This window comes from Amblyraja radiata, chromosome 31 (assembly GCF_010909765.2).
Source record: "Amblyraja radiata isolate CabotCenter1 chromosome 31, sAmbRad1.1.pri, whole genome shotgun sequence".
Classification (NCBI taxonomy): domain Eukaryota; kingdom Metazoa; phylum Chordata; class Chondrichthyes; order Rajiformes; family Rajidae; genus Amblyraja; species Amblyraja radiata.
Window position 1 is genome coordinate 16,663,827 of NC_045986.1, and position 71,732 is coordinate 16,735,558.

General features: G+C 47.5%; 2 protein-coding genes across 2 annotated transcripts; both read right to left on the reverse strand.

Annotated features, from left to right (window-relative positions):
* Positions 1 to 1,113: 1,113 nt before the first annotated feature.
* On the reverse strand, positions 1,114 to 30,531 carry LOC116990284 (protein polyglycylase TTLL10-like). The gene is made up of 10 exons (XM_033047792.1): positions 30,248 to 30,531; positions 16,053 to 16,171; positions 13,610 to 13,730; positions 11,953 to 12,041; positions 9,295 to 9,463; positions 7,551 to 7,722; positions 6,664 to 6,804; positions 3,909 to 4,025; positions 1,765 to 1,858; positions 1,114 to 1,646 (listed from the first exon to the last, which is right to left on the reverse strand). Exons 1-10 carry the CDS (start codon positions 30,529 to 30,531, stop codon positions 1,138 to 1,140), a joined length of 1,815 nt encoding a protein of 604 aa, XP_032903683.1. The 3' UTR covers positions 1,114 to 1,137.
* A 1,639-nt stretch (positions 30,532 to 32,170) lies between these two features.
* On the reverse strand, positions 32,171 to 57,877 carry LOC116990285 (protein polyglycylase TTLL10-like). The gene is made up of 11 exons (XM_033047793.1): positions 57,704 to 57,877; positions 55,304 to 55,398; positions 53,447 to 53,565; positions 51,089 to 51,209; positions 49,775 to 49,860; positions 48,552 to 48,723; positions 44,924 to 45,095; positions 38,822 to 38,962; positions 35,516 to 35,632; positions 32,895 to 32,988; positions 32,171 to 32,781 (listed from the first exon to the last, which is right to left on the reverse strand). The coding sequence occupies exons 1-11, from the start codon at positions 57,875 to 57,877 to the stop codon at positions 32,171 to 32,173; spliced, it is 1,902 nt and encodes a 633-aa protein (XP_032903684.1).
* Positions 57,878 to 71,732: the final 13,855 nt, after the last annotated feature.

Below are 71,732 nucleotides of genomic sequence, written 5' to 3' on the forward strand. Positions count from 1 at the left end.
GTGAGATGTTCCAGGAGAGGACCATTTTCTGATGAGAGAATCATGTTGGAAATTAATTAGTTATTCATAAAATATTATGCTTTCAGATATTAGGGCTGCACAGTGGCGCAGCAGTAGAGTGGCTGCTTTACAGCGCCAGAGACCTGGGTTCGATCCTGACTCCGGGTGCTGTCTGTACAGAGTTTGTATGTTCTCCTGTTTAAGAAGGAACTGCAGATGCTGGAAAATCGAAGGTAGACAAAAATGCTGGAGAAACTCAGCGGGTGAGGCAGCATCTATGGAGCGAAGGAAATAGGCGACGTTTCAGGTCGAGACCCTTCTTCAGCCTATTTCTTTCGCTCCATAGATGCTGCATCACCCGCTGAGTTTCTCCAACATTTTTGTCTACCTTGTATGTTCTTCCCGTGGGTTTTCCCCGGGTGCTCCGGTTTCTTCCCACATTCCAAAGACGTACAGGTTTGTAGGTTAATTTGGCTTCGGTAAAATTTGTAAATTGTTCCAATTTGTAGGATAGTGTTAGTTTGGTTTAGTTTAGTTTTGAGATACAGCGCGGAAACAGGCCCTTCGGCCCATCGAGTCTGCACCGACCAGCACTAGGTACAATTTACATTTACACCAAGCCATTTAATCTACATACCTGTACGTTTTTGGAGTGTGGGAGGAAACCGAAGATCTCTGGATCGAACCCGGGTCTCTGGCGCTTGCAGCGCTGTAAGGCAGCAACTCTACCGTTGCGCCACCATGCCGCTCCGTTAGTGTACGGGGATCTCTGGTGGGCCGAAGGGCCTGTTTCTGCTCTGTATCTCTAAACTAAGTGAAGGAAAGTGTCATTTGTTGGATTATTGTGGTTGGACTGAGTCATTGTGTACAGAAACTAATAATGACAGAGAATGGACAGGTGACACTGTGAATGGGACAGATTTTACTTTGACAAGATGAATTAACCATACAGATGTTATCATGCTTTCTCTCTTCGGCAATCGGCAACTTGATTGTAAATCTGCAGCTTTCCCTATAATAAGTCATTCTGCTCCTTGTTCTCCAGATGAGAATAAACTGCACACATTACTTCACTCTGATCTTCCACGCCTTCATTCTGCATGGTTTGGGGGGTTTGAGGGAGTGCCAAGCTGATCTCTACTTGAGGATCAGGTTGCTCTCCAGACTTTTACTCTTTTGAGGGACTTGCGCACACTTTCTGCCGAACGGAGGAACAAATGGCACGGTGCTCATCAGCGCTTTGGCAACGCTGGAGCGCAGCTGTCTCCATTCCTTTGAGTACGGGGAGTGGCTGTCGGCGAAGGGGCTGGGGTGAACCGTGGGTCTGATGCAGACAAGGTTTCGGATTTGGGCCAAGACGGGCAGTTGGCTGCAGGACAGCAGGGTGGAGGCTTTCTGAAACGTGTCCTTTTCTACAGCAGCGTCATCCGATAGTGACATGACCGCTTCCTGTTTCCTTACGGGCTTCTTGGTGACTACACGTTTTGGCTGTTTCAGAAGCATTAGGGAAATCTTGTCATCTCTCACGGGTTTCAAAGCTTGACCCCGATTGCAGCCGTTGTAGATTAGAACAAAATCTCTTTGTGACTCAAGTGGTAAATTCAATATTCCTTTACTGCTCTTTTTGAATATCTCAATGACTAAATCTAAAAATTAAGAGAGGAAAAAGTTTGACTTACAACTTGTTTTTTGATTATGCCTTGTATCATTTGCAACTGTTGCATGAATCCACCACTGTAACAATGTAAGTGAGGACCAACTTACCAAGCGTTTCGTACACTAACGGAGGTATGAGTGTTCTCAGAACAGAACAGTGCCTCTGTAGGGATGGGTTGGCATTCATCTCCAATAACCAGACCTGCAAACAGATCAGACATGTAGAGGGTTTAGTTTAGTTTATAGATACAGCATTGGAACAGGCCCTTCAGCTTACCGAGTCCACGCCGATCTTTAATCACCCGATCATGCTAGTTTTATGTTGCCCACTATCTTATTCACTCCCTCCACCATGGGGGCAATTTTACAGATGCTAATTTACTTGCCATCCTGCATGTCCTTGGAATGTGGGAGGGGAGCTAAGCACTTGGTGGAAATCCATGCGGTCACAGGGAGAACGTGCAAACTCCACACTGACAGCAGGATCAAACCGAAGTTCTCTGTAACAATGTGAATGAGGAATCTGATGCGTCACCGTGCTGCCAATAGTGAACCACCTGCGGGCTCATCTTTCAATCACCGCAGGACAGGTGAACTATGTGCTGTGAATAGGAACAAGGTCAGACCACAGGTGGAAATGGCTGACTTTCTGGATGCAAAGCTAAAGGTGAAGAGATTCAGCAAAAACTTGCAAATGATGATCCCACAAATGGGACATTTTTACCTGGCATTTGGAATGGCTTGAAGCTTTGTCCTTTAACTTCAATGAAAAATAAATCACAAATAGAAACTATGGACATTTGAAGAAAGGTCTTGACCCACATCGCATGCTGAGTTACTGCAGCATTGTGTCCTTTTGTTTATTAACCAGCAACTGCAGTTCGTTATCACTATTATATTATGGACATGTCTCTTGCTTTCTGAAGTTGCCGAGTGGAAGCCAGATCCACTGGGTTGTGAGTTGTGGAGAACCTGGCTTTGTACAGCTGCCCCACCATGCATATCTGGACAGCGCTTTCACAGGAGCAGTGTGCTCTATACACAGGCCTCTCAGGAGAAACCATGTCCTACAGGAGAACCTCCTCCTTCAGTCGACCACAGGCCAACACTGGGCACCCCGACTGAGGAGGCTGCCCTATGTTTACTTACTGACCCTTCCTCAGGCTTCCACCACCCTCTTTAGCAGACATCTGGGCAGATATATGGGTAGGAAGGGTTTTGAGGGTGATGGGTAAGTGCAGGCAAATGGGACTACCCCAGTATGCCAATTAGGTTGCCTTGGGCATGATGGACTGAAGGGCATGTTTCTGTGCAGTACTCTACGACTCCATGATCCTCTCCTACGAACCTCCAACACTCCGAGGCTGTGGTCCCTGACCACCGGATCCAGCCCCTGCTGATTACCTGACGACATGCTGTATCAATAACACAACTAGATCTCCTCAACTGAACCCCCACCTCCTCCCCAACCTCACCATTGATCGTTGGGAGCTGACCCTTGTCCCTAGCACCTGCCCATGCACAATGTTCATCAACATTGTCCCCACCTCCACATCCTTCTCTCCAGATCCTCTCCCAAGCACCCAAGCAACCCCTTTGTTTTTAGGTCTGAAGAAAGGTTTCAGCCCGAAACGTTGCCTATTTCCTTCGCTCCATAGATGCTGCCGCACCCGTTGAGTTTCTCCAGCAATTTTGTCTACCCCCTTGTTTTTAGTCGGGCTGCCTCTCTGAGGAGCTCTCTGCCTGGTTCTGCCCAACATTCTCCACATGGGAAGGATAGGTTGTCCTTTGTGTAAGTACCCACCTTTGGGTTCCCTTGTGTCCTTTGTGTTCACAGTGCATTGAGTTGAAGAGTTGGATAGCACAGAAACCAACCCTTCGGCCCACCACTTTGTCCGTCTACACCCACCCCGTGTATCTGCATTGAACCACATCCTTCTATGCTGTGTCTATTTCATGTCTGTCCAAATGCTACTTAAATACAATGATTGTATCTGAGCTGTGAGGGGAAGTGGTGGAGGCAGGAACTGTAACTAGGTTTCAAAGGCATCCGGACAGGTCTAGTCCAGAGATACAATGTGGAAACAGGCCTTCCGGCCCACCGAGTCTGCACAGACCAACAATCTAATGTGAGAATCTTCAAGTCCCGGTTCTCTGAGGATGGACATTCTGTATCTTCCCTGTTAAATACAATTTCCAATGAATGCATTGCAGCAAAATCCAAAATGGAAGAGAATGAGAATTATAATCACCTTGAAGTTTTGATCAATAATAAAATCACAGCCCATGAGGTCAAAGAAGCCCAGTTTGCATTCCAGTTTGTTCTTGGCACTATTTAAGCAAGTTGTCATAATCTCTTGCATTCTCTTCTGTTGGAAAAGGTTAAAGTTCTCAGTCACATTTTTAAATAAATGTTACTAAATGGACACCCCTGATCTCTCCCATCACAGACATCCCCTTGCTTTCCCAGCCCCTCCCTCCTCTCCCTACCCCCCCCCCCCTCTCCCTTGTCTTCTCCATCTCTCCATCCTTTCTCCTCCCCATCCCTCCCTCCCTTGTGCTCCCCTCTCTCTCTAACTTAAGTCTGAGAAACCTTTTTTTCAATAGGGTGGTGGGTATATGGAACGAGCTGCCAGAGGAGGTAGTTGAGGCAGGTACTATAACAGCATTTACAGATATTTGAACAGGTACATGAATAGGGAAGATTTAGAGGGATATAGGCAGGTTAGATTAGCATTACTGGGGCATCTAGGTCTGCATGCGTACGTTGGGCCGAAGGGCCTGTATCCGTGTTGCCTAACTCTATGACTAAAGCACTCGTAATTTTTCCCATCTCCAGGATTGATGAAGTACTATTGACTTGAAATGTTATCTTTGATCCAACTTCTGTAGATGCTGCCTGACCAGCTGAACATTTCCAGCACTTTCCATTTTATTTCAGATTTCTAATATCTGCTGATTTTTAATTTTCTTTTTAATATACGTTCTTATACTCGTGACTACTTTAAGAGGGGAAATCATTGCGTGATCAAACAAATTATCAGAACAAGTGTCCTGTAACAGTCTGAAGAAGGGTCTCGACCTGAAACGTCACCCATTGCTTCTATCCAGTGATGCTGCCTGTCCCGCTGAGTTACTCCAGCATTTTGTGTCTATATTAAGTGTCCTGCAGTCCCTGCTCTCAGGCAAGGTCAGACTGGGGAGGTCTGAACGTTGAAGGTTGAGAGGTGATTTGATGATGGACAGGGCTATGGCTGGTTGGGTAGGATGGGCAGATGTAAGCTGAGGCCCTTTATCAGCTTTATATTTCATGACAACATTAGGCTCACTGACTCTGTTCCAGCTCTCAGAGTATTCTCATCAGCTTGACTCCCACCCTTACTTCCTGTAACCCACTGTCTCACACGTGTTCATTTACATTCAAAATTATTTCACCAGCAAGTCACGGTGGCACAGCGGTAGAGTTGCCACCTTACAGCGAATGCAGCGCCGGAAACCCAGGTTCGATCCCGACTACGGGGTCTGTCTGTACGGAGTTTGTACCTTCTCCCTGCGACCTGCGTGGGTTTTATCTGAAATCTTCGGTTTCCTCCCACACTCTAAGGACGTACAGGTTTGTAGGTTAATTGGCTTGGTAAATGGAAAAATTGGCCCTAGTGGGTGTGGGATCGTGCTAATGTGCGGGGATCGCTGGTCGGCGTGGACCCCGGTGGGCCGAAGGGCCTGTTTCCATGCTGTATCTCTAAACTAAACTAAACTAAAACACCTACACCAGGGTCAATTTGCAATGTCCAATTAACCCAACGACCAACGCATCTCTGAGATGTCTTTGAGATGTGGGAGGAAACCGGATCACATATGGCCCAGTAACGTCACATGAAGAACATACAAATCCCACACCGGCAGTACCAGGGACAAGGATGAATGAATGAATGAATAGGTTATTGTCACATGCGACAAGTCACAGTGAAATTCTTTGTTTAGAACCTGAATTGTTGGAGCTACAAGCCCGTACCGCTATGTTGCCCCCTCCGGGACCAGGGGTAAAGTTGTAAACTATGAGGGATGTAGGGACGATGCAAGGATCTGAAATTCACTGCCAGGAAGGTGTGGTATTGCAGAGTCTTCCAAGGGGAATTGGAGCCCACCGAGTCCATTCTGACCAGCGATCTCAGCATAATAACACTATCCTACACACACCAGGGACAATTTACATTGATACCAAGTCAATTATCCTAAATACTTGCATGTCTTTGTAGTGTAGGTGGACACCGAAGATCTCGGAGATTCCCCATGCAGGTCACGGGGAGAACATACAAACTCCGTACAGACAGCACCCATAGTCAGGATCAAACCTTGTACTGAGGTACAGTGAAAAGCCTTTTTATTGCGTGAATAACAACATTTAAAAGGCATTTGGACAGCTACTTGGATATGAAAGGGAAATAGGATGAACATGGATCGGCATGGTGGTCAGTATGGACAAGGTGGGCTGAAAGGTCTCATTTGGTGATCTAAGTTCTATGATTCTATGAGTCTGCCTCCATCAGTGACTTAGACAACGTGTTCCAGATTTTAACTATACTGTAGGTGAAAGAAAAGGTCCACAAATCTCCTTATCCTTTCCATAAAACTACACCCACTGTAATTCATTGAATGTGTCCGATTCATCTCAACTCCATTGCGGACATTGGACTTTGTCTATGGGACTAATGTCTCTGTCTGAGAACTAGAGGTGTCAGAAATTATGGGTAGAAGGCAGGAGAATGGGGTTAGGAGGGAGAGATAAATCAGTCACGATTGAATGGCGATGTAGGCTTGATGTGCCGAATGGCGTGATTCTCGTATCACTTATGGCCTTATGACCACATAACTACATTCTACACTGTATGCTTCCCTGTTGGGAGAGCATGTAAGCTTCTCACTGTACTTTGGTACATGCAACTATAATAAACCGAAAATCTAAAACCTAAACCTAAGTCCTGGTGACAACCACAATGCACTCACTGCAAAGACAGTGAAGACCCAGTCTTTTGGGAGTCGTTTTGCTTCCATGTACTTCTCATTGATGTAGTCGTTCAGGTGTTCCATGGACCAGATTGTGTCCTCCTTCATCTCACTGTACCTGGGGTTCTTTCGTTGGATGAACTGTGGGTGGGGAAAGGTCAGAGGTGTAGTTAACGGATTGTGAAGGTGAGGCAAAGTAGCTTTTCTGAACCTGATGTCAATCTCAAGAGGCTGAACATCTGACAACAATGTTCGCTTTGGGAGCAGGGAGACTGGGATCACTGAGTTCAGGGGCATTCCCAGCATTGACCCACTAGTTCCCTACCTCCCCAGGAGTCTGGGCCAAGTGAAACATATGTCTGTCCCAAACCTGGAATTGTTTTGAAATAGAAACAAGGGGAGCAAGCAGCAATCTTCGTGGCAGCTGGAGGATCTGCTTATTTCAAGCTTTCTAACAAAACAACAAACAAACCAACTTGTTGCAACCCAGGGTCATGTTCTCTGGCAAATATAGAGAAACAGCCCAAAGTTTAAAGGGATATGGGCCAAACGTGGGCAGGTGGGACTAATGTAGATGGGGCATCTTCAGCCAGCATGGGCAAGTTGGGCTCAAGGGCCTGTTTTCCATGCTGTCTGACTATGACTCTATCCTGCTGGGGTCTCCAAACTGTGGGTCGAATGGGGCTTGTCTGTGCCACTTTGGGGGTGGGTAGGAGGTGGCTTACCCATTTGCCCGAGGTACTTGATGCCAGACTCTCATCCAGGCTCTGGCCCTCTGGTCACCACCTCTGGTGAGAGACTGAAGAAAAACCTGAACACCCTGGTGACAGTTCCCGTTGAGTTTCGGGGAGAGGAATGAGACCGCTCTCTACCCATGTTCAATTCACCTGATTTGTTAGATGACTTGTCAGATCATCGGAAGAGGGATTGTAGATGTTGCACGTTGACTTGGCGTAACCATGGTGAAAGAAGGCCATGTAAGGCGAGGTGCAGGCGATCAGGAAGTAGGAGCGGACATCAAACTTCCTGCCATCTAGCAGCAGGGGCCTAGCGATGTATCTGATTGAGTGAAACATACAGGCATCTAATTGGGTTAATTCCCTGTGTTTCTAATCTGACAACTCTGTGACTTTGAATCAATCCTGCTTTTATGAGGTTAGAATACAGTAGATGCCACTTTCTGTGGTGACTACTTGCTCAACGCTGCCCTGAGAAGTGTACCTCAAGGGGCTGCAAGGGCCATGCTACATCAGGGCAGTGGCAATAGGAAGTGCAGGAGGTCGTTTGGCCCCTCAAGCTTCATTCTATAAAATCAAGGGTTGTCTTTTACCTGAGCTCCACCTTTTCTGCACTGAACCCATATCCCCCGATTTCCAATGACCAAAAATTCTCCATCTCTGTCTGGGTAAAGAAATTCCTTCTAACTCTGCCCTGAATGTGAGTCTACGAACCCTCACCCTCCCTGTTTCCAGACCTCCTGTCTATGGTAAAACCATCCCTGCATCTACTCTGACAAGTTCCATAAGAATTTGTTTCAGTATGATCACTTGTTCTTCTGAACTCTGCATGGTACTGTCCCAGGTTGTCCAATCTCTCCTCGTATAACAAGCCTTTCCTCCCTGGGGGGGGGGGGGAACCTGGCAACTGATCGGTGGATACAGGTGGGGGTGGGGTTGGGTGTGGGAGGGGGAGGGGGTTAGATTGCTCATGGGTGAAGTAATTGGGAAATGCTAGATGTGAAAAGGAGACAAAAGAGCATCAGATAATGAAAGAAGACTGATGGAGGTGGAGGAGGATGGGGATGGGAGGGAAGGGATGGAGGTGGAGGGGAATGGGGATGGGAGGGGAGGATACAAGACTTTTCTGTTCCATCTCTGAGACCACTGTGAGGGCGTGAAGGGCTCAGATTGTTAACTTTCCAGTGTCATTGGAAAGAGCCAGGATGAGAGGTGATGGAGGGCCGGTGATGGTGGGGAGGGTGAGGAATGGGAGGTGAGGTTTGACGATTGAGGGATGGGAGGTGAAGGGTAAGAGCAAAGGGATGGGGGGGGGGGAGGGGGGGGGGCAAGGGATGGAGGCTATTGAGGGATGGAAGGGTGGGGTCCAAAAGGTGGAGGATGAGGATTGAGGGATGGGGGTTGAGATGGGGAGGGGGGAGGATAGGGGATTGAGGGAGAGGGGTTGGCAGATGGTTGGTGATGGTAGGTGAGGGCTGGAAGTTGTGGGATGGGAGATGAGGGGTAGAGTGGTGAGAGATGGGGAGAGGAACGATGAAGGTTGGAGGGAGAGTGATGGGGTGAAAGACGGGGGGGGGGGTTGAGGGACAGAGGGTGAGGGATGGAAGGTCAGGGATGGGAAGATGGAAGGGTGAAGGATGGGGAGATTGACGAATGGTGAGAGAAGGTGTGAGATGGGCTGAGGGTCGGAAGGTTAAGGGAGGATGAGGAACAGGGGTTTGAGGGACAGGGTGAGGTATAGAAGGTGAGGTATCGGAGGTGAGAGGGTGAGGCAATGAGATGGCGAGTTGAATGGAATTGAAGGTTGCTGCAGGGGGTCACGGTTAAGAGAATATGTGTGGATGGAAGGTTTGGAAACGTCATCGTTGAGCCATTAGTGTTGCCCCTTTGTTACCTCTGTACCACTCTGTGGACGATGGAATTGTACTGAGCCGGCTTAGTCAATAGGTTCTCCATACTCTCCAGCTTGGCACGCAGCACATTCACGTCACCCCGGCACCTCAGGAGGAAGATTCCTCGACCCTCTTGTAAGTTGGAAGGTTTACAAATCCAAATCTGCCCGTCTGTGAGAAAGAATGAGAAGCAGGAACAAAACCGTACGACCACGGGCAACATGTCTATGGACGACCACACTTCTGGTCGAGACTGACTGTTCCTAAAGAATCCCGGCACGGCTTGGCCAGGTGCAGGCCCTGACCCTGGCACGCTGGGTCGCTGGAGGTGATGGGAGAACGGCTACGGGATGCGAGACTAATGACTTTGCTCTCGTGCCTCACGTTTATAAAGCCAAAGTGATCAGAACAAGCTGATCTGCCGAGACACAGACCAGGGCATTAGCCTCTGACAATCAATAGGTGATACTCCATAGAATGGCTGAGATAGATGAATAATGAATGCGGGCAGAAGGTGGGTGTTGTTGTTAGGGTCACAGTTTAGTGGACATTTGATGTTAAATAAATCAGGAAGGAGCTGGTAACATTGTCCACGGTCCGCCATCAGGTTAATGCACGAGAAAGTGGGAATGCACAGAACTGATGAGAATGACTCTATGACTTTAACCAAAGTCAAGTTTCGGCACTCTGCCTATGTTCATTTTGTACAAAATGACTTGCTTTTCTTCCATTGCACTGGCGGTCATTAGCTACAGATTGGGTTCCATCAATGTATCTTCCATACATGGTGGCAGCAGCACAGCATTAGAGTTGCTGCCTTGCAGCACCAGAGACCCAGGGTCAATGACCATCATTCTATTAATTTCAATGGCAAAAGATAGGACCGGTCCTCAAGTTGAAGTCCTAAATTGTGGCATGGCTAATTTCAAAAGTGTCAGGGACTTGCCAAGGTTGATTTGCAGGGGTCAGCTGGCACTTGAGAGGCTTTCAAAAGTGAGATAGGAGACAGCAGGTTCAAGACACAGATCTCTGCCTGTCTTACTTTTGAAAGCCTCTCACCTGCTAGCTGACTCTGTACCTGCAGGGTGGAGGGTAAGGCGGGCAGGATTAGGGAATCCTGGTGAACAAAGGGTGTTGACGGACACAAAATGCTGGAGCAAACTCAGCGGGTCAGGCCACATCTCTAGAGAACGTGGAAAGGTAATGTTTTGGGTCTGGACCCTTCAGTCTGAAGATGGGTCATGACCCGAAATGTCACCTATTCATGTTCTCCACAGACGCTGTCTGACCCGGTGAGTGACTCCAGCACTTTGTGTCTTTCTTTGGCAACCCAGCATCTGCAGTTCCTTGTTATTACAAGGGATACTACACATTACCCTTGGTTGGCCTGTGTTTTGTTAAAATCTATTGCTAGATGGCTGTATTCTGAGTGTTTAAGAAGGAACTGCAGATGCTGGAAAATCGAAGGTACACAAAAATGCTGGAGAAACTCAGCGGGTGCAGCAGCATCTACGGAGCGGAAATAGGCAACGTTTCGGCCCGAAACGTTGCCTATTTCCTTCGCTCCATAGATGCTGCTGCACCCGCTGAGTTTCTCCAGCATTTTTGTGTACCTCGGCTGTATTCTGACTTGGGAATTGTTCAAGTTTGAACATTTCTTTGGAATGGAGCTCTGTTCTAACCTGGGCTGGACCTGTATATATAAATAATTTGGAGGAGAATGGAGGGGGATGATTAATATCTTTGCAGATGCCAGAATTGGTGGTAGAGTGGAAAGTGAAGTCATCTCAGTTCACAACAGGATATAGATCAACTGGGTAAATGGGCAAGGGAAGGGGATTTGAATTTTAATTCAGATAAATGTGAAGTTACGCCTTGTGCCAGAGCAGGCCCCTGGGACCTGTTGTTGATCAGAGAGACCATGGCATACAAATACATCGTTCCCATGAAAGCAGCTGAAGGTAGACAGGCAGTGAAGAAGGAAAGGGTAGAATAATCGGAATATTAAACGTGGAAGAACAATTGGGAGGAAGAAAGAGTTCATCAACCGACTCCAACTGGTCCAGAACGCAGCCGCCCGACTCATCACCCATACCAAATCCTGGCATCACATCACTCCAGTCCTCAAACAACTTCACTGGCTTCCCATCTCCCACCGGATCACCTACAAAATCCTGATCCTCACCTACAAAGCCCTCCACCATCTGGCCCCCCCATATCTCATTGACCTCCTCTCCCCCTACCAACCCTCACGGTCCCTCAGATCCACATCAGCTGGTCTCCTATCCATCCACAAGTCCAACCTCCGCAGTTTTGGGGACAGAGCCTTCTCCAGGGCAGCTCCCAGGCTCTGGAACTCCCTCCCCCAACTGATCCGCAATTCCGTGTCCCTCACCATCTTCCAGTCCCGCCTCAAGACCCATCTCTTCACCTCTGCCTATCCTTAGCCCCACGTCCCCGTCCCTTTTCATCTGAGCATTAATTGCCTCATACTGTGTTTTGTATTGAATTCTGTCTTTACTTTGTGTACTAGTCATGTCTCTACTATTTATTTCATTCCCCTTACATGTTTTTCCTCTACATGCTCAATTTTTGTAAGGTGTCCTTGAGACTCTTGAAAGGCGCCCATAAATAACATTTATTATTATTATTATTATTACCTTTGAAGACATCAAAAAAGGCCTGGCGCTCACTTTTCACGTCCATGCGGTACGATGCAGGGAAAAACTCGTCCAATCTGATGTCCTTACTGGGGGATAGAAGAACAGAGCCAGTCCATAGCAACATCAGACAAAAAGCCTCCAGAACGCTGAGTATGAGATTACGTCATGAGGAACAGCACTTAATTCCAGGTACAATAAATTACTCCACAATGTTGAGTTCTTCTGAAGAGGTGATGAAAAGATTTGAGGAAAGCGGAGTGATTGACATGGTTCACATGGACTATTGCAAGGCTTTTCATTGGGTACCGCATGGTAGGCTCATCCAGAAGAGGGCAGCACAAGGAACCTGTGTGATGGCGAACTGGATCCAGAGTTGGCTTAATTATTTGGAAACACTGGGGAAGGGTTGTTTCTCTAATGGGAAAACCGGAAAAAATTGTATTCCACAGGAATCGATGCTGGGAGCTTTGTTGTGGTGATTTATATACATATATGACTTGGATGAGAATCCAAGAGGAAAAAAAGACAAAGTGCTGGAGTAACTCAGCAGGCCAGGCAGCATCTCTGGAGACCATGGATAGGTGATGTTTTGGGTGGGAACTCTTCTTCAGACTGGGTCGGGAAGGGTCCCAACCTGAAACATTATCTATCTATGTTCTCCAGAGATATTGCCTGACCCACTGAGTTACTCCAGCACTCTGTGACTTTTTATAAACCAGCATCCGCAGTTCCTTGTATCTACATCTGGGAATGTAGGGGTTATGATAAATAAATTTGCAAATAACATGAATATTGGTTGAGTCATAGATCGTGAAAACGATTGTCTGACGAAACAGGAAACGTAACTCAGCTCGAAAGATGGAAAGACGATGGCTTATTAGATTTAATTCAGATAAGGGTGAGGTTACGCACGTTCATTGTGCAGTCTATGCACCACCACTTGACGTAAGTAATGATGCATAGAGTAAATGGCAGGGATCTCAGGAGCACCATGTATAGAAGTCCTTGGGGTACAAGTCCATAGCCCTCTTAAAGGGCCAAACAGGATAATGTCGTGAAGAAGGCATCTGGTATGCTTGCTGTAATGGACCGGGGTATTTTAAGTATGAGTTACAGTGTCATGTTGAATACTCACTGGAGTTTAGAAGAATGAGGGGGGACCTCATTGAAACATACAGAATGGTGAAGGGTTTGGATGGAGTGGATGTGGATGCTGCGAGGATATTTCCACTAGTGGGAGAGTAGGACTGGAGGTCACAGCCTCAGAATTAAAGGAAGGAAATGAGGAGAAATTTCTTTAGTCAGAGGCTGGTGAATCTGTGGAATAATTTGCCAGAAGGCTGTGGAGACCAAGTCAGTCGATATTTTTAAGGCAGAGATAGATATATTCTTGATTAATGCGTGTGTCAGAGGTTACGGGGAGAAGGCAGGAGAAGGCAGGAGAATGGGATTAGGAGGGAGAGATAAATCAGCCACGATTGAATGACGGAGCAGATTTGATCGGCCAAATGGCCTAATTCTACTCCTATCCCTTTTGACCTTCTGATCTTATGTGGAGAGGATGTTTCAAAGCATTGTTCAAAGCATTAGTTAGGACACACTCAGTGTGTTGTTTTACTGATTGGTGTACAAACCAACACAAAATAATACTCACTGTGAACACCTGCCTTTTGAATACTTAATTACTATTCTCTCATACTCCTTGAGGGAAGTGCAGAGACCTCCTTTGGTGGTCAGGAACCTGTTGTTTGGGATCTGGTTTAAGAGCTGTTTGCCTGTCAGGATGAGAGAAACCAAGGGAAAGGAACGTGAGCTGGAAGACTGTTGCATTGTTCACGGGCCCAGAACTCACTGACATTACTTCAGCTGTTCATGAAAAATCTCAGATGTTTGGTTCATTAAACTCCACCCTTTCTTTCTCGTTCCAATCTTTCCTTTCATTTCCTTATTTTCTCCCTGTACTTTTTCTGCGTTTGGTGCTCGTTGGAACACTTGTGAGTGAATAATAATGTCGAGATGCCGAAATTCACCAGAACCACAATTTATATTTCACTTCCCACCAGTGATGGTCATCACAGTATTCACAGCAGCAAATACTCAAGGCAATAGGAGTGAGACTTGGCCCCTCAAGCTGCCATTTAATGTGATCATGGCTGATCTATGCTGGCTCCAACTCCCCTTTGTGTGTTTCCCCAAGACACTCAGTTCGCCGATCTTTCTAATATTTCTCCATTTTAAATGATACTAGGGGACATGACTGCTCTGGAAATAGACATCACTATCTACCCTTTCAATGATCTTCATCATTTTATCTTTAGCCTTCTCCGCTCCATAGAAAGAAAAGTCTATCTGGCAGAGCGGTAGAGTTACTGCCTTACTGCTGGGACGACAGATGGCACAATGGGCTAAGTGTTCGGCTGGCAACCGGAAGGTAGCCGGTTCGAATCCCGCTTGGAGTGCATACTGTCGTTGTGTCCTTGGGCAAGACACTTCACCCACCTTTGCCTGTGTGTGAATGTGTGTGAATGTGTGTGAGTGATTGGTGGTGGTCGGAGGGGCCGTAGGCGCAGATTGGCAGCCACGCTTCCGTCAGTCTGCCCAAGGGCAGCTGTGGCTACAGAAGTAGCTTACCACCACCGAGTGTGACTGAGGAGTGAATGAATAATGCGATGTAAAGCGCCTTGAGTATTAGAAAGGCGCTATATAAATCCCATCCATTATTATTATTATTATCTAGTGTCTCCGCATATCTCTGATCCTCCGTTGTTAGTGTTATGGATAGTGCGAGTGTTATGATAGTCTAAGGCTAAGTCTAAAGCTACAGCAGGATATAGATCGGATGGAATTGGGTGGAGTGTTAGCAGATGATATTTAATCCCAACAAGCAGAGAAATCAGGGTCAGACAGTAAATGGTTAGATGCTAAGGAATGTTGATGAACAGAGAGGCCAAGAGATCTAGTGCATAGGTCCTTGAAATGCAAACAGGTTGATAGGATGGAGAAAAAGGCATATGGCACACTTATGTTCATAGAACATAACAGTTGGGATATTGGTATAGTTTTAAGAAGCACTTGGAGTATTGTGTGAAGTTCTGGTTGTCACACTATAGGAAGGATGTTGTTGTACTGGACAGAGTGCAGTGGAGATTCATCAGGATGTTGGACAGACACAGGATGCTGGAGTAACTCAGCGGGTCAGGCAGCTTCTCTGGAGAAGAAAAATAGGTGACGTTTTGGGTTGGAACCCTTCTTCATTCTATCTTTGGTATAAACCTGCATCTGCAGTCCCTTCCTACACATTTCATCGGGATTTTGCCTGGATTGAAGTGCTTAAGTTATAGGAAGAGACCAGATAGTCTGAGCTTGATTTCCCTGGGTTGAAGGAGGTTGAGGAAGTGACATAATAGAAGTATGTAAAATTATGATAGTTACAGATGGGGTAGGTGGCCAGAGTCCGTTTCACAAGGTAGAGGAGTGTCTAAAACTAGAGGGTATCATTTTCAGTGAGAGGGAGGAAATTTAAAGGGGATTCAAGGGAAATGTTTTTTTACGCAAAGAATATTTGATATCTCGAGCTTGCTGCCAGAAGAGGTGGAATCAGATAAATCATGTAGGTTCAGATACATTTGACAGACCCCTGAATAGGCGAGCATAGAAAGATACAGACCTCATGAGAGAAAATTAGATAGTGTAGATGGACAAAAAAGTTTGGCAAGAATGTGATGGGCTGAAGGGCCGATGTCTGTACTATACAACTCTATTAACTCTAGAAATTCATGAAAGACTCCATGATAGACAAGCCACTGGTACTCAACTGTGTCAGATCTCGTACAGCAAAATATTGACAATTGACTAACAGAAGTGGAGAGGGTGCTGAAAGGGCGATACACAAAGTACAACCGTGAAGCTCAAGTTGGTATAACCAAAGAAAATAAAGCTTCATTTTTAACCAAAGTCACAGAGTCAATGAAATATGAGAGTTTTCAAAGCGAAATTATGAATTTGGGGGAATTTTAATCAACTTTCACCTCTCTCCAGTCCAGTTAGTGCCTCGTCTCCACCAGCTCTTGAGCTGCGCTGGCTGATTCTATTCTTACCTGCACGGAAGTTTAGGTAGTGGATAGGTGTTTTGTACTCTGACCATTTGAGAAAGTAGTCGCCCCGGTTATTGTCGAAGATTCTCTTCCATCCCTTGAACTCGCAGTAGTGGGCAACGCTGCATCAAAGAGAGACAGCTGGACTTTCATCCGGATTTTCATGAGACAAACACAACTTACCCCATGCAGAATCGAAGGCAGTGTCCAGCTCCCTCTCCCAGACTCTGCAAACCTTCCTCTAATGACTCAATCACATTTTGCAATGGCCGCATGGATTAGATTCTATAACCTCTTGAGAAAAAAACTGGGATTATCAGAGATATCCCAGATTATCCCAGATCTTGCTTGGTCATCACTGATCATTCCATCGTTATTCCTCTGCCCATTTCCATACTGACCTTTCTGCACTTGCCCTCCATTGCCAGAGTGAGGTTACACAAAACAAGAGAAACACCACCTCATATTCTGTGTGGGTAGCTTACAGCCCAATGTTACGAACAATCAATTCTCCAATTTCAAGTAGTAGCCCCCTACACCTCTTCTAACCCGGTATGCACCCATCTCTCCCACCATCTCCCACCCCCTCAGTCATCCTACCCCTTTCCCCTCCAATTTCTCATCTCCCATCCTCTAGTCCTTTGATGCTTTCTCTCCCCTTCCACCCTTTTCCCTCCCTCTGGCTTGACATTTCAGTTCTCTTCCTTATCCGACACATTTTTGTCTCCATTTCACCTCTAGCCTTTGTCACTTACTCCATCCATCTGCAAATTATCACCCCCTAACCTGTATCCACCTGTCAATTGCTAGGATTTGCTTGAAGTATCCTAGGGTTACTTGGGACAGCATCCTGAATGGGCACAAATAACTTATGTTGACTCAGGCAATGAGGTTGTGTGAGTTTTGGCTGTGTCAACACCCTGCATCTGCCCTGTCTTGATGGTATCTTTGCATGATCATCAAATGCACATAAAACCCTCTCTCCTTTCATCTAAATCGTCAATAAAATTCCCCTTTATCTCCCTTTGCTGTTTCCTGCTCTTTAACTAATTATCCATCAATGTCAAGGTGTTACCCTGAATACCTTGGAGCGCAGGAGGATGATCCTTGGAGCGCAGGAGGATGAGGGGTGATCTTATAGAGGTGTATAAAATAATGAGAGGAATAGATTGTGTAGATGCTCAGAGTCTTTTGCCCAGAGTAGGTGAATTGAGGACGAGGTCCAAGGTTTAAGGTGGACAATTTGACAGGTACATCGTTAGGCCAGGTTTGGAGGGATACGGGCCAAATGGGGGCAGGTGGGACTTGTGTAGCTGGGACGTGTGGCCGTTGGGTCGAAGGGCCTGTTTCCACACTATATCACTCTATGACTCTATGACTCTATGACCAGATGCCTCTGGTATTGACTGTCCTCTGGAAACCCATCTACACTACTTTTTCTATATCACTGAATAATAACATTGTGATTTTCTCAATGTACTTGCAAAGTAACAGATTCCAGCATTTTCCTGACTACACACGTCAGGATAACTGACTGGTGGTTCCCCTTTTCCACCTCTCGGACCTTCTTTTGAAAAGGGCATTATATTTGTGAATTTCCAATCTGCCTGGATGCTTCCAGGGAATTTTGGAAGATCAGAACCTTCTGCATTCCCTCTCCCTTCAACCTGTCCCTTACCCCAAGGCGCAGGTCCTGGGATCTGAGCATTAGCATTCAGAGGCATAGAGCTGTACAGCAGGGAAACAGGCCATTTGGCCCACCTTGTCCATGCCAATCAAGCGGGCATATTGGGCTAAGAGTTCTATTTGCCAGGATTTGTCCCATAGCCCTCTAAGTCCTTCTTATCCACATATCTGTCCACATGTATTTTAGAAGCTGCTAGTTTGGTCTCAGTAACTTGATGTACATACAGATCTGCTCCGTTTGAACCTCCGGCGTAATAGAAAGGGCCGTATTCCTTGAGGTCCTCTGGTCTCCGGTGCCTGAAGTTCTTGGAACCAGCGCAGTCTGTTGGCTTGTGGTCAGTGATGCTGGATGTTGAGTGGGAGCTTTCAGTGTGTTGAGCTGTGGTCGATGCCGGTGAGGTGCAACAGTTCCAAGGCAAACAAGAAAGAAGTGTTAGCCATGATCATCAAGAACCAAACCCTCCCAGAAACTCCAACTACCTTACCTCCCTCCACCCCCACCTCATTCTCTATTCTTCTAACACTGGGACTTTCATCTCTACTGGGTGTCATCAGGTGGGGCAGCAGTTCACAATAAAAGATTCAAACAGAATCTGTAAACCAAAGGAGACACAAAATGCTGGAGTAACTCAGCGGGATGGGCAGCACCTCCGGAGAGAAGGAACGAGTAACGTTTCTGGTCGAGACTCTTCTTCAGACTAAACTAAACCTGGAGGAAGCAATTAGTTTCAGACAAATGCAAACCAAGCAGAACTAATGTGCTGGAACATTCAGGCTAATGTCATCCGGAAGTGGCGGCGCTGGGAACGGCTGCGGCTCGCCTGCAGTCCGTTTGTCTTTACTTTTTTGTGTTGTTTTTTTCTGTTTTGTCTAGTTGTTGTTTTGGTTTTTAGGTTGTGTTTATGTGGGGAGGGGGGGGGGATGGGGGGTTGAAACGGGGCTTGCTGTCTCTCCCTTGGGGGGAATACGACTTTTTCGTCGTACCCCCCCTCTCTGCCTCCGTCTGCGCTGAGGCCTAATGGCGGAGCTGGCGACCTCGGGACTCCGGAGGCAGCCTGTCAGGACTCGCCCTGGGCTCGCTCCCGTGAGGGCGGTCCGGCTCGGGGCTGGAACTGTGCTCCCGTGAGGACGGCCTGGCGAGGGGCCGAGAATCTCCCGTGAGGGGCTGTGGCACTCCCGTCGGAGTGGCCCAGCTCGAGGGAGGAACGGCACTCCCGTCATGTGGCCCAGCTCGAGGGAGGAACGGCACTCCCGTCGGAGTGGCCCAGCCCGAGGGAGGAGCGGCCCTCACGTGAGGGCGATCCGGCTCGGGGCTGGAATAGTGCTCCGGTGGCTGGGACGGCGTTCTGGCGGCGGCGACCTGGGTCCGGGGTTGAGCCGCGGGCCAGCGGCTGCGTACGTTGGACTGGAGGGCGGCAGCTTCGACCACCCCGGGCCGCGGTGTTTGAGTCGGCCCGTTGCGGGGTTCGGTGAGCCGCGGGACTGATTTACCATCGCCCGGTGGGGAATCGCCTCAGCGCGGAGAAGAGGAGGGAAGAGACTGCAGCCCTATGATTTTTGCCTCCACAACAGTGAGGTGCTTGGAGGACTCACTGTGGTGGTGTTAATTTGTGTTTATTGTTGTTATTATTGTATGATGTATGTATGACTGCAGGCACGAAATTTCGTTCAGACCGTAAGGTCTGAATGACAATAAAGGCATTCAATTCAATTCAATTCAATTCAATCATTGTTGTTACTAGACGTTAATCTAGCTCTCCCAGTAGGGGGCAGCATCGGTGAGACCTCGGTGTAAATGGGGATGACCCAAATATGTCAGAACTGCGACAATGGTCTCCTGATCTTTGCTCTGATGTTCGATTCCACGGTAGGATTCAATTCTCCCGGATTCCCAGTGCATACTTTGGGAATCTCGATCCCAGATTTGGCGAGTGGGGAAAGTTTTACAAGGGAAAAAGTTAACTACATGGTATCTTTAATAATTGGTTTAATTTAGAATATTTTTTTTATTTTTTATTTTATTATTATTTTATTATTTATTTCGAACAGAATTTAATGTTTAGTTTAGTTTACTTTAGTTTATTATCAGGTATCGAGGTACAGAGAAAAGATTTTGTTGCGTGTTATTCCGTCAGCGGAAAGACTATACATGATTACAACCGAGCCTTCCACAGAGTACAGATACATGATAAAGGGAATAACATTTAGTGCAAGATAAAGTCCAGCAAAGTCTGATTAAAGATAGTCTGCAGGCCTCTAATGAGGTAGCTAGCTGCTCAGGACCATTCTCTAGTAGTTGATAGAATGGTTCAGTTGCCCGAGAATAGCTGGGAAGAAAATGTCCCTGAATCTGGCAGTGTGCATTTTCACATTTCTGTACCTCTTGCCTGAAAGGAGAGGGAAGAAGTGGGAGTGACCATGGTGAGACAATTTTGCTAAGTGTTTTGAATAGTTATGTACAGTTTTTATTTCTTTTAAAATTATTGATCACATTTTAGTAGGTTTTACGTATTGCAAGCATTCAAAATACTGGAGACTTTGGCAGGTGTTTTGTGCTTAGACCGTGTATGCTTAATCCAGATGACCGCATTGCATCCCATGAGGGTAGCCAGCAGGCATGGATGGCTTCACCACTGTTGGTCGAATGTGTTGATGGAATGGGCCACTGGAGGTCCTACAACAGCCGGTGGATCGATTGGATTGGGTGCCGCAGGAGAACCCTCAGAGGCCGAGCGTGTGGATCAGTCATTGCCCGCAGCGGCAGGGAGTGGCGGAGTGGCGATGGAGTACATCGACAACATTGCCAGGCCAGGCCCACCCCTGAAACGCAGACCCACAGCCGCCAACAGGACAACAGGCCTTTAAGGCCAAGGTAATACCCTACATCGTTTAGAATTTGAAACTTGATGGCACCAGAAACTGGCGGTGCTGGCTCGAAGGGCCAAATGGTCTGCTCCTGCACCTATTGTCTATTGTCTATTGTCTATTGAAACGTAGTGATTCTTGTGTACTGTCTCGATGTAATCTATTATTTTTTCACTTTTGTACATATGTATGATGGTGCTTACGTGTAGTAAGATTGCGTTGCATGCAAACATTGAATTTTACTGTAACTAGGTACATGTCACAAAAACCTACCATTGATAAATCCATTAGATGCAGAAATGACCAGCAAGTCAATGATGCAACGATTCTGTACCCTGCAATAACCACTGCCTCTCTAGCCCATTTATCAGTAATAATATCCAGGCACTTCAGTGGAGGCTTGGGAGAGGAACATGGGAACTGAGGGAAAGCAAACAATGGCAAGAGCAAGCAAACCAACAACAAACAAGAGGCCAGATTTGGAGGAGCACTTGTTTGAGGTTTGGAAGGTTTGTCAGAAACAGGCTGGTGACACGGAGGGATCAATAAAATGAGATCAATGGGATCTGCGTGTGGATTAGCAAGCACAGGGCAATAGGGGTGGGGATGGGGTGGACGGGGACAAGAAGATTTTTATGTAAACTCGGATATAATGGCAGACGTTTGTATGGCTACAAAGCTGGGAGATGGGAATGGTCGGGGCAACGTTGGATTTAGCCTTGCGCACGATCTCCTCTTACAAGACGACACCAGGTGGCTTAAGTGGCAATGACACATCACTCCCGATGGTCTCAATTTCTCTTACACACCCCTTGAAAGGGAGAACAGTGACACCGACATGAGCCTCCACAACCACTGATCAACCTGGTTTCTCAGTCTCTGCGGCCGATGTCAGAATGACCTTCAATAGGGTGAATCCATGCAAAGCCTCTGGCCCAGATAGCATATCTAGCCAATGCCAAAGGCCTGTGCGGACCAACTGGCTGGAGCATTCAAGGACATCTCCAGCTCTTGCTTCTGTGGTCTGTTTCCACATGTTTCAAAAAGACATCCATCGTACTACAGGTGATTCTACCCAAGAAGAGCACAGTGGCCTACCTCAATGACTATCTCCTGGTAGCACTTATATCCACTTATTGAAATGGTTTGAATGAATGATCCTCATCAGGGATCCCCAAGAAGATGGTCTTGCCCTCTTTTCATTGCTACTATTGGGCAAGAGAAACAGAAGCCTGAGAACACACACCACCAGGTTTAGGAACAGTACTTTATACAACTATCAGACTCTTGAACCAACCTGCACGACCCTAATCCTACCTCAACAATGGAAAACTACGGATCACCTCTTGCACTACTGTGGACTTGTTTTCCATCAGTGTTTTGCCCTAATGCCTTGTTTTTGCCGTCTTTTTCCATTTCACTGCCTTTTATAGTTTTATGTATGATTTATATTTGACCAAAGAATAGGTGATGTTTTGGGTCGGAACCCTTCTTCAGACCGTCAACTATTTATTTTCCCCAGAGATGCTGCCTGACCCGTTGAGTTACTCCAGCATGTTGTGTCTATCTTCATTGGAAACCAGTATCTGCAGTTCCTCCCTACACATTTGTATGTGTCTGTTGTCTGGGTCTATATGCCTGGGATGTTGCTGCAAGCAAGATTTTCATGTGTTTGTACCTCCGTACTTGTTCTGAGGACAATAAATTGACTTGACTTGACTGGTTGCGAGTTCATTTCTATTCTGACCATTTCCTCCCCAGGCTGTGCATTAATTGAGCGTGGTTGTTACAGGAGAGGACAGGTCTTTGTAACGTGGGCAACAGATTCTGCAGAAGGATCGTTAAGGCAGCACCAGTGGTGCAGCTGGTTCAGCTGCTGCCCCACAACACAAGAGAGCTGGCTTTAATTCTGACCGTGGATGCTGTCTGTGTTGACAAATAGAAGGAAGATGGTCTGTCCCTCAAGCCTGACTTTGTTCAATAGGATCAGGAGCATTTCACCCAGCATCAATAATTCCAGCTTCCGAAATACTCTCGTCTAACAACAATCCAACAATATCAACTGAAAATTTCCAATGATCTAAGAGTTCTCTTTCCCACTGTCTCTGAGAGGAGTTGCCTTTCTGTACTCCCCCACCAGAGGGAGCAGTTTCTTCCCATCAGGCAAAATCCTCTATCATTTTAAATGTCTTAATTGGATCCACCTCCAACCTCTGCAGTTGAGGGAAACAATCCATTCCACATGATGACCTCTCCACCACAGCAACAGATTGCATTTCCTCAGCATTTCTCTAACCATGAGACGCTCAACAGTCGGGTCATCAAAGAAAGTTTGATACTGAGCAACAAAGATTTTCTGAAGAAGGGTCTCGACCCGAAACGTCACCCATTCCTTCTCTCCAGAGATGCTCCCTGTCCTGCTGAGTGACTCCAGCTTTTTGTGTCTATCTTCGGTTTAAACCAGCATCTGCAGTTCCTTCTTGCACAAAGAGATTTTCTGGAGCAGAATATAAGGTGAGATGGTGGAGATTTCGAGAGGATCAGTGGGGGGACTGTGAGGTGATGCATCAGGGACGGCCATGAGGAGTAAATGGTGAGACCCTAGGGATAATTGATGGACCGTGGAACTTTGGGTTACAAATCCAGAGACCCCTGTGAATGGCAACAGGCTGTGAAGGAGGCATATGGAACATTTGCCATCATTACCCGTGGCACAGAATACAAGAGCCAAGATAGAGACAAGATGCTGGGGTAACTCAGCAGGTCAGGCAGCATCTCTGGAAAAAAGGAATAGGTGACGTTTCGCGTGGGATCCTTTCTTTAGACCCAATGAAGAAGGGTCACGACCAGAAACATCACCTATTCCTTTTCTCCAGAGATGCTGCCTGACTTGCTGAGTTTAGTTTAGTTTAGTTTAGTTTAGAGATACAGCACGGAAACAGGATCTTCGGCCCACCGAGTCCACGCCAACCAGTGATCCCTGCATACTAACGCTATCCTACACACACTGGGGACAATTTACAATGTTACCAAGCCAATTAGTCTACAAATCTGTGCGTCTTTGGAGTGTGGGAGGAAACCAGAGTACCTGGAGAAAACCCACGCAGGTCATGGGGAGAACATACAAACTCTGTACAGACAGGACCCATAGTCAGGATCGAACCCGGGGTCTCTGGCGCTGTAAGGCATCAACTCCACCGCTGGGCCACCCTACTTACTCCAGCATTTTGTGTCTATCTTTGGAATGAGCCAGCATCTACATCTGCAGGTCCTCCCTACACAAGTTTACAACGTAGGCAGGCTGTGGTACGGCTGGGTCAACAGCCTCTGCAAAGATGTGACTGCTCTGGAGAATGTGCAGATCAGATTCACCACGATGTTGCCTAGATTGGTGCATTTCAGTTATAAGGAGAGGCCATTTAGGCTGGGTTTGTTTAGAAATTATAAAAGGACTGGACAAGCTAGATGCAGGAAAAATTTTCCCAATGTTGGGCGGGTCCAGAACCAGGGGCCACAGTCTTAGAATAAAGGGGAAGCCATTTAAGACTGAGGTGAGAAAAAACTTTTTCACCCAGAGAGTTGTGAATTTGTGGAATTCCTACCACAGAGGGCAGTGGAGGCCAAGTCACTGGATGGATTTATGAGAGAGTTAGATAGAGCTCTAGAGGCTAGTGGAATCAAGGGATATGGGGAGAAGGCAGGCACAGGTTATTGATTGGGGATGATCAGGCATGATCTAAATGAATGGCGGTGCTGACTCGAAGGGCCGAATGGCCTCCTCCTGCACCTATTTCCTAAGAGGTTGAGGGGTGACGCGATAGATGATTACAAAGTTATAGAAACATAGAAAGCAGGTGCAGGAGTAGGCCATTCGCCCCTTTTTGTAGGCACCGCTATTCACCGGTAGGTCTGGCTGATCATCCAGAATCAGTACCCTGTTCCTGCCTTTTCCCCATATTCCTTGCTTCCGTTAACCCTAAGAGCTATATCTAACTCTCTCTGATGAGGGTAATGGATTGGGTAGTAGCTGCAGACTCCTGGCATGAGTGAGTAACATAATTGACTCAAGCATCAGGGCGGCATTGGTTGTGCAGCGGTAGAGTTGCTGCCTTACAGTGTCGGAGGCCCGGGTTCGATCCTGACTACTAGTGCTGTCTGTCCGGACTTTGTACATCCTCCCCGTGGGTTTTCACCGGGAAGCTCCAGTTTCCTCCCACACTCCAAAGACGTGCAGGTTTGTAGGCTCATTGGCTTGGTATCAATGTAAAACATTGTCCCTAGGACAGGACGGGTAGTGTTAGTGTGCGGGGATTGCTGGTTGGCGCGGACTTGGTGGACCGAAGGGCCTGCTTCTGTGCTGTGTCTCTACACTAAAACTAAGCCACATAAACCCTGGAATAATGGAAGTGACTCTTGGCGAGGGAAAGGTGGTACACACTCCGCGCTGTCAGGGAAGATCTGGGCTTGTGTGTGACCAGGTTACAATGCCAGAGCCTGGAGATGTAGGCCCTGAAACAGGCCCTTCAGCCCATCCTAACGATGCTGCCCACCAAGCACCCACTGACAGTAGTCCTGCTCTGGAGGGCGGAAGGATCCCACTGGCACTGACTTAGGAGGAGGCCAGGTTCCTGGTACACTGGCTAACTGGCACCAACCTGATGATTTTTGTCGCAGCTTGACATCGGGGAGGAGCAGCAGACTGCGAAGGAAGTGGTTCCGGAATTCTCCAGAGTTGGAATAGTAATTTTCATCTGGAGTTAAAGCCATGGCATCATCGGTCTGGGTGCCCCTTCAGTGAAATGCTTCACCTCTGTTGTTAGCCCAGGACAGCAGTGGTTTGTGACACGTACGCAGAGCTTGAGATCGACTGTCAGGATTATCCCCACTCGGCAGCTGTCTGCGTGCTTGACAAAGGGGTCTTAATCACTTTGGACAATGCCTGATCCATCAACACCCGCGCAGGCTCGAGAGACAGCAGATGCTGGAATCTGGAGCACATAAACAGGAGAGTAGCTGGAGGAAGTCAACGGGGCAAGCTGAGGGACATGGACAGTCGGCGCTTCAGGTAGGGATCCTTCAGCTAGGATGGATTCAGGATCTCGACCCGAAATGTCAACTCTTTCCCTCCACAGATGCTGCCCGACCTGCTAAGTTCCTCCAGCACCTCTCCTTTTTCTGCAAACCCTCCCCCACCCCACTGCGAGGGCACTGTGATGTCAACACTGTGTTAAGACGGGCAGCAAGTGTTGTGAGGGAAGCAGCTGATCCCAGGGACACACTGATGGTGGACTTCTCGGTTCTGTGCTGCGGTGTGCTGCTTGCTCTATGCGACAGGGAGATCGCGTGTACCGAGGTAATAGAAGTTTTGAGAAGTCCTCCCCTTCCGTCTCGCTGTTCCCCAGTGAAAGGGGAAGAATTGGTCCAGTTTCACAGTTTAGGAAAGTCCCAGAGCCGTCAGGAGCCAGAGTGGTCATGCTGCTATTCATTCACTCTGTGGGTTGGGAAATGATGATGACCTTGTCCTTCCTCACCCACCCTGCCCTGGTGCCAATCCTGGATCCATACAGTGTGGAAACAGGCCCATTGGCCCAACTTGCCCACATCAACCATCATGTCCCATCCACCCTAGTCCCACCTGCCTGCGTTTGGCCCATATCCCTCGAAACCTAACCTATCCATGTACCTGTCTAAATGTTTCTTAAATGTTGTGACAATACCTGCCTCAACTACCTCCTCTGGCAGTTTGTTCCATACACTCACCACCCTCTGTATAAAAAAGTTACTCCTTATGCCCCTGACCCACTTAGGAAACCTGAACGGAAACCTCTGGAGACCTTGCGCCCCACCCAAGGTTTGCGTGCGGTTCCCGGAGGTTTTTGTCAGTCTCCCTACCTACTTCCACTACCTACAACCTCCGGCAACCACCTGCAACCTCCGGGAACTGCACCGAAACCTTGGGTATGGTGCAAAGTCTCCAGAGGTTTCCGTTCAGGTTTCCTAAGTGGGACAGGGGCATTAGACTCCTATTAAATCTTTCCCCCCTCACCTTAAACCTATGTCCACTGGTTCTCGATTGCCCTACTCAGTGCAAGAGACACTCTGTGCATTTACCCAATCTATTCCTCTCATGATTTTATTCACCTCTATCACCCTACATTCTCCTGTGCTCCAAGGAATAGAGGCCTAGCCTGCTCGACCTTTCTTGTTTGTAGTGATCCTTTAATAGTGCTGAGTTTTGAGTTTAGATTATTGTCACGTGTACCGAGGTACAGTTAAAAGCTTTTATTGCGTGCTAACCATCAGTGGAAATACAATGCATGATTACAACCGAGCCATCCACAGTGTACAGATACATGATAAAGGGAATAACATGGATAAAGACCACTAAATTCTGATCAAACATAGTCCGAGGTTCTCCAATGAGGTAGATAGTAGCTAAGGACTGCTCTCTAGTTGTTGTTGGGATGGTTCAGTTGCCTGATAACACTTGGGAAGAAACTGAATCTGGAGATGTGCGTTTTCACACTTCTGTGCCTCTTGCCTGATGGGAGAGAGGAGAAGAGGATTGGCGGGGTGAGACTCGTCCATGATTGTGCTGCTGGTCTAGCCGAGGCAGCAGGAAGTGTAAATGGGGTCAATGGAAGGGAGGATGGTTTGTGTGATGGTCTGGGCTGTGTCCACAATTCCCTGCAATCTCCTGCGGTCTTGGATGGAGCTCTCCCTCTGCTCCAGTGTAACGCGGCTCTATCGAGATACTTTGTGAAAGAACCCCTCCCTGCCTGACACCGACACACATTGCACACTCCAACAAGAGGTAGCGAGAGGAATAAGGAGCAGGAACCCAATCAAACCATTCCCTGATTGTGCATCCAATCAGCTCTTGTAGAGTTTGTATTGATTGAAATTCCCCGTTATAAATCGATCCAAGTTAGAAATGCACTCAGGCTGTGCGTCTGTGTTCGTCCGCATGCGAAGAACGATGCAGGGGGTTATTGACTGGGTCTGGGAGGTTTGAGTTGTAGGGAGAAGTTGTATAGACGGAGTCTTTTTGCCCTGCAGTGTAGGAAGCTGAGGGGTGACCTTATGGAGTTTATAAAAACATGAAGGGCAAGGAGAAAGTGAATAACCAGTCTTTTCCCAAGGGTAAAGGAGTCTGAATCTAGAGGGCATAGATTTAAAGTGATAGGGGAAAGATTTAAAGGGGACCTGAGAGACAACGTATTCATACAGAGTGTGGTGGGAAGTTGTAACGAGCTGCCAGAGAAAGTACTTGAGACAGGGACATTAACAACATATAAACGACAGGTACGTAGACAGGAATGGTTTGGAGGGATATGGGCCAGACACAAACATGTGGAACTGGCTCAGTTTGGCAACTTGTTCGGCATCGATGAGTTAGGCCGAAGGGCCTGCGCCTATATTGCATGATACTATCACTCTATTAATGGGAAATGCGGTCAAGGAAAGAGCGTTCACATCGCAGCCCTGTTTCCACCAATCTTTCCACCGCCACCCACAAGAAGCACAAGTCAGACACCATTGTATGCTGATGCCGAGAAGTGCGTTCAGCTCTGGCTGAACAACGTCTAATCTCGTGTGTGGACTCGACAAGAAGAATGGGAAATACAGCAGTGGAGGCCGTTCGGTCCTTCAGGGTAGTTACTGACTCGAGTGAGACGCATATATGTCTCTTCCTTACTTATTGCGGCATAGAAAATGACCTTTCAGTTCATTAGATCACGACCCTCAGCAGAGCATTCCATTGGGTCAACAATAGAACATAGAACAGTACAGCACAGTACAGGCCCGTCGGCCCACGATGTCCATGTTGCCTCAAGTCCCCTTCAACTGATTCTCTCTCAAATACATTGTCTCCCCTTCACTACTTTTGGCACTTACCCGGACTAATTCTCAGCCGCCATATCATCAATATCTGCATGTCTTTAGGATGTGGGAGGAAACTGGAGCACGCGGAGGAAACCCACGCTGTTCTGGGGAGGAAGTATTAACACCACGCAGAGAGGAGCAGAGGTCGGGATGGAACCGAGGTCCCTGCCCATACCACCAACCCTCCTGCAGTGAGTGATTCACTTTATGTGAGTATTTGCCAGCACATTCCCATTGCTGCCGCCCGACACTGACCAGTCGTCACACACAAGCGAGGAGACCAGCTGGGTGCGGGCAAAGATTGTGGGTGCTGGCATGGTAAACGCTTCCTTCATGCTCTTCGCAAGACCTACAGTATTTAAATATATATTCAATGCCCTACAAAATCCTGCTGAAGAACCTGCTTCTACAGTATAACCGTTTCAAGCTTGTCATTTAATGTTCAGACCATCTCTGATGAAACATGTCTCCAGTTTCTTTCTTCTTCCTGCCGCTGAGCTTTGCAGTATCATGATAGATAGGAACAGAATTAGGCCATTCGGCCTACTTACTTCGCCATTCAATTATGGCTGATCTATCTCTATGGAGGGAGGCAGACCACTCAGAGTGAAATTGTAATACTTGAAAGAATCTGGTGATGAGACCACAGAAGGCTGTTGACGCAATACTTTGTGAAGGTGCTTAAAATGATGTGAATCACCACTACTTCCTGCATTTCCAACTCGCCAACCCCTGTGCTGTCATAACCTTTCCACTAGCAAACCAGGAAGTGACATCACAAATAAAACACTCCCCGAGTCCAATGATATCACTCAACATTTACTGCATGGTGCCACCGTTGGTGAGAAGTATGAGTTTCTGTGGAAGATTTCTCTGCCGACCCATTGTCCACCAGCAGTCTGGAGAGTCGTGGCTTTCCCTCGAGGTTGAGAATGATGGTCTACGTTCCGTTGTTTTTATGGACTCTCAGGTGGCCAATCCTGGCTTTGAAAGTTCTTCGGCATTCAGGACAGGTAATTCCAGATGGCAAATCGTGCTTTGGTTGTTGCTGCCTCTCTTTCAGTTTTCTTCTCTTTTCTTTTAATTCTACGCATCTCTTGGCTTCGAAGGTCGCTGTTCCTTCTTGGATGATGTTTCGCCAGAGTTTCCTGTCCCTGGCATTCCTTTTCCAATTGTCGATTTCACATTTCTTCATGCTGGTGTTTAAGGCGTCTTTGGATCTCTTCTTTAGTCTGCCTCTTTTACGTTTGCCTTCTTTAAGCTGGGAGTGGAAGGTTTGCTTTGGTAGATGCTCGTCTTTCATCTGAACAACATGACCGACCCATCTTAGTTGGTTCTTGATGACGACAGCTTCGATGCTAGATGCTTTTGCTTCATTCAGCACGCTGACTGACGTTGGTTCTTCTGTCTTCCCAACTGATATTTAAGCTGCTTCGAAGACATCGTTGATGGAACTTTTCAAGTGTTTTCAGATGGCGTCGGTATGTTGTCCAGGTTTCTGATGCATACGGGAGTGCTTTGTACACTAACATTTTGGTGCCTGTTCGGATGTCACGATTTTGAAAGACCCTCGTTCGAAGACGTTCAAAAGCTGTTCCAGCACGCTTAAGACGATGTTGGATCTCGTCATCACGGTCGACATTGGAGGAGAGGTGACTTCCAAGGTACGGAAAGTGATCCACATTTTCCAGGGTTGTTTCACCAAGTTGAATTGATGGTTCTTTCCGATTTGTCTCAGTTGGTGACGGTTGGTGAATAACCTGAGTCTTCTTGGGTTGATGGTAAATCCACGTTTAGTGTATACACTGTTGAAGGCAGTGAGGATCTGTTGCAGATGATTGTCTGAGAGAGCAGCAACACAGTTGTCTGCGTATTGGAACTCGATGAGGGAGCTCACAGATGTCTTCGTTTTGGACTTTAGACGGGCAAGATTGAAAAGTCTGCCATCAGTTTTGTAGACGATTTCGATTCCTGGAGGTAGGTCGTCCTTGATGATGTGGATGTCGCAATAAAGATGGTGAACAGTGTTGGGGCAATCACGCATCCCTATTTCACTCCTGATCTGACTTGAAACGGATGACAGTTGCTGTTGCTGGCCATGACTGTGGCAAGCATGTCATCATGGAGGATTCCAAATGTACTTTTCAGGCACTGGTCAACACTCTTTTCCCTGGCTCACGCCACCATTTCCGGCAAGATGCAAAGACGATTGAAACCTCTGACCTCTCCACCATCAAAGGGATCTATCAGAGGCAGCCAGCATCTTCAAGGACCCACACCGCACTACCTTCTGGAAGAAGGTGTAGGAATCTGAAAAGCATGATGTCATCTTCAGCACAGACATTGTGGGCCAAAGGGCCCGTTCCTATGCTGTACTGTCCTATGTTCTATGTACTATGTTCTAATCTAGGGATAATGGCTGGTAGTCAAGCATTTCTAGCCTTTTGCACATTAGGTTTTCATTGTAAGGGATCTTTACTTGAACAATTTTTACTTGCATTTACTCTGTTCATCTCACCTGTGAAGGCATTGATTCAGGCAGGGTCAAGGCACCACAATACTTGAGCCGGCTGCCTTGTGTGCTTGTGCGTGCGTGTGTGTGTGTGCGCGTGTGTGCATGTGTGCGTGTGTTGAGACAGTGAGTGTCAACATTGTTTACTAGCACGGAAGCACAGTTGAAACTTCCAATCCAGCGTTACAGGTTGTCCCAGGTAACAAATAGGTTCTCTTTTTGCAGACAATTTTAAGGCAGAAAGTACACAAAAATCATTTGATATCATTACAAAAATATATACAATCGCATTTTTCAATTTAATTAGATCACAGGAATATGTTCGTAGGTGGATGCACGCATAATCTGGTGCTCATAACCCAGGGACAGACTATACTTACCAGTAGATGTCAGTGATAAAAAATCAGTAGCTGTTCCCTTGGGATCAGACTCTGGCTCGGGGACTGGTGCCACTTGTTCAAAGCTATTGAGAGGACCGAGATTAGCAAGCTAAACCATGGGCTAGACCTGGGCACCTTGGTCTGCACAGCCCAGTGTACATCAGATACATCTTGAAAGCTCATGATCATTTCCACCAAGCAGTAGGTGGATCCCAGCACCACATCTCAAAATACTTTGCACGCCGATCACAGTTGTTGCATTCAAGTGGAGTTTGTCCATGTTCGCTGCACGGCCGATGTTCCCTCTCCATCCACCTCAGGCTGGTCTTGCGGTGCGCTTTAATGAAGCATCTCCACGATCCACCTCAGACTCATCCCCTGTGGTAAGCTGGACGTTATTGTCAGCTCCTGATGCCAAATGGAAGACGCCGGTGAACCCGTGCAGTGAATCTGGTGGATTCTCTGCAGCTGCACTATACGACTGTTGCCTATGGCGCTGAGGTAGAATGAAGGAGATGACAACATGAAGAAAGATTGGCTTTATTCCACAAAGTATTTTTGATTGAAACCATCCAAACACAGAGCCATTTTCGGTTGATTGTCAGATACTGATAAATATTCTTCTATTTTACTGGACTTCACAATGCTCACATTGTCAAGTCTGGGACCAATTTGCTGATTGTTCTGGGGGAGTTGCTGCTACGCTGTAGGATTAAGGATTGGTAATTGGTAATAAAGGTGGCTCCTGGTATGAAAGAACTGGCCAATTTCCTGGGTAAAGTCGCAACTTCTTAAGCTGGTTCTCCCGAAGGAGTTTGCTTCTCCTTGGGCCTTGCCTTTATCTCGGGTGGTCTTGCTGTCATCTTACTGATGTGGGCTGGTTGGAAGGCACTATTGATCATGAAGGTATTGCCCTGCAGTCGAGGGTAATGCTGTGAGTTGATGAGAGGGGTTTTAGTGCATAGAGGTTTTAATTGTCCGGCACATGCCATTGTTTTAAATGATTCCAAATCTTTGCTGGCTCTGAGCTGGTCCTGAGTGTGTGCAGAGGCTTCAGTTTGATGGCTGGTTCTGACGGTGCAGAGGCTGGGAGTGAGATGGATGGCTGGTAGCTTGTTGTAGGAGAGCAGAGACACTGTGCTCCGCAGTACCTTTGCTGGAGCGTCCACGGAGTCTGACGAAGGAGGCAGCTTCCTCATGGGCTTGTTTGCAGCTTGTTTCATGAAATACGGGGGCTGCTTGAGGCCAGCGAGGGACGCGTTTCTTTCCGCGCCTCCCCGCAAGGCCCTCGGAAGCCTTCCCTGACGACTACCGTTGAACAACAAGACAAACTCTTTCTGCGACTGGAGGGGCACGACATCCAATCCTCTGCTGGATTTCCTGAATATCTCAAGCACTAACTCTGAAAGTTAAGAGAAGGATGTTATTGAGTACGGCGGTGCGACTATCCACAAAAGCAATATCACTCGGCTTGGCAAACGACCAACGTCACTGTAGCAGAATGTTCATTCTTACCTAGTGCTTCGTAGACCACTTCAGGGATGACTACTCTGAGAACGGCACAGTGTCTCTGGAGAGATGGGTTCGCATTCACCTCCAACAACCACACCTGGAAAAAAATCAAAGGCAGAGTTGGCGAACTGCTGTCTGACCTCCCACCTTTCACCCATGTGGGGTCAGTTAGCAACATGTCCACCTCTTGAGGGAAAGATAGTCTTTTAAGGTGGAGATTTATAGGTTCTTGATTCGGAAGAGTGTCAAAGGTTATCGGGAGAAAGCAGGAGAATCGGGTTGAGAGATAAAAATAGATCAGCCATGTTTGAATGGCGGAGTGGACCCGATGGGCTGAATGGCCTAATTCTGTTTGCTATGTCTTATGATAGAAATGAACAGAAGACGTTTTGGGTCAGGTCCCTTTAATCAGACTGGAGGGTCCCGATCTGAAATATTGTCTGTCCATTTCTACCACAGATGCTGCCTAACCGATTGAGTTTCTCCAGCACTTTGTGTTCTGCTCAAGATTCCAGCATTTCTTGTGTCTCCATTGGTTAGTTATCGATCAATTATTGGCCAGTTATTGGTGGGTTATTGACCTGTTATTGATCAGGTATTGGTTAGTTATCTATCAGTTATTGATCAGGTATTGGTTAGTTATCCATCAGTTATTGGTCACGCATTGGTTGGATATCGATCTGATTTCTCTTCCCTTTGCCATTGGCCTGTTTGGAATTTCAGACAACTTGTTTTATCGCGTGGAAGTGAATTCAATTTTTTCAAACTCATTTCTTATAAATCTCCTGATTGGCTTGAAACAATTGAATCCCAATCTTTTAAAAATGAAAAGCTCTCTGATCCCAGCTCCAAGTGATTTAACAAACTCTCAACTATGAGTACTCTCAGGTAGAGGGACAACACATTCCACCAGAGGATAGAAATATGGAGGCGGTGTACAGGAAGGGACAAAGTCGACTGTATTTTTTAAGGAGGCTGAGGTCATTTAACATCTGCCAACCCCTGCTGTGCAGTGTCTACCATTCAGTGGTGGCCAGTGCTCTGTTTTTTGCTGTGGCCTGTTGGGGAGATGGCGCCCGCATAGCGGACAAAAACAGACTGGACAAGCTGATCAGGAAGGCCGGCTCAGTGGTCGGGGCTGAGCAACGAACGGTCCAGCAGGTGGCAGAGGCCAGAACTCTGAACAAACTGGGTTCAATAATGACCAACCCCACTCACCCACTCCATGCCCTGAAGGTGATCAAGAGCAGCATCTTCAGTCAGAGACTGATTGCACCAATGTGCAAAACTGAGAGACATGGGAAGTCTTGTATACCAGCTGCTATAAGGTTATATAATGCGCATAAATAACTGCACTTTTTTTCATTCATTGTATTTTAACTTGTATTTTAACTTGTATTTTAACTTGTATTTTAACTTGTATTTTAACTTGTATTTTAACTTGTATTTTAACTTGTATTTTAACTTGTATTTTAACTTGTTAAGTATGGAAGCTATTTGAGGAAATGTGTGGTGTTATGTCTGTCTTGAAGCTGTCGTGGCACTGTAATTTCCTCTAAAGGATTATTAAAGGTATAATCAAATCAAATCAAAGAACTTCAGACACTGGTTTACAAAAGTAACTCAGCAGGTCAGCCAGCACACGCGTAGAACATGGATAGGTGACGTTTCGGCTCCCAACAAAAAAACGTCATCTCTCCAGAGATGCTGCCTGACTCGCTGAGATACTCCAGCGTTTTGTATCATTTAATATTCCACCAGAGGGCACCATTTCCCCACCCATTGCATGACAATGTGTGAACTCTACACCAGGGCCACCAGCCAATCTGGGACAGATATGAGCTGATGAGGTTGGGAACTCCTTTTTTCCCCCAAAAATAAACTTTATTCAGAATAATAAAAACATATATACAAACCAAGAACAGTGCAAAACTCTTCTGCCATTCTGCACTAGTCTGAAGAAGGACCGAAACGTCACCCATTCCTTCTCTCCAAAAAAGATGCTGCCTGTTCCGCTGAGTTACTCCAGCATTTTGTGTCTCACCGGTTTAAACCAGCATCTGCAGTTCCTTCCTATCCCTATACTAAGCGCCCTTGCCACTCATGTTATTTCCCTGGGATGATATCCTTCCCTTGTTTGAATGGCGTCTCCACCATACCTCGCCTGCCATTGTCCTGCTGTGGAACGACCCTAGACTGTGGACCTCCCCCCACAGAGTCTTGGCGTGGCTGCATTGAGCTTTAGTACGTCCCTCAGCACGTACTCCTGCAGTCTGCGGCGGCAACATTCTCTGATGGATACCGCTCTTACGGGCAGGCCAAAGAGCGATTTTCTCCTATTCTCCAGACTCTCTTTGCAATTCCACACTCTGTGAGGGGGTGGGTAACTGTCACCGTAACAGCCGTCCCTGTTTCTCTTCTGCAAGTGGCGATTTAAAGTCATTTTGCGTTACAAGAGATTTTTGTACATCTTACTGGAGCAGAGAAGGCACCGGGGAAGGGTGGAGATGGAGCTGCCAACAGATGTCAGGTTGTTGAACCAACCCAACACGCAATCCAACCACTGCACGAACATTCATAATGAGCCAAAGCTGATAACAGAGTGAAACGAGAACAGGGATTACCTTGAAGTTGTAATCAATGATAAAGTCGCAGCCCAGTAGGTCGAAGTAGCCCAGTTTGCATTCCAATTTCCCCTTGGCAGCAGAGAAACACTGCATGATGATTTGCTGCATTCTCTTCTGCAAGGAAGGTGTAAAGATTTAAATAACATTGAATCTTTTTTTCCCATTCGGGCTATGAGTCTCGTCTCCAAGGGAGAACGCTCACATACAAACATTTTCTCTGCCTGTCACCTCCCTCCCAATCTCCTTCCTGGATTTGCTATCCCAGAGTCAAAGTATCAAAGAATGAATATAGATGGAAGGAGACCATTGAACCCAACATGTCTATGTCTGCTTTCTATCAGAGCAACGCACTACGTTTACTATTCCGGCCCATTTTAATCTTCTAACCTTTCCTTCAGCATTTATAGTCATAGTCATACAGTGTGGAAACAGGCCCATCGGTCCAACTTGCCCACACCGACCAACATGTCCCATCTATACTAGACCCATCTACTTCTCTTTGGCCCATTTCCCTCTAAAACTTTCCTATCTATGTACCCGTCTTAATGTTTCTTAAACGTTGTGATAGTACTTGACTCATCTATGTCCTCTGGCAGCTCGTTCCATACACCCACCACCCTTTGTGTAAAAAAGTTACCCCTCAGGTTCCTATTAAATCTTTCATCCCCTTTACCTTAAAACTATGTCCTCAGGTTCTCGATTCCCCTACTCTGGGCAAGAGACTCTGTGCATCTACCCGATCTATTCCTCTCACGATTTTGCGCACCTCTTGATTTTGATCACCATCATCCTCCTGCACTGCAAGGAATAGAGTCCTAGCCTGCTCAACCACTCCCGATAGCTCAGACCCTTGAGTACTGATTTATTGATTTAATTCCCACTTCACGGGTTACAGTGGAACCTTGTTAGGTAAAGCTGCAGTAAAGACAGTCAGAGGTTGTACGGTTAATTCTCAATCCAGAAATTTGCTCTTAATACAGGCTGACATTTCTGGAGCAGTGATGAGGGAGTGCCACAGTGCCAGAGGAGGTGTCGATGGACCTGGCATCAGATTTAGGGTCTGGCTGCTCTTTGTGGGGAACATAAAGTATCTCAATAGTCATCCCAGGATAAGAGGTCTGATGCTGCAAGTGTTGCAGAAAAGCAAAGGGGTTATGGCCAATAATCACTCCCAGAACAATTAATCTGGCCTGTTTTACATTCTTGTTCATAGGTGCCTGATATGTGAAAATTAATAATGCCATTTCCTTCAAAGCATTGAAAAATACCTCGTTGTCTGGAAAGTACCTTGGTACATCCAGAGGTTGCAGAAGGTGCTATAGAAATGCACATATCTGTCTGGAGAGAAATTGCTAATTCGCATGTCGCAGTCTCAGAGGTCAGTCAGGGAGAGCCTGACCCTCACATGGCATAGTTGCTGATTGTCCAGATTATAATCTATTCCACATGGTTAAAGAAGATGCAGGGGAGGGCACTCTCTGTTGTTCAACACAGAGTGGTGGGTTCTTAGGATGCAATGCCAGGAGCAGTGGTGGAGGCAGATATGATAGTGACATTAAGAGGCCTTTAGATGGGAACATGGATATGCAGGGAATGCAGGGATGTGGATCACGTGCAGGTAGAGAAGATTAGTTTAATTGGGCATCATGTCCAGCACAGAAATTGTGGGCTGAATGGCCTTTTCGTGCACTGTACTGTTCTACGTTTTATGTTGTATGGGTCTGACACAGTAGGTCTTGGTGAGCAGCTCACCGATGCTCAGAGAGAGAAAGACAAGGATATCTCAGGGTCACCTCACTCAGGTCCAATAACTCTGGACCCCAGACTACCTTTGCCCCAATTCTTTAGTTTAGTTTAGAGATTCAATTCAATTCAATTCAATTTATTGTCATTTGGACCCCTTGAGGTCCAAACGAAATGCCGTTTCTGCAGCCATACATTACAAACAAATAGACCCAAGACACAACATATTTTACATAAACATCCATCACATCGCTGTGATGGAAGGCCAAAAAAACTTCTCTCTCCACTGCACTCCCCCCCCCCGATGTCAGAGTCAAAGTCAAAGCCCCCGGCGGGCGATGGCGAATTGTCCCGTGGCCATTTAAGCCACGTCGGGTGATGCAAGGTCGCACACCGGGTCTTGGTGTTACTTAGAGCCCCGGCGGGCGCTCGCAGAGTCCCGCCGCCATTCCAAGCCGCGCGGGGCGGTGCTGTAAGGCCCCGCTCCAGGTGCTCTTCAACCCCGCAACTCGGGCGGGAGAAGTCGCCGCTGCGGAAGCCCCTGAAAAGCGGTCTCCCTCCAGGTACCCGCGGGCTCCCGGTGCCGTCCGCCAAACCCGCAGTTGCAGCCACCGAATCTCCGGGGGCCGGGTCGCAGCAGCGTCCACCACAGCTCCACCCGCTCTGGACTCGGCCAGCTCCGCGACGGCGAGGTGAGTAGTTGGCACCAGAGTCCCCGGTCTTCCTGTTGGAGGCCGCTCCTCGTTGCAGCCCCAACGACAACGGAGACCCGACAAAGAAAAGGTCGGGTCTCCCGTGCAGGGAGAGATTTAAAAGTTACCCTCAACCCCCCCACCCCCCCACACACATACCCCAACAAAAATAACAAAAACTACATAAAAACATAGACATAAAATAATAAAAACGCAGACGGACTGCAGAGGCCGCTGCAGACGAGAGTCGCGCCGCCCACCTACTTGGAAACAGGCCCTTCGTGCCACCGAGTCCATGCTGACCATTGATCATCCGTCCACACTAGTTCTATGTTATCCGACTTTCCCATCCACTCCCAACACACTAGGGCCAATTTTACAATGAAACTAATTATTCTAGTTTGGTCAATCATTAACTCTGGTTAATGGTTCCATCGGACCAGTTTTTAAACCAGCACGGGACCACTTCTCACTGCCAGTTCAGATGCCACAAGGATGGCACGGAGGCACGGTGGTTGAGTTGCTGCCGCACAGCGCCAGAAACCCACCTTTGATCTTGACTACGGGTGCTGTCCGTACGGAGTTTGGACGTTCTCCCTGTGACCGCATGGGTTTTCTCCGGATGCTCCGGTTTCCTCCCACATTCCAAAGACGTGCAGGTTTTTAGGTTAATTGGTATGGGATAGAACTAGGGTCCGTGTGGTCGTTGGTCGGCACAGACTCGGTGGACCGAAGGGCCTGTTTCCAAACTGTATCACTAAACTAAACTAAGCAAAACTAAAAAATGGCGGCTCTTGCAGTAAAGCTCAGTGTATGTAGGAAGAGAATCATCTCTGTAAAGCACCAGCAAGGGAACACACACACTTACTGCAAAGACAGTGAAGACCCAGTTCTTCGGTAGACACCTTGCTTCCATGTAGTTCTCATTTATGTAGGTGTTCAGGTGTTCCATGGACCAGACTGTGTCCTCCTTCATCTCACTGTACCTGGCATGCTTTTTCTGGATGGCCTGTGGATAGGAAAGTTTCAAAGCTGCAATTAGTCACAGAGTCATGGTGAAACATATCCACATCTCTCAAAGACTGGGGAGAGAGGCTGATGGAATACACCCCTTCTGGTAAACACAAGGTTAACAGTTACAGCATTTTAGGCCTGTGGATGTGCTAAAAGTGGTTGAGGGATTGAGGGGGAGAAACAGTGAGGTAGAAAACATGGAGTGGGGATCTAGGGGAGAGATTAGATCTGGCGGGGAGGAGTGGCACTGTGGCGCAGCGGTAGAGTTGCTGCCTCACAGCGCCACAGGTTCGATCCTGACTGCGGGTGCTGTCCGTAGGGAGTTTGCACGTTCTCCCTGTGACAGCGTGGGTTTTCTCCAGGTGTCCAGTTTTCTTCCACACTCCAAGGACGTAAAGGTTTGTAGGTTAATTGGATGGGGTGAAAAAATTGTCCCCATTGTGTAGGATAGTACTAGTGCTAGTATACGGGGTGATCGCTGGTCGGCGTGGACTCGGTGGGCCGAAGGGCTTGATTCCATGCTGTATCTCTAAAGTCTAAGGTCTAAAGCAGGGTAGACCTGATCTGACGACAGGGTTTGCTTGCCTTCGACAAGGCTAAGATGGGCTTTTCTCATTGATGGAACAGCCTCTCTCCATCCCACAGCTTGGTTGATCAAGCCCTGGGAAACAAATGTTGGTGCATTGACTCTAAAGCACTGACCACTCTCAGCTCCAGCCCATTATTATCATTCTGTTGCAGCACCCTTTGTGGCGGCACGGTGGCGCAGCGGTAGAGCTGCTGCCTTATGCCCCTGTCCCACTTAGGAAACCTGAACGGAAACCTCTGGAGACTTTGCGCCCCAGCCAAGGTTTCCGTGCGGTTCCCGGAGGTTGCAGGTGGTTGCCGGAGGTTGCAGGTAGTGGAAGCAGGTAGGGTGACTGACAAAAATCTCCAGGAACTGCACGGAAACCTTGGGCGGGGCGCAAAGTCTCCAGAGGTTTCCGTTCAGGTTTCCTAAGTGGGACAGGGGCATTACAGCACTGGGTTGCATCCTGACCACGGGCGCTGTCTATACGTAGTATGTGCATTCTCCCTGTGACTTGCGTGGGTTTTCTCTGGGAGCTCCGGTTTCCTTCCACATTCCAAAGATGTACAGGTTTGTAGGTTAATTGGCTTTGATCAAAATTGTAAATTGTTCCTAATGTGTAGGATAATGCTAGTGTACGGGGATCGCTGGGCGGTATGGGGCTCAGTGGGCCAGTTTTTGCGCTGTATCTCTAAACTACGACTAAACAAAACTAAACTAAAGCTGCTGCCTCACATCACCAGAAACCCAGGTTCGATCCTGACGTCGGGTGATGTCGGCGTGGAATTTGCATGTGGCTGCGCGACTCACTGTTGCAGCGGCCCCTACAGCCTGCCTGTCTTTTTTTTTTTTTTTTGTCTAGTTAAATGTAGTTGTTTGTGTTTTTTAAGTGTTTTTAACAGTGTATATGTGGGGGGCGGGGGGGGGGGGGGGGGGGGGGGGGGGGGGAAACTTTAAAAAATCTCTTCCCTGTACGTGAGACCTGATCTTTTTCCTGTCGGGTTTCCGTTGTCGTTGGGGCCTAGCACCGTGGAGCGGCCTCCAGCCTGAATGACCTGTAGGCTCCAGTCACGGAGCCTGCAGAGCTGCGGACTTACCATCGTGGGGCTGGCCGGCATCGGAGCGTGGGGAGCGGTGGTGACTCGCTGCTGCGGCCCGACCACGTAGCTCGGAGGCTCCAGCTGCAGCCGCAGGTCCGGCGGACTGTCGGGGTATCGGGAGCTCGCGGGTCCGGGTGGAGAGACCGCTTTCCGGAGCTCCCGCAACGCGACTTCTCTAACCCGTGTCGCGGGGTTGGAACGACCCGGAGCGGGGCCGTTAATCGCCCGGCGCGGCTTCATGGCCGTGGGACATTCCAGCGCCCGTCGGGGGCTCCAACTTTGTGACATTTAGACCGGGAGCGTGGCCGTACATCGCCCGGCGCGGCCTAAAATGGCCGAGGGACTTATCATCGCCCGCCTGGGGCTTCGACATCGGGAGAGAAATGGAGAACAGGGGAGAGAAAAGACTTTGCCTTCCATCACAGTGGGTTCACTGTGATGGATGTTTTTGTAAATTGAATTGTGTGTATGTCTGTAGGATATTGTCTTTGTTTGTATGGCTGTGGAAACGGAGTTTCGTTTGAACCTCACTGAGGTTCAAATGACATGTAATAAAATATTGAATTGAATGTAATCCCTGGGACCATGTGGTTTCCTCCAGGAGCTCGGTTTTCTCACACATCCCAAAGACGTGCGCGTTTGTAGGTTAATTGGTCTCTGTAAAGTTGCACATAATGTGTAGGGAGTGGATGAGATACTGGGATAACATAGAATTAGTATGAACGGGTGATAGATGGTCGGTCTGGACTCGGTAGACTGAAGGGCCTTTTTCCATGGCTGTATCTCTAAACTAAATTGAACCTGATTGTTTTCAAATGGATCAAATGGCTCTTTCAAAACATTTCTAACACAAGGCAATGGGTGCTTCCGAGTTAAATTATTTTCATTGAAAATGCACCTGTGATGTACTTTTGGACAGTTTACAAATTGAAGTTGTTCCTGACGTCTCAGATCTAAATCTGTTTCTTTCAGTCCTGGTGAACATTTGCTTCTCTCAACTGGCAAAATTCTCCGTGTTTTCGTAAGTTCATAAGTTATAGGAGCGGAATTTGGCCATTCGGCCCATCAAGTCTACCCTGCCATTCAATCATGGCTGATCTATATTTTCAAGAATTTCATAAATCTAAACATCCTGAAGATTCACCGCCTTGCTGGTGGTCTCAGCTCTCCAGAGATGACTAATGATGACTGGTGTTTTATTTGATTGTAGGTATGCAGTATTGGGGAATATATCTCTGCATGAATGGGTGATCTGGTTAAACCAGGCTTGGTGAAACCTTCTGCAGCATTTTGCCTTCATTGACTTCATTCACAGGACAAAGAATGAGTTTCTAGCCGGTGTATGGAGACGCAGGCCAAGCATCACACATGCATTGTACAAAGGTACTGAATGACCAACATTTTTGAGCAAAGTGTTAGGGTCAGATAGGCAATGTAGACACAACAAATTGCACATGCTGGAAATTTGCATGGAACATGCAAAGGCGGCACGGTGGCGCAGCGGTAGAGTTGCTGCCTTACAACGCCAGAGGCATGGGTTCAATCCTGACCACGGGTGCTGTCTGCATGGAGTTTGTACATTCTTCCCGTGACCATGAGGGTTTTTCCTCCCACACTCCAAAGACGTCCAGGTTTGGAGGTCAATTGGCTTTGGTAACGATTGTAATATGTCCCTAGTGTGTAGGATAGAGCTAGTGTACGGGGATCGCTGGTCGGTATGGACACGGTGGGCCGAATGGCCTGTTTCTAACGTGTACCTCTAAAACTAAAACTAAAATAAAACACAGGATGGTAGAATAACTCAGCGGTGTGGAGGACATGGATAGGTGACGTTTTGTGTCGGAACCCTCCTTCAGACTGATTGTAGTGTTAAATGTTCGTCCCCAGTAAAGGGGTTGGTCATTCAGCACAGTTTCCGGGACAAGTCCCATCAACTGGGTCCTAATCCCCGTATTTGAAGGATTGAAATTCTGACCGGGTTACCTGTTCAGGTACAGCTTCTTTACAAAAACTGTAAACCATGAAGCATTACTTCATGTGTACGAAGGAACTGCAGATGCCGGTCTAAACCAAAGATGGACACAAAATAACCTTGAATAAAATCTATACAAAGAGGACAATGAAAAGCATGGAGGCAGGGGACGGGCAGGTTTGAAGAGGTTATTGACAAGAGAGGAGGTGGTATTATTAGCCCCTCTCTGGGGTAGCCGGGTAATTGACACCGCGCTAATGAACACCTGCCTTGGATGCAGCTGGGCGGCTCCAGTCTCACCTGCACAATCCCCTGTGCACTGCGGAGACACACGCACACACTACAGCAGAGAAACAACAACCTCCTGTGGTTCCCTTGTACAGAGAGGATTTTTGATTTGTGCAGCAAAGTGGAACCGGTGATCCAATTCTACCACAATGGAGACCCTCGGACTGCCTTTGACCGGACTTGACTGCACTCTATCTTGCACTAAACCTTATTCGTGTTATTCCCACGACCATGTATTTATGCACTGTGGATGGCCCGATTGTAATCATGTACTGTCTTTCCGCTGACTGGTTAGCACACAACAAAGGATTTTCATTGTACTTTGGTACACATGACAGTAAATAAACGCAACCCAACATCGATCTTTGTATTTATTTCTATTATCTCTACGCAGTGAATTGACTTAATCGGGAACGGTGGGAGGCTTGAGGAAGGCGGTCTCTGGGTATCTCAGTGCCACTGGCCTTTTGACTTTAAATAAATTTAAGTCAGGGAAAGAGCAGAGAGTGGGGTTATTTGGACAGCTCGATCAAAGGGTCTTCCAGTGGGGGTGCAGCTCATTGGGAGTACACCACAGCTCCGAGATTAGACGTGTTGCAGAACATGAAAGAGGTCAGGCCTGTCTGCAGCCTCCTCACAACTCACAATATTACATGTGTTCCCCTCGCCCAGTTTACTGAAACACACCCTGTACGGCTGAGGCCCAGGCATGAATCCCTGCACTATTCCACTCGTCACAGCCTGTAGCTCAACCCACTCCCTCTCTCCTCCTTGTCTCAACAATTCTCAGTCTATGCCAACATATTATTCCCAGTCCTATGTGCCTTCATGTTGCAGCCAGGCCTCTTGTGTGGGACTTTACCCAGGGGTTCTGAATGTCCAGACCAACCCACTGGTTCCCCCTCAAGTACTGACCAGTCAGTCACCTGCTCAAAGTCAGAAAGACAAGGAACAGTAGAAACTGGTTTACTAAAAAGACATCATGTGCTGGATTAGCTCAGGGGGTCAGGCAGTATCATTGATAAGGTGTGTAAGAAGGAACTGCAGATGCTGGTTTAAACCGAAGATAGACACAAAATGCTGGAGTAACAGCGGGACAGTCAGCATTTCTAGAGAGAAAGGATGGGTGACGTTTCTGGTCGAGATCCTTCTTCAGACTGGTTTGGGATAAGGGGAAAACGAGAGATATAGACGGTGATGTGGAGAGATAAAGAACCCCCAAGTCGCACCAGCTTCTCAATTTCACCCTACAAAACAGCTAACAATGGCCTGTTTCCTTCATCATCGTTACTTTTTTGCATAACTTTCATTCATTGTTCTTTATCTCGCCACATCACCATCTATTTCTCTCGTTTCCCTTATCCCGAACCAGTCTGAAAAAGGGTCTTCACCTGAAACATCACCCATTCCTTCTCTCCAGAGATGCTGCCTGTCCCGCTAAGTTACTCCAGCTTTTTGTGTCTATCTCTGATTAGGTCTCTGGATAAGATATATCTAAGGTCCCAACCCGAAATGTCACCTATCCATGTTCTCTAGAGATGCCGCCTGACCCGCTGAGTTACTCCAGCACTTTGTGCCTTTTTTACCTGTTCAAAGACTTTGAGTTCATTTGTCAAACTCAACTTTTCCCCCATGGTTCTCTGCTTTCTCTGTCCATACCCCATTAATATTTTCTATCTGTCATCTTATCAATACATTATATTGCAAGATTTACATACTGTAAAGGAACTGCAGATGCTGGTTAACACTGAAGAGAAACACAAAATGTTGGAATAACTCAGCGGGTCAGGCAGCAACTCTGGAGAAATGGAATAGGTAACGTTTCGGGTCCAGACCCTTCTGCAGACTGAGGCAGATGGTCAGCCTCAAGAAGGGACCCGACCCATCCATATTCTCCAGAGATGCTGCCTGACCCGTTGAGCTACTCCAGCATTTTGTATCAATCTAAGATTTACATATTTTTACTTGATACATTTTATCACTCACAAGGGGAAATGCCCGATGATATTTTCCATTTGCTCCACTTACCTGGTTGGTCAGGTGACTTGTCAGATCATCGGAGTAGGGGTCGTATTTGTTACAGGACAACTTCACGTAACCGTGACAGAAGAAGACCATGTAGGGGGAAGTGCAGGCGATCAGGAAGTAGGAGCGAATATCAAACTTCCGCCCTTCCAGCAGCAGAGGTCTCTTCACGTACCTGTTTGGTGAGCAGAAGAATGGTTTCAGTAGAATTCCTGGAATGCGAGAACGATCCATCATCTATCTCCACAGCTCCCGCGAATCCCACAGTACACATTTCACCTTCAGCTTTAGGGACAGCTAGCGGAGCGCTAGAGACCTGGCTTCAATCCTGACCTCGGGTGCTATCTGTGCAGAAGTTGCACCTTCTCCCTGTGACCGTGTGGGTTTTCCTCCAACATCCCAAAGAAGTGCGGGTTTGTAAGCTAATTGGCCTCTGAAAATTGCCCCGAGTGTGTAGGGAGTGGACGTGAAAGGGGGATAACGCAGAACTAGTGTGAACGGATGATCGATGGTCCTTGTGGGCTCGACGGGTCGAAGGGCCTGTTCCCATGCTGTATCTCTGAACTAAACTAAACTCATGTGTCAGTCTTGTCTCGGGCACAAAGCGCCCTTTGCTGAAGCACACGGAGCCCACGATTCTCTACAGGGACAGTGACTCGGAGCAGGGTTAGGCCGCCCGACCCCTCAATCCTGCCACACCATTCACTATGAGCATGGCTGGCCTCAACCTCCCCTCTGCCCCAGCTCCCCGCAACCCTCAATCTTTTAAATATTTATCTCTCTCCTGAAGGTGCAGCCTTCTCACCCCCAGGGTCAGAGAGTTCCAGAGGTTCACCACTTTCTCAGAGATGAAGTTTCTCCGCATCTCAGTTTTAAATGACCTGCTACTTATCATGTAATTCTGCCCCATGGTTGAGACTGTCTCACTATTCAGGCCCCCTTTAGATGTTAGTTGCATGAGGTTACTCCTCATTACAAGTCATGAGTTATGTCAAGCGTATTTTTATTGGAAACAGAACAATGAAATTCTTACTTACAGCAGCACGAGAGATATGTAAACAGCCCTTAATCCCATTGAGCCCAGGTGAATTCAAACCCTCACCTACACCCTGCACTTAATTTACGGTGGCAAATTAACCTACCACCCTACAAGTCTTTGAGAAGTGGGAGAAAATTGGAGCACCCAGGGGGGAACACACACAGTCTCGGAGAACGTGTAAACCCCCAACCAGTGAGAACCAGAGCTCAGGATTATGCCTGGGTTTTTGGCGTTGTGAGGCATGGGCTCTTCTTTCCGCACCACCAGGCTGACCAACCTTATCTGAGGAAGGAAGTTCTTGCAATGGATGGAGAACAGGATAGGTTAATTGGTTCATGGGATTACAACACTGATGCATGGGGAGATATTGGAATCACTGGTTGACTTGTTAGAAGAATGAGGGAGCCTCAAGAGACTGCACAAGCTGTAATCTGTAGCCAAAAATGGAGAGCTGCTGGATGAACTCAACGGTTCAGGCAGCATCTGCAGAGGAAGTGAACAGTTGGCATTTTGGGCTGAGACCCTTCAACTAGCTAAGAATGAGAGAGGAGTTCTTTGCAACATCAAACAGATTTGGAGAGATTCGATGCAGGAAGGATGTTTGAGAGTATGGGAGTGCCAAGCATCAACGCCTGCGCCTCAGATATGGGGGAGGGTCATTCAGAGCTGAGATGAAGATAAAACAGCAACTGGACTGGAGCTGGTTCTGTGCACAGTTCTGGTCCATGCTACAGGAAGGAATTGACTGCAGTGGGGAGCAGGTGAGCAGCTTCATCAAGTTGATGCTGGGCTGCAGAATGATGGTGATGACAAGAGAGCGAGGGGTAGGTTGGATCGAAAGGCAGCTGAGGGAAAGATTACCTGAACACAAGCACCATGAGACTGGATGAACAGGAAGGATGAATGGTTCTTGGAAGAGAAATCCGCCACTCGGAGACATGGATTCCGGATTATTGATAGAGGATTAAACGCAAGTAGGAGGTACATGATCAGCCATGTTTTAATAAAAGATGGAGTGGATAGGGCAGGTGGGAATGAATGATAGCCCTCTCCAGCTTCTGTCTCCTATGTTCACTCAGTGATGGTGGGTCTGGAGCTCGTAAACATTCATCACATGCCGAGAGGAGGAAAGAGCCCTGATCTGCAGGGTTCCGGTCTAATTTCTGGGGAATGGTAGGAACTAAAATGGTTCAATGTTTGGCTAACGTGGATATATTGGACTGAATCGCCTGCTTCTGGCTGGAACCCGATTGTAAACATGTACAGCCTTTCTGCTGACTGGATAGCACACAACAAAAAGCATTTCACCATATCGGTACATGTGACAATAAACTAAATTAAACTAAACCATGAGAAACTCTTTCTAGAGACAGAACGGTTAGTAATTCAAGGACACGGATTGCAGGAGGTTGTCAAGAGAACCCGCATTGACTCAAGCAAACATGGCCGCCAATAGGAGCACAGTAATTGGTGTCCAGTTCATCAATCGGCCCACAGCAGTTGGATATTCAGCAGGTAATTTGTTTTAAAGTTAGCTAATACATGAATATTGGCCATAAAATGGAGAACTAATCTGCTGAGCTTTGAAATCTCTTCACAAGACCCTTTGTGCTCTGTGAGAAAGGTTTGATGTCCATTTGTTTGGTTTACTAAGTTTAGAGATACAGCATGGTGTTTAAACAGGCCCTTCATCCCACCGAGCTCATGCTGACCATCGGCCCCTGGTTCTGTGTATTCCCACTTTTGCATCTACTCGCCACACTCTCGGAGTAACTTATAGTGGTCAACTGACCTATGAACCTAATGCGGGAAGAAATTGGAGCACCCGGAGAAAACCCATGTGGTCACAGAGAGAACGTGCAAACTCCACACAGACAGCACCCGAGGTCAGGATCGAACTCTGTCTCCGGAGCTGTGAGGCGGCGGCTCTAGCTGCTGCACGACTCTGCCACCACAAACTCTGAAGGTTGCTATATCTGACCTGCAGTGCACCTCAGTATTTCCCCGAGGCCTAGCTCTCGAACGCCCAGCTCTTGAAGCTGGGACCTCTTAACCTGACCTCCCGGTGGCTCAGCACTTCAACTCCCCCTCCCACTCCGTATCCGACCTCTCTGTCCTGGGTCTCCTCCATGGCAAGAGCGAGCAACACCAAAAATTGGAGGAACAGCACCTCATATTCCGCCTGGGGAGTCTGCATTCTGGGGGCATGAACATTGAATTCTCCCAATTTTGTTAGTCCTTGCAGTCTCCTCCCCTTCCTCAGCCCTCCTGCTGTCTCCTCCCATCCCCCAGCCTTCGGGCTCCTCCTCCTTTTTCCTTTCTTCTCCCCTCCCCCCCCACCCCCGATCAGTCTGAAGAAGGGTTTCGGCCCGAAACGTTGCCTATTTCCTTCGCTCCATAGATGCTGCTGCACCCACTGAGTTTCTCCAGCTTTTTTGTGTACCCTCTTAACCTAGATATGGGCGCACACCAAAGTCAGGCTGCTGCACCGAGGCTGCAAACCAAAGTAGCGGCAAAGCTTTAATTTGATGCATCCCATTAACTCTGGCCACAAACGCTGCTGTTTGCACTCTGTGAGATTGTCCCAACTACCTTTGCACAATTCTGTTGAAGGGTAGACTACAGTAGGTCGTCTTGTTGTGACCATTCTGCTCCAGGCTTTCCACCTTCTTACGAAAGTCCAACAAGTCAGCATGACTCTTCAGAAGGAAGATTCCTCGACCCAGGTTTGATCCGCCAGGTTTTGAAATCCAAATGGATGCATCTGTGTGCATAGAAACAAGGTTAACAAGCCTTCAGCAGAAGAAAGCAATGCTTCCCCAAGAGGGTAAAACAGTTCATTGCCTCAATCTTGTTTTGTTTCTTTCTTCCCTCAGGTCACCGTGAGGCAGGGTGAGAGGGTAGGCAACACCAACAGTCCAATCCCACTGACTTCCCAGTCCCATGGGAGGACTGCCTGCAATGGTGGTTTGAGAGATTATGATGCAGCGGGTAGGAATGGGAGAAACTAGAATGGCCCCTTTAATGCTGCAGTTTGCAGGACAGCAAATTGTAACATGTCTAATTGCTAATTAAAACAGAAAAAAATAATGCAGCAGCTGCAATGCAGAAACTATAATGCAGCAACTCTAACATAGCCACTGTAATGCAGTAAAGGTAATGCAGCAACTCTAACATAGCCACTATAATGCAGTAAAGGTAAAGCAGCAACTATAACGCAGTGACTGCAGTATATAACAGGAGCAGTAATGCAAGAGTTGTAACGCAGTTGGCAGCTATAATTTCAGATATTTATATCAGGTCACCCCCCCGCCGCCTCCAGGAAAAAAACACACCTATACCATCGAGTCTCTCCCCATAATGAAAGCCCACTCCAGGCATCACCCTGGTGAATCCCCTCTGCACCATCCCAGCGCACCCACATCCTTCATAAAGTGTGGGGTCCAGAACTGTTCACAATACTATAAGTGCGGCCTAACCAATGTGTAATAATGTGTAGGAAAGAACTGCAGATGCTGGTTTAAATCGAAGGTAGACGCAAAATGCTGGAGTAACTCAGCGGGACATGCAGCATCTCCGGAGAGAAGGAATGGGTGACGTTTCGGGTTGTGACCCTTCTTCAGACTGATGAGAAGGGTCTCGACCCGAAACGTCACCCATTCCTTCTCTCCAGAGATGCTGCCTGGTCCCGCTGAGTTACCTCAGCATTTTGTGTCTACCAATGTTTTATACTGTTGCAACACAACCACACAGCCCGTATATTCTATACATCGATCTATGACGCAGCATTTTCCAAGGTCATGCAGAAAGAGTACCTCCCATAATTTCAAAGAAAGCCAAACGTTCACTTTTCACATCCATGCGATATGTTTCAGGAAAAAAATCTTCCATCTTCAAGATCCTAGAAACAAATTAATTTGTGTTTACATATTCTGTATGTCTCAACGCACTCTACAGTATAACTACCGGCCGATTCTATGGAGGTGTTTGTGATGGATCCTGAAAGCGGGTGAAACTGGGCGAGAGTTCGTGGCCAAAGTGCACTGAGAGGATTAACAAATGCGGAGTGAATGGAAGGAACCAGCAAAACATTTAGGGTGGCTCTGAGGAGAAATCTTTGCCAGGACACTTGGACAGGGGTGGTGAAGAAGTTGTTAGGCGCACTTGCCTTCATCGCTCAGGAAGCTGACTACAGGACTTAGGACATCACGATACAAGGTCAGGATTGAACAAAGGCCACGAGAGCAGTGAAGCAATGGTTCTATCAGTTGCACCACTGCGCTGCTGCATCTGTCCGTGAGAGATCTGTGGGACATGTTTTACACATGGAGGACGGTGGTTATCTTGTACGAGCTGCTAGAAGAGGTGGTGGAGGCAGATACGATCTCAATGTTGAAAAGGCATTTGGATAGGTTCTTGGATAGGAAAAGAGTAGATGCGGGTCGAATGCAGAGAAATGGGATAAATGGGATCAAAATCATAAAGTCATAAAGTGCCTGGGTTTCAGCACCTAAGTTACAGCACCTCTAGTTCTATACTCTCCCACACTAGTGGAAACATCCTCCCCATATCCACTCTATCCAAGCCTTTCCAACTCATGGTTGGCATGGATGAGCTGTGTTCATGGGCCCATTTCTGTGCTGTGTGAAATTGTTGATGCCTTCAGTCAGACTCCAATGTACTGATATTGAGGACTAATATCCACAACTGTCTCCAAATTAATAGGAAAGGTTTGGAGAGATCTGGGCCAAACCTGGGCAAGTGGGTTTGGTGCAGATAGGGGAATCTTGGTTGGAATGGGTTAAGTTGGTGCAAAGGGCCTGTTTACGTGCTGTACATGACATGATCTGACCACAACTATAACCGAAAATCATGTTGGCTCTTTGAAACAAATATTCAGTCAGTTTTGTCCCCATTCTACACCCCTATTTGTAGAGGCTTCCAGAGACTCAGCAGGTCACATCTGATGTGGTTTCTGCAGCTTTCCCCAATTGTACAACACAGTTGGTGCAAGGTTCAACATTTTCCGCCACTTATAACATCTCCCTTATAACATCACGATCAGATGGGTGACCATGTCCCCACTCAATGTTGTTGTTATGAAAAGCTAGAGGGAAGAGTTCACTCACTTTGGGTGCACAATGGATCCATATTTGGCTACAGCCTGCTGGTAGCTCTTTAGGATGGAACAGAGGCCAACTTTGGTGGTCAATAGCCTGTTGTTTGGGATCTGGTTTAAAAGCTGCTTACCTATCAGAGCATCAAAAGCAAAACATATTCATCATCAGAGGAAGAAAATAAAATGTAAAGTTTTTAGAGATAATAAACATGTACCAGCCTTAAAACTACTAGGCTTAAGTCTCAGGTGATAGACACAAAATGCTGGAGTAACTCAGCGGGACAGGCAGCATCTCTGGAGAGAAGGATTATGTGAATTTTCGGGACAAGATCCTTTTTCAGACTGATCTGAAGAAGGGTCTCGACCCGAAACGTCACCCATTCCTCCTCTCCAGAGATGTTGCCTGTCCCGCTGAGTTACTCCAGCATTTTGTGTCTATCTTCGGTTTAAACCAGCATCTGCAGTTCTTTCCTACACATAAGGTATCAGGAGGCTCTCTTAATGTATATACTGTAAACAGGTCAGACAGTGCATAAGGACCGACATCTCTTTTGTATGCAATGGTTCGGGTGTCTCCCTGACTCCCTGCTTCTTCATTTAAGGGGGCATGGATGCCACCAGGAATGCCAACATTTACTGCCTATCCCTAATTTCCCCTGCTTGCGAAGATCATAAATTGGTAGATCGGAATAGACATTGCTTGGCTGTGTAAGGACAGTAGATTTCCTCTTTGGTGAGCAATGTGGTTTTACATGACACAAACAGCTGGAGTAACTCAGCATAGTTACTCAAATACCCCAGCACATGTGTGTATTAACCAGCCTCTAGTTCCACGTGTCTACGTGGGTTTTTATGACATTGTGATTATTTCACAGAGACTGTCCCTGCTTATTTTTAAGCATTGATGTATATGTAAATACATAAATGTAACTTCTCCTACATTAGGTTTTGTATTTAGGAATCTGGATCTGCCTGTCAGTCAGGAAATTTAAACATTCCATCACACCACAAACCTTCTCTACAATGAACTGGTTTCTGTGTGATATGCCAGTATATCAGGAACTTCCTGAAATCCAATGCATGAATGTCTGGCAGCAAGCTGGCTGGCAGAGCTTGAAAAATGTTTATTTTTAGGATTACAGCAGAGAAACAGGCCTTTCAGCCCATCAAGTCTATGCTGACCATTGAACATCCGTTCACAGTAGTTCTTTGTTATCTCACTTTCTCACCTACTTCCCACACACCAGGGGCAATTTACAGGGATCGATTAACCCACAGACCTGCACGTCTTTGGGATGTGGGAGGAAACCGGAGCACCCAGAGGAAACCCACACAGTTATAGGGAGAAGGTGCAAACTCCACACAGATAGCGCCAAAGATCTGGGTCAAACTCAGCTTTCTGGCATGGTGAGGCAGTAGCTCTACCAGCTGTGTCACCTCTCTTTGTAAAATGACTGCTGATTGCATACAAAGACCAGAGGCCCAAAATCTCATGGTGATATAAAGAGACATGCGAGGGGGGTCACTTGCTTGATCTCCAGTGGGGTTGGCTGCTCCTGGTTCAGAGTTACAAAGGAGCATTTAGTTTAATTTAGTTTAGAGATATAGCACGGAAACAGGCCCTTCGGCCCACCGAGTCCGCACCGACCAGCAATCCCTGCACATAAACACTATCTGACACACACTAGGGCCAATTTTACATTTATACCAAGCCAATTTACCTACAGATCCACTGTACGTCTTTTGAGCGTGGGAGGAAACCCAAAATCTTGGAGAAAACCCACACAGGTCACAGGGAGAGCGTACAAACTCTGTACAGATAAGCACCCATAGTCAGGATCGAACCCGGGTCTCTGGCGTTGTAAGGCAGCAACTACAGTATTGAGCCACTGTACCGCCCAGACAAACAGACAAGACTGTCTTCACCCTGATATGATCTGCCCAGGTGTCTACTGGAATCCATGCAGTTAGATTTCAGATGATAATTAATAGACAGAAGGAAGGATAATCTTCGCTCACGTCTAAACTGCAGCCATAGGGACACAAGCAAGACATGCACAGGCCGAGAGCTCACAGGGCCAGGCATTCACTCTCTTCAGACAAGGCAACGATGAGAAAAGTTAGAAATAAATCACTTTCATGTAAAACCATAGTTTATAAGGACAATATACGATGCATCTTATCAATGGGAGAAGAATAAGGAAGCGAAAGAAAGAAAGGACAAATCTTCATTCTTAGATATCACCGGAGTTGGACAGCAAAGTGAAACTAAACATTCAACCACGGCAGAGAGCTGAGATTGAGGTTGTCTTATGTTACAATTTACCTCATCTCCTCTATTACATTCATTACTTAGATAGCCCCTTACCTTCTTGGAAGCTTTGGAAGTTGGCCGCCACATTAATTTCACTCCATTTTAAAAAGTAGTCACATCGGGTATTATCACTGATTCGCCTCCAACCCTGGTCCTCACAAAAGCCGACAACTCTGTATTAAATAGAAAGAAGGAAATCTTAACATGCAAGATGGTGAGCGCACCAAATGATAGCACTTCCCTTACGCTCCTTACCATGGGATCAACACTGTCTGAGGTCATGTTCACCAACTGCTCGATAAAGCTGATGTTACACAAGGTCACACACACATGGAAAATATGGTTCAATTTTAGATGCAGCGCCCTGACTCCATTTTATGGCCTTATCTGTCTAGAACCTGTGAACCATTTGCCAGATTCAACAAGCCTCTTGCTAACTAAAGTTTCTCATTTCTAATGTCGTAGTGCTTGGAAATCTCATCCCCGCTGCATCCATGCATAATGTCTTTCCTTAAATAAAATGTGTAAAATTGGACAGCAATATTTGGACACTTAGAGTGGGTGGTATTGTAGATAATAAAATTGCTTGTCAAAAAATTGCAGCAGGATCTGGATCGGTTGGGCAGGTGGGCTGAGGAATGGTTGATGGAATTGAATACGGAGAAGTGCGAGGTGTTGAATTTTGGGCAGTCGAACAAGGGCAGGGCTGACACAGTGAATGGCAGGCCTTCGTGGAATGTTGAGGGATCTAGGAGTGCAGGTACATGGTTCCTTGAAAGTGGCATCACAGGTCGATAGGGTGGTCAAGAAAGCTTTCGGCACATTGGCCATCATCAGTCAGAATACCTTCTGAACCTTCTGAATTTTGTAGTCAGCAGGGCAGTACTCTGCATATCAACAACTTGGACAATTTTACATTTTTATCAAGCCAATTAATCAAGCCAATTAACCTACAAACCTGTACGTCTTTGGAGTGTGGGAGGAAACCGAAGATCTCTGAAAAAACCCACGCAGATCACGGGGAGAACGTACAAACTCCATACAGACAGCACCCGTGGTCGGGATCGAACCCAGGTCTCTGGCGCTGCATTTTGCTGCAAGGCAGCAAATCTACCGCTGCACCACTGTGACCGCTCCGGTGAGTATTGAGTATAGATGTTGGGAGGACAAGTTACAGTTGTTCAAGAGAGTGGTGAGGCCACATATATTGTGTTCAATTTTGGTCACCATGTTATAAGATAGATGTCAAGCTGGAAAGGGTGCAGGAAAGATTTACAAGCATGTCGCCAGGGATGGAGTGACTTAGCTATGGGTTTATTTTCGGGAGGCGGCTGAGAATGGACTTGATGGAGATGAACTATTGGTCTCATTGGGTAGAACTAATAGGATCAATCTGAGGCTGGCAAATTGGATCAAAGAATGGCTCGATAACAATAGGCAAAGGGTAGTTGCAAAAGGATGCTTTCCTAATTGGAAGTCTGTGACCAGTGGTATATGCAATGATTGGTCATGGGGCCTTTACTCTTTTTGATGTCCTAACTTGATGTGAATGCAGGAAGTATGATTAGTGAGTTTGCGAATGAAATGAAAATCTGTGGTATTGTAGATAGGGAGCTACTTTCCACTCCGACAAATAGCAGTCTCCATACTCAGGATACATTGCACCAGAATTCGTATCATGAATTGCAACCGGTCTTTTCGATTGGCAAAATGTAGGTGAAATGGTTTTCAGGAATGTACCCCTTTTAACCTGTTCACTGCCAAGTTTATTTTCCCACTATTGGCCATGGCCCAAGTATACTCAGGGGTGGCACTGAACAGGTTAAAGCCAAGGAATCAGTGGTGGTGCACTGTCCATGAAAGACACGGCAATAACTGAGAACCGGTGATGAAGTCCACCTTTATACCTACAGGTCAGTCCCATTTGTTCCTGAGACATAGAAGACGGGCTTGTCATCCTCCTTCCTGGGTTTGAGTACCTTGGGACTCACGACACCTTTCACGTGCTGAAGAGTAATCCCATTGCGAAGCTTTATGTTTTCAGTCTTATTTTGCTGTGCATCTGTTCCTGCAGTGAAGGATCGGGGGGGGGGGGGGGGGGGGGGGGGGGGGGGTTCAGGGTAGGAGTTGGGAACAAATCACAACACAGAATATTTTCAGAAACATCACAATCACAGAGTCATAGAGTCATACACGAGCCCTTCACCTCTTTCTGAGAACATTGAAAAGGACTGGTCTGCCCCAACAGCTGCTGACAACCTTCTGCTGCTGCACGACAGAGAGCATACTATCTCTGTGTGGTATCTCAGCTGCACGGATGCGGTGAGGAGAGCTCTTCAGCGCGTCGTCCACAGAGCGCAGAAGATCATTGGGACACCGCTACCAGCCTTGGAGGGCATCTACTGCACCCAGTGCCTCAGGAAGGCCGTCAGCATTTACAAAGACTCCTCACACCCTTGTAATGGACTGTTTGAACTACTTCCTTCCGGCAGACGTTACAAGGCCTTCTACGCCCGCACCTCCAGACTCAGGAACAGCTTCTTTCCCAGAGCTATAGCTGCTCTGAACTGGCCCTGCTGAGTGCCCCCCACCCCCACGGACTCTCTCCCTCGGATGGTCACGTCGCACAGACACATCTGCACTTTAGTCTGTTTTGACTATTCTTTGTACAAACCATGTTCTCGGGGTATCTAAACCTAAATTTTAGTAGTTACTTAAGTTATGATGTCGGATGGAAGCTGCAGACCCAAATCCCGTTGCACTTAGATAGATAGATAGATAGATAGATAGATAGATAGATAGATAGATAAATACTTTATTAATCCCCTTATTCAGGGGAAATTCTGATGCAATTGTGCAATGACAATAAAATATATTGTTATTATTATTATTATTATTATTATTATTATTATTATTATTATTATTCATATCACCATTTGTGCTTGTCCACACTAATCCCATTAGATCCATAGCCTTCTATACTTTGCTTATTCAAATGGCTGTCTAACGGTCCCTCAAACAGTGAACATATCTGGTTCCATCACCGCTTCTGGCAGATAGTTCCAGATATCAATCAGTCTATGTTAAAAACATTTCCTTCACATCATCTGTAAAATCAGTTTCCCTCCAACACCATCCTCCAGCTGGCAGAACCCGGCCTTGTTCTCAACAACCTCCCTCCTGACACCTCTCACAAAAACAGTCCATAGAAGGGTCCCAACCCAAATCATCATTTATCCCTGATCTCCAGGGATGCTGCCTGACCTGCTGAGTTTTCTTTTGTAAACCAACATCTGCAGTTCCTTGTGTCTCCCGTTAAAATCTCTTCCTCTCTCCTTAAACCTTGCTCCCTTGCTTTTGATAGCTGTACCATGGGATAGATTACATCTATCCTATTTCTGCCCCTTATAATTTTATATGCCTTTATTAAGTATCCCCTCAGCCTCCCTCACTGCGGCAAATTGTAAACCAATCTCCCCAATTTCTACCCATAGCTGAAGTACTCCAATCTAGGCATAATCCTGGCAAATCTCTGCCCTTGCAAACACATCCTTTCTGCAGTATGGTGACCAGAACACAACACTCCCAATGCAGTTTATCTGTAAAGTTACAACATAATGTCCCAACTCTTATATTCTATGCCCTATGCAGTAAAACATATGACAGGCCACCATGTCTGCCTGTGTTGGCACTTACAGGAGACTATGCACTTGAACCCAAAGGTCTCTGTTCATCGATATTCCTTAATATACGTTCTCCCTAATTTGACCCCAAAATGCATTACCTTACACTCGTTGGGATTAAATTCTACCCGACAATGTCTCATCACCTCTTAAAATAATATAATTATATTGGTCAGACAGGATCTGCGCTTGACAAAGCCACATCCGCCATCTCTGATCAATTCCTCTCTTTCTGAGTAATCATTCATTCTCTCCCACTGAATGTGTTCCTGTGTCTTCCCTCCCATTGACTTTAGGCTCACCGGGCTACAGTTGGCAAGCTTTGCCCTGCTGCCTTTCTTTTAAAAAATGGGAACATTTGCTGTTGTTCATTTATAATGTGTTATGAACCCGTATAGGTTCATCCCTGAGGGTACGATCTTTCAAATATTTACCGCTCTATGAGAGACAAACAAGTATTCTCTACCTGAATAAACAAGTTAATTCCCTCTCTTTTCTCTCTTTCTCAGTATTGATGTAAGGTCCCATTGACTCGCTTTCCACACTCGACTCTCCACCGAGTGTATACAGTGATTTCTGCTATCATTACAGTTTTTTTTTAAAGTTTAAGGTGTTGTAGTGTTGCTACTGGACTGTTGTATTCCAGAAGCACCAATGCATCGTCGAAGCAGCAATGACGGGAGACGGAGGAAATGGTTTGTAATGGATTCATTACAGGACGCAAGATGAGAGGAGGTTTGGCGAAGACTGCTGGGGGAGGTTGAGGGAACCAATTGTCCCTGCACCAGTCACTGAAGAACATTACTTCTGCACTCTCTCCTCTTTGGTTTGCTCTTCTCTCTTTCTGGATAACTGTCCAGAACCTCGATTCGAAACCTAGACTTTCCCACTGAGCGATTAGTTCATTGATTCAATCAACCAGCTCCATGGATTGATGGTGCCATGGTTACAGACGGAGGAACCTTTGTGATGCAAGAAGCACGTGACAGGGGAAGGTAGTTCACAAGGAAGACGCACAACAATAGGTGTGAAGATTTACTAAGTACAGGTAGACCACCCATTTTCCAGCAACTGATTGTATGATGCCTCCTTTAATCCCGACAAAATTATGAGAGCGCACTTGCAAATCCTCCTAAAAATATGGCGCCTAGGCCGGGTGAGGCGGATGATCTTGATCTCATTGGAACTTCCGCAGCCGATCGGCGGGAGAAGTTTGAGCCCTGTGCCCAGAGTTCTGGAACTCCGGCCCAGCTGGAGCCACAGATCCGTTCCCATAACCGACTTCCAAGGCAAACTTTGTGGGCTGGTATCCTAGCCCCCTGAGGCTGTCAACTCTGTTGGTCTGGCAAAACGGATAATCCAGCAAGGCTCAGGACCCAAGGGTGCCGGAAAATTAGTGGTGGACCTGCATAACAATCTGCAATCGCTCTAAAGCCGTCCAGTGGCAGAACTTTATAAAAGCTGCTGACTCCAAAAAGGCAGCCAATATCATCAAAGTCCCACATCTCCCTGACCACACACTCATCTCATTCCTAGCTCAGGACCAAGGTACAAGAGCCTGAAAGCCATGTTCAAGAAGAGCTTGTTCCCAACCACCCTCAAGCTTTTAAACACTCCACAACACTAACCTCAGCAACTATGAACTTCCATGGATTATGTCTGGCTGCACCAAGGACTTTGGTTTTTGCACTATTATTGTGGCTATTCATTTATTGATTAAACATTTTTTAAATTATATATTACGAGTGTTTGAGTTTGAGTTTAATTGATTGTCACGTGTTTGCAGGCCTGTTAAGATGCTCCAAGTAACAATGCCATTGTTCCAATGTTGGTTCATGTGACAATGTAAAACCCATAACTCCCGGCTCTTTTCTTGGCCCAAAGGCAATGCCTGGGCATCAGGCAGGGCAATCCTTGCTTTGAGCTGACATACCTGTGTCTAATCGGGAAAGCCACTGAGATAATCCAGCACCAGAGAGGCAAAGAGAAATTATTTACAGGTCCTGCTCCTGGTCGCAACCTTCTCAGGGAGTGCTGACTGTGGGGATTCCCAGTGAGGCCCAAGTGGATTCAATTGTCTGTTGCCTTCAGTCAGCTGAAACTCACTGCTGTTACATGAAAAAGGAGCATGTAAAGATGCTGTAGAGCCACTTGTGGCACCTTCTTTAGTTTGGTTCAGTTTAGTATGGTTTATTGTCGCATGTACCGAGGTACAGTGAAAAGCTTTTGTTGCATATTAACCGGTCAGACTACACATAATTACAATAGAGCCATCCACAGTGTACAGGTCCAATGTGTAGTGCAAGATAAAGTCTAGTAAAGTCCGATTAATGATAGTCCAAGGGTCTCCAATGAGGCAGATGGTAGCTCAGGACCGCTCTCCAGTTGTTGATAGGACGATTCAATTGCCTGATAACAGCTGTGAAGAAATGGTTCAAGAAGGAACTGCAGATGCTGGAAAATCGAAGGTACACAAAAATGCTGGAGAAACTCAGCGGGTGCAGCAGCACCTATGGAACGAAGGAAATAGGCAACGTTTCGGGCCGAAACCCTTCTTCAGACTCCTGTCTGAAGTCTGAAGAAGGGTTTCGGCCCGAAACGTTACCTATTTCCTTCGCTCCATAGATGCTGCTGCACCCGCTGAGTTCCTGTGAAGAAATGGTCCCTGGATCTGGAGGTGTGCGTTTTCACACTTCTATACCTCTTGCCTGATGAGAGAGGGGAGGGGAAGGTGTGACCAGGGTGAGACTCGACCTTGATTATGCTGGTGGACGTGCTGAGGCAGCGTGAAGTGTAAATGTAGTCAATGGAAGGGAGTTTGCTTTGTGTGAGGGTCTGGGCTGTGTCCACAAATCTCTACAATTTGTTGCAGTCTTAGATGGAGCTGTTCCCAAACCAAGCTGTGATGCATCACGATAAAATGCTATCTACGGCACATCAGTAGAGGTTGGTGGGAGTTGTTTGGGACATGCCATACCTCTTAAGCCTTCTAAGGAAGTAAGTGAAGAAATGAAGAAAGGACACCTCCAGAAGATGTGATTAGAGAAACTAGAAAATCAAAAATCTTGTCTGAATCTTGTACTACATGTAATGTGAATTTTACTCAGAAGGTGGCGGTTATATGGCGGGAGTTGAGGCAAGTATTATTAAAAGACACTTGCGCAGGTATAAAGAAAGGTACGAGGAAAGGTTTGGATGGATATGGGCCAAACGCGGGCAAATGGGACTAGCTTAGATGGGACATCCTGGTCGGTATGGATGAATTGGGCTGAAGGGCCTGTTTCATGCTGTATAACTCTCTGACTCTAGTCTGTAAACCAGTGAGATTGCCGGGTTATAGTTAAAAACAGCAGACGTTTATTAAAAAATGTATAAAGTGTCAGTTATCCAAATCCTATTGATCTTGCCCAGCCACTCAGATCAGATGCCAGAAGCTGTTTGTTCCACTGATGTGCGAGAGGAATATCCATGAAGAAATTCCCGAGTTAGTGGACACATCATCCAACCACAAGTAGGGTTGGAAATCCACACAGGTGCACATCTCATAATATATGGAAATTAAAAAAGAAAGTTTCAAAGATGAAATTTTCCCAGATACACATTTTTAAAAGCTGAGATGCTGACAAGATCTTGATAGAGATCTTGTATCCAGGGTTTTCCATGCTCTTCGTAGTCTCAATTAATTGTACTGGAATATTTAATTCTCTCCACTGAGTACGAGCGGCTCTAATAACACTCAAGAAGCTCAACACCGTGCTGGACAAAGCAGCTTGCTTTAATGGTACCCCATCCACTGCCCTGATCACTCACTCCCTATTTCACTATTCCATAGTGGCTGTAGTGTGTGTCATTTCGAAAATACATTGCCATTTCTTGTCTCGGGTTGTCTGACAGCTGTGGCCAGACACACGTCCTCTACCATCAAGGAAAGCAACAGTAACCAGCTCATGAGAGCATCACCCCGCACATTTTGTCCTCTATTTTCAGTGGATCTAACTCCCACTGCAGTGCTTTCACCCAATGAGTTCCCACCACTTTCTCCAGAGCAATTGGGAGTGGCCAGTCATTGATGGACGCATCTGAGATACTCTTGGGTCAAAAATGGGTAAATACCAGTCCAAATTAAAGAAAAAGATTCTATACCATTCTGCAGTGGTCAAGGGTCAACATTAGACACATCTGGCAATCATTTTGTCATTTAACCAACTCTTTGTATGAACATGTATTTATCTTGAAACATTCCCAGTCTCAAGCGAACTGTCATGTGCCACACGTGAGAATGATGTCATCTCAGGAAATGCTGCAACAAATGGGCCATTTTAACCCTACTGCCCAATGGCGAGACTGGGGAAATCAAGCACCGTTTTTGATGTCCGTTGAACAGAGGTGCAGGATCAGTGCCAGGTGCCATCAGCCAGGTGGCAGGCAGGCAGGCAGGCAGAGTCGGTTAAAACTAACCCCCAATTCCAAAGTGGCATCTGGACAATATTGAGGAAGAAGAAGATGAGAAACTATCTTCGTCTACCTGCATCAAGAGTGGGAATAATAGATGTCCGTGGTATTCGCCATTCCAAGTTCCATGGCATTGAGATGTGGATGGTAGCCTTGCATCTGCTCTGGTGGCTAAAGGGTGAATTAATTTCTGTATTTCATCCTTTATTATTGTACAACCATAAGCCCAAGTGGATTAGGCTAAAGACGACAAGCTCACAGACTGGCATGACAGAGATGCTCGATAACATTCATTAGTTCAGTGAAATAGTGGTTAAAGACTAACCTGAGGAATTCTTGGGCAGCTTATCCAATATTGTGTCTTGAGCAATTGTACTGCAAAGGAAGATACCTCTGAACTCAACTACATTGGACAGGTAGGTTATATCTTTCTCTGAAGCCATATCATGTGTTGCACCCTCCCCATGCTGCACTGTGATGTTAGTGGTGACTGCCATCAGTCACAAAGACCTTGCTTAAAACGGCCTTGCTGAACCTGACAATTTTCTATGTACAGCAGTGTTGAAAACCTTTCCCAAAACTTGTGTGGTGGTCAAATATTTTGACGAATGTGCCTTGTGTGCAGAGCTGGGAACCAAATCGAGCAGAAGTTTTCAACTGATCCATTGGTCATGTATCAATATCTCTTTCAGCAGAACATTCACCAGACTCAGGGAGTGTTCAAGCATTGAGAGAAATGCTGGAAAATCACAGGTAAATTAAATTATTCACTCGTCGGCACTTGGGTCAGTTGCCACTGATCATTCTCCAACGAGAAACAGAATCAGCTCCACCTTTGCTGATACTTCCCAATTCTATGTCGAAACAAGGAACCACAGATACTGGTTTCCAAGTAAAGACACAAAATGCTGGAGGGTAGAAGGGAAGAAGGGTCCTGGCCTGAAACGTCAGCTATCCATGATTTCCAGAGATGCTGCCTGACCCGCTGAGGTACTGCAGCATTTCCTTCCCAATTTTATTACCGCCGTATTCCATGACAATGTCATTCTATGTTAGTGTCAGTGTAATTTACTATAGATTAGTTTAGAGATACAGAATGGAAACAGGCCCTTCGGCCCACCGAGTCCGTGCTGACCAGCGATCAACCATACACTAGTTCTATCCTGCTCTGTAGGGAAAATTTACAGAGGCCAATTAACCTACAAATCTGCAAGTCTTTGGAAAGTGGGAGGAAACCCAGAGGAAAACCACATGGTCACAGGGAGAACATACAGACTCCGTACAGACAGCGCCCATAGTCAGGTGGTCCCTGCTGCTGTAAGGCTGCGACTACCGCTGCGCCACCGTGCCACACCATCGCCACTGTGACACCCCATCGCAATCCGTCACAGTGCCAAAATAAAACACCAAACTACTACAGCTGTAAACTATCACAATGCCACACAATGCCACGGGCAATCAATATCAATAATCAACCATGATGCCAGCCTGCACTGCACTCTATCAGTGTTAGTCCATTCCTGTGCCAATCACATTAACCATCACAATGCAAGTGAATTGCAACTCCAATTCATCAAAGCAGCAATCAACGAGGATGCCAAACCAACAAAGAAACAAGCTCTGAGCCATTGTCGTACAGAGCCAGATTTTGCAGAGATTATTTATCACATTGTCAATCAAGCTCATGAACAATTTATCCTGGTTTCATGGTGAAACCAGAGACTGCTGTCGTGGAATCTGGAGCAAGATTCAGAACCAACAGCTGGAGTAACTCAGCTGGTCAATAGCAACCAAGTGGGGGAAAAGAATGCATCAGGTGCCGACCAAAAACATGACAATTCATTTCCCCACAGATGCTGCTTAACTTACCAAGTTTCTCCAGCAGTTTGTTCTTCATCTGATCTTGATGCTATCCTGATGCCTTTCCCAGTATCAATCTGTTCCACTGCTATTCTTGCATTATGTCAATGTATCACAGTAACAACTAAAGTCATACAATGCAGGAACTGGCCCTTCACCCATCTTGCCCATGCCGTTCAAGATGCCCATCTAAGCTCGTCCCATTTGACCCACATCCCTCTAACCTTTTCTGCCCATGTACCTGTCCAAACGCCTTTTGAATGTTGTTATTGTACATTCTCATCCAAATCATTCATGAAGATAGAGTGGACTCAGCGCTGATCCCTGCAACATATCCCTGGTCACAGGCCTCCACACTAAAACACAATCCTCTGACTCCTTCCACCTACCCAGTTCTAGATCCATTGGCTAGCTCACCACATGAGGTACTTGATGACGAGATCAGCAAATGGGGTATTTCCATTCAAGAAGAATCGCAGGGATGTTCAGGTAATTACGGGCCTGAGTCTAACGTCAGTGGAGGGAAGTTACTCAAAACCATTCCGAGGGACAAGATTAAGCTACACTTAAAGTCAAGATTAGTCAGTGATAGTCAGCACAGCTTTGTTAGGCAGAGATCCTGCCTGATCATTTTGATCATATTTCTCAGAGAAAACAAAATATGTAGAAGAGAAAATGCAGTTGTGCGGTCTACATGGGCCTCAGGGGCCTTTGTCAAGGTCACACATGCGACCTTGTTGGCGGCACAGTGGCACAACTGGTAGAGTTGTTGCCTCACAGCACCAGAGATCTGGGCTTGATGCAGACCTCATGTGCTGTCTGTGTGGAGCTTGCACATTCTCCCTGTAATCGCGTGGGTTTCCTCCGGGTGCTCCGATTTCCTCCCACATCCCAAAGATGTGCGGATTCGTAGGTTAATTGGCTTCTGTAAATTGTTCCCTGGTGTGTAGGGAGTGGGTGTGAAAGTTGGATAACACAGGACTAGTGTGAGTGGGTGAAACAAGAAACACCAAGTGCTGGAGGAACAGCAGTTCAGGCAGCATCTCTGGAGTAACATGGATGGGTGACATTTTGGATCGGAGGTTTGAAGAATGGTCCTGGGATTAATATGTCAGTCTGTTTGTGGACGAGTTGGGCAGGATGTCCTGTTTACATGCTTTACAATTCTATATTGAGGTTCAGTTTAATTTAGAGATGTAGCCTGGAAACAGGCCCTTTGGCCCACCGAGTCCATTCAGACCACCGGTCACCATTCTTACTAGTTTCATGTTATCTCATTTTCTCATCCACTCCTTACACACGAGGGGTAATTTACAGAGGGGAAATTTAACCTACAAACCCGCACGTCTTTGGGATCCAGAAGGAAACTGGAGCACCCAGAGGAAACCCGTGTTGTCACAAGGAGAACATGCAAACTCCACACAGACAGCACCCGAGGTCAGGATTGACCCGGGTCTCTGGCATTGTGAGGCTGCACCACTGAGGTTATGGTACAACTATATAGAACACTGATGAGATCACAGCTGGACTGCTGTGTACACTGACTTCTGTTTGACGCATGTTAGGAAGTTACAATTGCACTGGAGAAGGTGTAGAAGAAATGCACTTGGATGATGCCTGTAATGGAGTTTATGAGACTAGACGGTTTGTTTTCCCTGGAGGGGAAGAAGCTGAAGAGGGTACCTACTGTAATAGAAGTTTGTAAAATCATGAAAGGCATGGAAGGATTAGAACCTCTCACCACAGGAGAAGAGTCTGAAACCCGAGGGCACAGATTTAGGGAAAGAGGCGAGTGGTTTCCTAGGATCTGATAAAAGTCATTTTTTCACTTGCAGACGTCTGGAATCCAGCATGCACACGCTGAATGGATGAAGGAGGTAGTGGTTGGAAATCCAAACACCTGAATCACTGCCATGGAAGGCTACGGACCTACAATAGGGGCGGCACGGTGGTGCAGCGGTAGTGTTACTGCCTTACAATGCTTTCAGGGCCAAAGACGTGGGTTCGATACCGACTATGGGTGCTGGCTGTACAGAGTTTATACGTTCTCCCTGTGACCGCGTGGGTTTTCTCCGAGATCTTCCGTCTTAAAGGGTTGGACAGGCTAGATGCAGGAAGATTGTTCTCGATGTTGGGGTAGTCCAGAACAAGGGGTCACAGTTTAAGGATAAGGGGGAAATCTTTTAGGACGGAGATGAGAAAAACATTTTTCACACAGAAAGTGGTGAATCTCTGGAATTCTCTGCCACAGAAGGTAGTTGAGGCCAGTTCATTGGCTATATTTAAGAGGGAGTTAGATGTGGCCCTTGTGGCTAAAGGGATCAGGGGGTATGGAGGGAAGGCAGGTACAGGATACTGAGTTGGATGATCAGCCATGATCATATTGAATGGCGGTGCAGGCTCGAAGAGCCGAATGGCCTACTCCTGCACCTATTTTCTATGTTTCTCCCACACTCCAAAGGCGTTCAGGATTGTAGGTTAATTGGCTATGTGTAAATGTAAATTGTCCCTAGTGTGTGTAGAACAGTGTTAATGTGCGGGGATCACTGGTCTGTGCGGACGCGGTGGGCCGAAAGGTCAGTTTCAGCGCTGCATCTCTAAAACTAAAACTGTTAGCCAATGATAGGGCAGTTGATAGTCAACATGGATATTGCGGGCTGAATGGCCAGTTTCTGTGCTGTAATACTCCATGACTAAGAGGACTTGGAGGCCAGTTACCACATTCCTCTTCTCAATGCATTTACAAATGAACTGTCCCATCTGAGCCAAACACAAACCCAAAGACACAGTGTAGAAAGTCACCTGAATCACAACCTCTTCCTCCACATAGAATGAATTCCCAAAATGGCGAGGGACCTGGCTGTATAATTAGATTTTAGACTTCAGAAGTACAGCGCAAAAACTGGCCCTTCGCCCCATTGAGTCGGCTCCGACCAGCAATCACCTCATACACTAACACTATCCTGCACACTAGGGACAATTTATAATTTACAGAAGACAATTAACCTACAAAATTGTCCGTTTTTGGTGTGGGTCAGGAAATCGGAGCACACGGGGAAAACCCACGCGCTCACAGGGGGAACGTACAAACTCCGTACAGACAGCACCCGTAGTCAGGATCGAACCCAGGTCTCTGGCGTTGTGGGACAGCAACCCTACTGCTGCCTAGATCTTGTCAAACAGTGTATAAGAAGTTGTATGTTTCAATTGGAGCCAACTGCATCTATTACCTTGCCCACACAGAGCCTCCGGCAATCTTGTTTCTCAGTTCCCATAGCCTGGTTCATGAGCTCCATCTGTTCCTCCCCTGAGCTCACAGAGCTGGGACTAATTGAAAGAGATTACAGTGAAATTCACTGTAAGTAAATCTAAAAGTAAACTCACCTTTTTTGGCAAATCTCCTTGCTTGATAGAACAGCGCTTGGACTGTTTGGTTCAGTAGATTCATGTTCTCACTCGGCAGGTCTTCGGTCACTGTCTCCAACTCGTTCTCCCACTGGGCTGGTCTATCTCCGGCTGCTCTGACCAGATCGGGCAAACACTGGATTCCAGTGCCAGCATTGGGCTGCCCATTGCTGTTGGTCAGGGCGAATACTCCATTAGCAGTCTCATCTTGGGCACCTCCGTTCAGACTCTCGCCGTTGGCCACTGTACTCAGAGCAGCGTCAAGCCGTTCCTCTGTCTTTAGTTCATCGTGTGTCTCTTTGTCCACACTATCAGGGTTCATTTTCACAATCACATGGCACTGTTTGTTGCTTCTCAGAATGCTCCTCTCCCGTTACTTCCTCAGTCAGGTCTTTCCCAGCTGTTCGTTCATGAGGCTCGTAGCTTCATTGTGGCTTCCACCTCTTCATCCACAGCCTCGACATTTGGAATCTCTTCCTTGGCGTCACTCCCCAGGAGCCTTGATGAAAACCAGTGAAGCTCAACGCAGTGGCTGGCAAGCTGGAAGACCAGAGTGAACTCTTGTCACACCTTGTACAACAGACAAGATTAGTTAATGCATCAATACTGACTTAATTCTGCCTTACATAGAAAATAGGTGCAGGAATAGGCCATTCGGCCCTTCGAGCCAACACCGCCATTTTTATTTTATTTTTATTATTTATTCAATATGATCATGGCTGATCATGTAACGGGTATAGCTTGGACCCAATAGCAGCACAGAATCAGGCAGGTATAGTTGGTAATGAACTTTATTACGATACTGTAACACAGAGTAGTAACACAGGAATGGGTACACCGTACTCACACAGAGGCTCAGGATTGAGCGAGTGTTCCTAAGAGGGGCAGGCAGGAGACGTAGTCGGGGTAGCGGAAGGTCCGGTAACCAGGAGATCCAACACACGATGCAAACAAACCAGCGAGGGACAGACGAAAGGAGAGTCGAATCCGTGTAGGCAGTCGGGAAATCACTGGAGAGTCTTGCATGAATGCTGAGAACAATCTGGCACTGTGTGAATGGTGAGGAGAGTCTATATACCGGGTTAATAGGTGATCAGAGGCAACTGAGTGCAACAGGTGAGGAGAGTTGGGCTGATGAGAGGGGAGTGGCAGGCAGGTGAGGAGAAGGAGGGCCCGGTGGAAAAGTACTGGGAGGTGAAGTGGATGAGAATGAGGAGAGGGCAGACTGTGACAGAACCCCCCCCCTCAAGGGACGGTTCCTGACGTCCCAAAACAAAAAAATAAATAAAATAAAGAAAATAAACCCAATCCCACGCAGAGTTGGGTGGGAGGAGGGGGACCGGAGGAGGGCTAATATTCGTCTGAGACATCCATGTCCGCATCCTCCTCCATAGCATCAGAGGAAAGCTCCATCTCGTCGTCACTGGGCGCCTCAGACGGAAGAGGGGACAGAGTCTCAGGGGCGGCGACCCCTCTAGGAGTGGCGGACTTGGACGGCTGGTCGGGATGACGCCGGTGAAACTCCCTGATGAGGGAGGCGTCCAGGATGTGTCGAGCAGGAACCCAGGACCTCTCCTCTGGACCGTAACCCTCCCAATCGACCAGGTATTGGAGACCCCTCCCGCGACGGCGGGAGCGCTGGAGGCGGTGCACCGTAAAGGCGGGGCCTCCGTCGATGAGACGAGGAGGTGGAGGAGGGGGGACTGCGGGGACCAGGGAGCTCTCCCGGACTGGCTTTACTCTGGACACGTGGAACGTAGGATGGACCCGCATGGAACGAGGCAACTTGAGCCTCACAGCCGCTGGGTTGATGACCTTCTGGATCTCAAAGGGACCGATGAACTTGGGTGCCAACTTCTTGGACTCCACCCTCAAGGGAAGGTCCCGGGTCGACAGCCACACCTTCTGGCCCGCGAGGTACGTGGGGGCCTGGGTGCGGTGATGGTTGGCAGCCGTGGCGTAACGGTCCACGGAGCGGAGAAGAGCCGCCCTGGCTTGGGTCCACGTCCTGCGGCAGCGATGAATGAAGGCCTGGACGGACGGGCAGGAAACCTCTTTCTCCAGCGCCGGGAACAGTGAAGGCTGGAACCCACAGGCACACTGGAAAGGGGAGAGCCCAGTGGCCGAGCTTGTCAGGGTGTTGTGGGCGTACTCCACCCACAACAGCTGCTGGGACCAGGAGGAGGGATGCTTGGACACCATACACCGCAGCGCCGTCTCCATCTCCTGATTCTTCTTTTCAGTTTGGCCGTTGGACTGGGGATGAAATTCGGACGTCAGACTCACGGTGGCCCCCACAAGCGTGCAGAACTCCATCCAGAACACAGAAACAAACTGGGGTCCCCGGTCGGAGACCACATCGACGGGGAGACCATGGAGCCTGAAGACGTGGAGTAACATGAGCTCGGCAGTTTCCTTGGCTGACGGAAGCTTGGGCAGGGGCACGAAGTGAGCCATCTTGCTAAATCTATCGACCACGGTCAGGATGTGGTGTGACCACTGGATGGGGGCAGGCCGGTAACGAAGTCCAAGGAGATGTGGGACCATGGTCGATGGGGTACAGGCAGTGGAAGCAGATGACCCGCAGGAGCTTGGTGTGAGACCTTGTGCTGGTTGCAAACGGGACAGGCGTTGACAAACTCCCGAGTGTCCTTCTCCAGCGATGCCCACCAGAACCTCCGTAGCACCATCTCCTTGGTCCGCTGAATGCCGGGATGACTGGTGAGTCGAGAGCTGTGGGCCCACTGAAGGACGTCGGACCGCAGGGCAGAAACCACAAACAGGCGATCAGGAGGGCATGTGCTGTGTCCCGGCTGGTTCTCCAAGGCCGCCTTGACCTTCTCCTCCACTTCCCAGGTGAGGGAGGCAAGCCTGTGCGAGGACGGGAGGATGGTCTTGGGGCCAGAGGCAGGCTCCTCCTTCGCCAAGAACTGTCGAGAGAGGGCATCGGGCTTCACGTTGCGGGACCCAGGTCGGTAGGAGAGGGAGAAGTTGAAGCGGGTGAGGAAGAGAGACCAGCGGGCCTGACGAGAGTTGAGCCTCTTGGCTGACTGGAGGTATTCAAGGTTCTTGTGGTCAGTCCAAACCAAGAAAGGCTGCTCGGTTCCCTCCAGCCAGTGACGCCATTCCTCCAACGCCAACTTAACCGTCAACAGTTCTCGGTTGCCAATGTCATAATTCCTCTCAGCAGGGGTCAGGCGTCGGGAGAAGAAGGCACATGGATGGAGCTTCTGGTCCCCGGCAGCCCGCTGGGACAGAACAGCTCCCACCCCCACGTCGGAGGCGTCCACCTCCACCACGAACTGTCTCTCTGAGTCCGGAACTTGGAGGATGGGGGCCGATGTAAACCGTGTCTTGAGTGTCTGAAAAGCTTCATCGGCCGCGGCAGACCACCGGAACGGAACCTTGGAGGAGGTGAGTGCCGTGAGGGGTGCGGCCACAGTACTGTAGCCACGGATGAACCGTCGGTAAAAATTGGCGAACCCCAGGAACCTTTGGAGCTGCTTGCGGGAGTCAGGAACAGGCCAGGTGGTGACAGCAGAGACCTTGGCGATGTCCATCTTGATGTTCCCTTGGCCAACGATGTATCCTTGTCCATAAGACTAATGTCACAACCAGAGTCTATGAAGGTGGCGAGGGTGTGAGAACCATCAGACAACAGCAGACGGGCATGACAAAGAGGGCGTCGGGCAGAGGAAAGTTCAGAGGTTCGACTCACCAGTAATTCCTCCGCTACTGGTGAGTCTGGCCTTTTACTGGACACTTGGAGATGTAATGACCCACCAGGCCACAGTAGAGACAGAGGTTCCTTCGACGCCGACGTTCCCCGGGGGTGAGACTGGTGCGACCCACTTGCATGGGTTCGGGTTGCCTCGACGGTTGCCCCGACGAGGGTAGTCCAGTCTCCGGAGGAAAACGAGCTTGGGTGGATAGCTGGCGTCCGCCTGTCCCTGTCGCCTCTCCCGACGTCTCGCCAGGATGCGTCGGTCCAGACAGGTCGTTAGCTCGATAAGCCCATCCAGAGAAGAAGGAAGGTCGTGGGACACCAACTCATCCTTGATATAGTCATTCAAGCCCAGCAAGAAAGCGTCACACTGGGCCGGGGCGTTCCAATCACTCTGACGGGCCCTGGTGCGAAAGTCGATGGCGAAGTCAGCGACGCTCTGGTTCCCCTGGCTCAACCCCAGCAGACTTCCCGCAGCGTCCGGACCCATCGAAACCTCACCGAACACCTTGCGAAGCTCCGCGGCGCAGGCCTGGAAAGAGGAGCAAGCCGGCGTGCGTCGCTCCCATTCAGCCGTTCCCCACAGCCGAGCTCTGCCAGTCAGGTGATTAATGGTAAACGCCACTCTCGCCGCTTCCTGGGCGAAGGTGTAGGGCTGTAGGGCGAAGAGAATGGAACAGTTCGTGATGAATGGGTTGCAGCCCTCCGGGTCTCCAGCGTAGTGCTCCGGGGTTCCCACCCGGGGCTCAGGTGATGGTCCTGGCGGACCGGGAGCTGGTGCTGTCGGAGCCGGAGGCGAAGCATGGGGTGTAGCCTGGGCGAGGGTGGTCGTCAGCTGTTGGACCTGGGTGGCTAGTGCAACCAATGCTTGCTCTTGGTTTGACACAGCCTGTCGAACCTCGGAGTTGGAGGCAGTGAGCATAGCTTCGTGCTGCAGGAGCGTGTGCTCAATCCTCTCGAAGCGGTTTGACGGAGACATTGTGTGCGCTGAGTCCATTGTTGGCCAGATTGTACTGTAACGGGTATAGCTTGGACCCAATAGCAGCACAGAATCAGGCAGGTATAGTTGGCAACAAACTTTATTACGATACTGTAACACAGAGTAGTAACACAGGAATGGGTACACCGTACTCACACAGAGGCTCAGGATTGAGCGAGGGTTCCAAAGAGGGGCAGGCAGGCAGGATCGAATCCGTGTAGGCAGTCGGGAAATCGC

Excerpts from the sequence above, each read along its gene's own strand:
- LOC116990284 (XM_033047792.1), bottom strand. The coding sequence starts at position 30,531 with ATGCGTGATTGCCCCAACACTGTTCACCATCTTTATTGCGACATCCAC. Across the intron at positions 13,731-16,052 it reads CTACCTAAACTTCCGTGCAG|GCAAACAGCTCTTAAACCAG; the intron begins GTAAGAATAGAA and ends TCATCCTGACAG. Across the intron at positions 12,042-13,609 it reads TCAAAAGGCAGGTGTTCACA|TAAGGACATCAGATTGGACG; the intron begins GTGAGTATTATT and ends TCTATCCCCCAG.
- LOC116990285 (XM_033047793.1), bottom strand. The coding sequence starts at position 57,877 with ATGTTCTTCAGTGACTGGTGCAGGGACAATTGGTTCCCTCAACCTCCC. Across the intron at positions 55,399-57,703 it reads TTCTGGAATACAACAGTCCA|CACGTGAAAGGTGTCGTGAG; the intron begins GTAGCAACACTA and ends ATTACTCTTCAG. Across the intron at positions 48,724-49,774 it reads TTTCTTTGAAATTATGGGAG|ATGCATCCATTTGGATTTCA; the intron begins GTACTCTTTCTG and ends CTATGCACACAG.